General features: G+C 43.9%; 1 protein-coding gene across 1 annotated transcript; it reads left to right on the top strand.

Annotated features, from left to right (window-relative positions):
* The first annotated feature begins 19,809 nt into the window (after window positions 1-19,809).
* Window positions 19,810-61,141, top strand: XPA (XPA, DNA damage recognition and repair factor). The gene is made up of 7 exons (XM_063457301.1): window positions 19,810-19,988; window positions 21,190-21,382; window positions 21,600-21,710; window positions 38,407-38,512; window positions 44,565-44,730; window positions 59,211-59,328; window positions 60,926-61,141. Exons 2-7 carry the CDS (start codon window positions 21,235-21,237, stop codon window positions 61,072-61,074), a joined length of 798 nt encoding a protein of 265 aa, XP_063313371.1. The 5' UTR covers window positions 19,810-19,988; window positions 21,190-21,234; the 3' UTR covers window positions 61,075-61,141.
* The last annotated feature ends 10,948 nt before the right edge of the window (window positions 61,142-72,089 follow it).

Below are 72,089 nucleotides of genomic sequence, written 5' to 3'. Positions count from 1 at the left end.
AGGGTATAAAAACCCTCAGAAGTGGATCCACAATTATCCCTGAAGAAGTCCGACATCCAATAGGACGAAACGCGTTGGATATTATTATACTTCTTATGTACTTATATTTGTTTTTATTTAATTATTTTTATTTGAATGCTGTATCTTCTCCCTGACTCTGGATTGTGGATACTCGACTATCACCACCAGGAGTTCCATATGTTTATGGAGAGATGCCTTTTTTATGCTGCTAATTTGTAAGTGCAATGAATAAATGTGAATTTATATATTTCTAAACATACTTCACTATATTGCATTTTTTACATCCACATATATCGTGTCGGAGGACATCTTTGCTCATCACACTACCCCTGAGAGGGTGAAAGGCCTGAATAATCGTTTGTTTGTGAGTGCATTTTTAATCTCACTTTAAACACTACTTATATTTACTTTTTTACGCTATGAAAGTGTTTTCAATTTTTACACAGATTCCATTCAAGGAAATTTGACCTATATCAGGTTGTCCTTTTGTATTTTATTCATTATACGTATTCTGGGTGGTTTCCACTTTTGTCTTTTTGCTATACATTTCCACAGGTGGTTGTGAAGTTCACCTGGAACTATCTCAGTATACGTGTATTCTCTTAGTGTATATACTTTATTTCTTTGTTTCAAATTTAATAACATGCTTGCACTGTGTTTCCTTGCAACTTGTCTCTGGTGTCTCTATAAATGGATACCAGGAGACAAAAATGCCAGGAAAGAGTATTGTGCTGTGTTTGGAGCCTGCTTGTGGGATTGTGTGTGGGATTGTGTGTGTGTGTGTGTGTGTGTGTGTATAGTGAGCTGATTGTGGTGTGGTATTGTGTAATAAGGTCGGTTTTAGTCGTGTTGTGTTTGTGGTGTAATGTAATGCATATGTGGCTAGGGGCTGTAGAGAATGTGTGTATAGGGGATGTAGCAAGTGTGTGCATACAGGCTGTAACGGATCCACTGGCACCCCGACTGGGTACCTCCGTTGAAAGATGCTCCTAGCGCTTCCAGAGGACTCCAAGCACTCCACCAGACACCATAAGCACCGCAGGCTGCAGCTATCTCCCTTCAGAACGAAGCAGGAACAAGCTCTTACAAGAGCTCAGTGATTATAGCAAGGGAATATGCCTAGCATAGCAATCCCTTGTAGCAGATTCCCCCAATAAGACACAGGACTCAAGTTGAGGGTAAAACAGGAACTCAGGACTGGGACACCCAGTCTGGCTTTTATTACAAACAAGTACATACAGGACACTCCCAGGGGGAGGATGAAATTAACCAATCACAGGGATGTACCTCCCACACATTTCCTCCCCTTAGATTAACAGTTAAACCAATTATTACATACAATAAAAATACAGTTTTTACACACACACTGTAACTTTAAAACCATACATTCAATTTCAATAAAAGTTCATATTCAGACTCAGCATACATCAAACATAAACCCTTCCAAAAATCAGCCAAATCCCCCCAGTGGATCAAAAGTTAGCTGGAAGTCCATTATGACCGACCGCAAGCACAATTTCCTGCCCAAAACAGTTCCATAGATTTGGGCTGTGCGGTCGGTCAATTTCATGCCGAAAAAACGACTAAGTCCCATTTCGAACGGGACTTAGTCTCTGGAGCTGCAAGTTCCGTATGGGAGAAGGTAAGGGTCAGCGGTGTTCGGTAGAATGTGTAGCCGATTTTAGTTCCACAGAATCTTTAGCATACACCACTGACCGCATTCGAGGAAACCAAGATGGCCGCCGCCACGTGCAATTGACCGGCAGTAACCTCACAGCCTGGGAGGTAAATTGCCTGCACACTTTAGCTTCTGGGTGGTCCGCCTGTGTAATACTTGGCTCAGTAAGCCCTATTTACTGAACCAAGTGGGGGAAAGCCAGGAACAAGTTATTTTACAGGTCTGGGGACATAGTCTTAAAGGGGCATTGTTCAGCAAAGTCACAATATGTCCCCAGACGGTTCTTAAAGGGCCATACACACCAATAAAAGTCCATACGTTTTCAGGGGCCATAGTCTTAAAGGGTATTGTTACCCAAAGTCTCAATAGGTCCCCAGACAGTTCTTAAAGGGCCAGCAGCAGTACAATAAAATACCATTCACTGTACTTAAAGGGCCAGCAGTCGCACGATAAAATACAATATGCCCCAAATATGTCCAGGGGCCATAGTCGCAGGGCAGGAGGCTAGCAACCAGGCTTCTCCAGTTCACAGTGGCGAAGTTGGTTTCACCACACAGGCTATAGTGTGTGTGTGTGTGTGTGGGTGTGTGTATATATGTGATGTAGTGTTTGTAGAGAGTGTGTGTTTAGGGGTGTAGTATGCGTTTGCTTACAAGGAATCTAGTGTGTGTATAGGGGATCCAGAGTGTGTATGTCAGGAATGTAGTGTGTGTGCATATATATATATATATATATATATATATATATATATATATATTTGGAAGTATTGTGTATGTGTGTGGTGCAGTGTGTTGGGGAGGTTCTGTGTGTATGTGAGGGGTGCAGTATGTGTGTATAATGTGTGTGAGGGTGCTGTGTGAGAGTGCTGTGTATGATGTGTTTTGTGATAGTGCTGAGTGTGATGTGTGTGACTCCTGAGGGTAATGCGTGTGAGAGTGCCGAGTGTGATAGTGCTGTGGATGATGTGTGAGAGTGCTGAGTGTGATGTGTGTGGGAGTGCTGTGTGTGATGTGTTTTGTGATAGTGCTGAGTGTGATGTGTGTGAGTTTTGTGTGTGTGTGATGTGTTTTGTGATAGTGCTGAGTGTGATGTGTGATGTGTGTGAGAGTGCTGAGTGTGATAGTGCTGTGGATGATGTGCGTGAGTGCTGAGTGTGATGTGTGTGATAGTGCTGTGTATGATGTGTTTTGTGATAGTGCTGAGTGTGATGTGTTTTGTGATAGTGCTGAGTGTGATGTGTGTGTGAGTCCTGAGTGTGATGTGTGTGAGAGTGCTGTGTGTGAGAGTGCTGAGTGTGATAGTGCTGTGGATGTGTGTGAGTGCTGAGTGTGATGTGTGTGAGAGTGCTGTGTGTGAAAGTGCTGTGATGGGTTTGAGAGTGCTGTGTGTGATGGTAGTGAGAATGATGGGAGTGAGAGTGCTGTGTGAAGTGCTGTGATGGATTTGAGAGTGCTGTGTGTGATGGGAGTGAGAGTGATGGGAGTGAGAGTGCTGTGTGTGATGGGAGTGAGAGTGCTGTGTGTGATGGGAGTGATAGTGCTGTGTGTGATAGTGCTGTGTGTGAATGTTAGAAGGGATTGAGTGTTGGGGGGTAAAATAAAATGTAGCATTATGCCCCCCCCCCACCCCACTCCCTTCTTACCTGTAGCCTGGGAGGTGGGGGGGGGACCGGCACGCTGGTGAGTGAGAGGGGGGGACCAGCACGCTGGTATCTTCCCTGGCGGTCCAGTGGGTGAGTGAACTCTAGCCTGCGGGGCTAGAGTTCACTCTCGCGAGATCCGGTCGTTGCCATGGCAACGCGCCGGATCTCGCGAGAGGAACCCGGCGGAGCTGCAAGATAGAGCTCCGCCGGGTCCTCTTCCTCCCTCCCCAGCCGCATGTCTTTCCAAGTGGGCCGGTGAGGGAGATCTTTGATCTCCTCACCGGCCCTTCATTGAAAACAGCGGGGCCGGCGCTCAGATAGTGCCGGCCCTGCATAGACCGGCAGGGGAGATCCTGGGACCTTCCCCTGCCGGCCTCGGCCCATGGCCACTGCGGCCCACCGGGCATTTGCCCGGTGTGCCCGATGGCCAGTCCGGGCCTGACAAACACTGATACATCCAGGGTAGGGTTTGAGAAATCAATAACTTTTTTTTATTAATTAACCAATGTCAATAATATGACATACAATGAATGCTTAACCTGTGGAGAACTGTTTGACTAGGTATGGAAGATGAGATCTTCTAAATGAGCTCCATTTGCAGCCTCGCAAATTTAGGCTCTTTCAATTGCACTGTTCAAAACATTAGTTAATGTTTGAGGCTCTAGAGCTCAAATTTCTGCACAGATATTTATTCTCCTTGTACACGGTTTGCACATATCCCTGCAGGCAGGAATAGAGTAACATAGGGGCGGATGGAGCTGCAGTTCCAGGCCCATGCCTATGGAATAGGCCCATTGATTTAAAAAAAAAATGTTTTACTACTCTTCACATGCTCTTGCTTAAGTATGGAAACTTCAAAGGAAAGTAGGGTAACAAAACTGGTGTGGACTGGTTGAACATTAAATTAGTTAGGGTGAAGTTGACTTTGCGCACTATGCAAACACTCTTGCTGCTTCGCTTTCTCTAACATAGTGGCATGTTCCCTTTCTTCTTCACTCACTACAGACACTTTTTCTCTGACCCAGAGTGTATAGCAGGAGCTTCTGCCTGCTAGTAAGAAGGTTAGGAATGGAGTAATCCAGCGAGTGCTAGGGTACAGTCTTTAGAAAGTGTAGAGCTAGCGCATCATTAGACACATTTCTGCCTAGCTCAGAGTGCTGTCTGTAAAGTATGCCTTTGTTTGGTGATCCTGCGTGATTGGCAGGCAGCCTATCATGCATTCACACCAGACTTACCATCTAATTCTTCATGCAGACACGCCCCCTTTTTGCGCATGTTTGCCACTTAGGACGGTTCTGGTTATGTGATTCACATCAGTGGCCCACCCTTTTACCCCACCCACCGAAATCCAGCTTCACCGGAAAAAAAGTGTGGATGAAAACCGCTTCCACCGGAAGTAAGTGGATAGTTAATACATTGCTAAACACAAATACAAAAAAACAGTCAAGCCATAAGATTTGCTTTTCCACAGAAATCTCACTTTAACAGTGCTCTCACTACTGCAAGGGATTCTGTGTCGGCATATGCAAATGAACTCAACAAATCCTGGTTGGCACTGTGTAAGGTGAGGTTCGCAGTGGAGGTGGTTGGCACTGTGTAAGGTGAGGTTGGTTGGCAGTGGAGTTGAAGCTGGTTGGCATTGTGTAAAGTGGAGTTGGTTGGCAGTGGAATTGGTTGGAATTGCTTAAGGTGAGGTTGGTAAGCAGTGGAGTCAGTTGGCATTGTGTAAGGTGAGGTTGGTTGGCAGTGGAGCTGGTTGGTAGTGTAAGGTGGCATTGGTTGGCACTGTGTAAAGTGAGTTTGACATTGTGTAAGATAAGGTTGGTTGGCAGTGGAAGTAGAGCTGGTTGGCATTGTGTAAGGTGAGGTTGGTTGGCAGTGGAGGTGGAGCTGGTTGGTATTGTGTAACATGAGGTTGGTTGGCAGTAGAGGACGAGCTGGTTGGTATTGTGTAAGGTGAGGTTGGTTGGCAGTAGAGGAGGAGCTGGTTGGTATTGTGTAAGGTGAGGTTGGTTGGCAGTGGAGGAGGAGCTGATTGGTATTGTATAAGGTGAGGTTGGTTGGCAGTAGAGGAGGAGCTGGTTGGTATTGTATATGGTGAGGTTGGTTGGCAGTAGAGGAGGAGCTGATTGGTATTGTATATGGTGAGGTTGGTTGGCAGTAGAGGAGGAGCAGGTTGGTATTGTGTAAGGTGAGGTTGGTTGGCAGTAGAGGAGGAGCTGGATGGCATTGTGTAAGGTGAGGTTGGTTGGCAGTGGAGGAGGAGCTGATTGGTATTGTATATGGTGAGATTGGTTGGCAGTAGAGGAGGAGCAGGTTGGCATTGTGTAAGGTGAGGTTGGTTGGCAGTGGAGGAGGAGCTGGTTCGTATTGTGTAAGGTGAGGTTGGTTGGCAGTGGAGGAGGAGCTGGTTGGTATTGTGTAAGGTGAGGTTGGTTGGCAGTGGAGGAGGAGCTGGTTGGTATTGTGTAAGGTGAGGTTGGTTGGCAGTGGAGGAGGAGCTGGTTGGTATTGTGTAAGGTGAGGTAGGTTGGCAGTGGAGGAGGAGCTGATTGGTATTGTGTAAGGTGAGGTTGGTTGGCAGTGGAGGTGGAGCAGGTTGGTATTGTGTAAGGTGAGGTTGGTTGGCAGTGGAGGAGGAGCTGGTTGGTATTGTGTAAGGTGAGGTTGGTTGGCAGTAGAGGAGGAGCTGGTTGGTATTGTATAAGGTGAGGTTGGTTGGCAGTGGAGGAGGAGCTGGATGGTATTGTGTAAGGTGAGGTTGGTTGGCAGTAGAGGAGGAGCTGGTTGGTATTGTATAAGGTGAGGTTGGTTGGCAGTGGAGGAGGAGCTGGTTGGTATTGTGTAAGGTGAGGTTGGTTGGCAGTAGAGGAGGAGCTGGTTGGTATTGTATAAGGTGAGGTTGGTTGGCAGTAGAGGAGGAGCTGGTTGGTATTGTATAAGGTGAGGTTGGTTGGCAGTGGAGTTGAAGCTGGTTGGCATTGTGTAAAGTGGAGTTGGTTGGCAGTGGAATTGGTTGGAATTGCTTAAGGTGAGGTTGGTAAGCAGTGGAGTCAGTTGGCATTGTGTAAGGTGAGGTTGGTTGGCAGTGGAGCTGGTTGGTAATGTAAGGTGGCATTGGTTGGCACTGTGTAAAGTGAGTTTGACATTGTGTAAGATAAGGTTGGTTGGCAGTGGAAGTAGAGCTGGTTGGCATTGTGTAAGGTGAGGTTGGTTGGCAGTGGAGGTGGAGCTGGTTGGTATTGTGTAACATGAGGTTGGTTGGCAGTAGAGGATGAGCTGGTTGGTATTGTATAAGGTGAGGTTGGTTGGCAGTAGAGGAGGAGGTGGTTGGCATTGTGTAAGGTGAGGTTGGTTGGCAGTGGAGGAGGAGGTGGTTGGCATTGTGTAAGGTGAGGTTGGTTGGCAGTGGAGGAGGAGCTGGTTGGTATTGTGTAAGGTGAGGTTGGTTGGCAGTGGAGGAGGAGGTGGTTGGCATTGTGTAAGGTGAGGTTGGTTGGCAGTGGAGGAGGAGCTGGTTGGTATTGTGTAAGGTGAGGTTGGTTGGCAGTGGAGGAGGAGCTGATTGGTATTGTATAAGGTGAGGTTGGTTGGCAGTAGAGGAGGAGCTGGTTGGTATTGTATATGGTGAGGTTGGTTGGCAGTGGAAGTAGAGCTGGTTGGCATTGTGTAAGGTGAGGTTGGTTGGCAGTGGAGGTGGAGCTGGTTGGTATTGTGTAACATGAGGTTGGTTGGCAGTAGAGGATGAGCTGGTTGGTATTGTATAAGGTGAGGTTGGTTGGCAGTAGAGGAGGAGGTGGTTGGCATTGTGTAAGGTGAGGTTGGTTGGCAGTGGAGGAGGAGGTGGTTGGCATTGTGTAAGGTGAGGTTGGTTGGCAGTGGAGGAGGAGGTGGTTGGCATTGTGTAAGGTGAGGTTGGTTGGCAGTGGAGGAGGAGCTGGTTGGTATTGTGTAAGGTGAGGTTGGTTGGCAGTGGAGGAGGAGGTGGTTGGCATTGTGTAAGGTGAGGTTGGTTGGCAGTGGAGGAGGAGCTGGTTGGTATTGTGTAAGGTGAGGTTGGTTGGCAGTGGAGGAGGAGCTGATTGGTATTGTATAAGGTGAGGTTGGTTGGCAGTAGAGGAGGAGCTGGTTGGTATTGTATATGGTGAGGTTGGTTGGCAGTAGAGGAGGAGCAGGTTGGTATTGTGTAAGGTGAGGTTGGTTGGCAGTGGAGGAGGAGCTGGTTGGTATTGTGTAAGGTGAGGTTGGTTGGCAGTGGAGGAGGAGCTGATTGGTATTGTATAAGGTGAGGTTGGTTGGCAGTAGAGGAGGAGCTGGTTGGTATTGTATATGGTGAGGTTGGTTGGCAGTAGAGGAGGAGCAGGTTGGTATTGTGTAAGGTGAGGTTGGTTGGCAGTAGAGGAGGAGCTAGTTGGCATTGTGTAAGGTGAGGTTGGTTGGCAGTGGAGGAGGAGCTGATTGGTATTGTATAAGGTGAGGTTGGTTGGCAGTAGAGGAGGAGCTGGATGGCATTGTGTAAGGTGAGGTTGGTTGGCAGTGGAGAAGGAGCAGATTGGTATTGTATATGGTGAGGTTGGTTGGCAGTAGAGGAGTAGCAGGTTGGCATTGTGTAAGGTGAGGTTGGTTGGCAGTGGAGGAGGAGCTGGTTGGTATTGTGTAAGGTGAGGTTGGTTGGCAGTGGAGGAGGAGCTGGTTGGTATTGTGTAAGGTGAGGTAGGTTGGCAGTGGAGGAGGAGCTGATTGGTATTGTGTAAGGTGAGGTTGGTTGGCAGTGGAGGAGGAGCAGGTTGGTTTTGTGTAAGGTGAGGTTGGTTGGCAGTGGAGGAGGAGCTGGTTGGTATTGTGTAAGGTGAGGTTGGTTGGCAGTAGAGGAGGAGCTGGTTGGTATTGTATAAGGTGAGGTTGGTTGGCAGTGGAGGAGGAGCTGGTTGGTATTGTGTAAGGTGAGGTTGGTTGGCAGTAGAGGAGGAGCTGGTTGGTATTGTATAAGGTGAGGATGGTTGGCAGTGGAGGAGGAGCTGGTTGGTATTGTGTAAGGTGAGGTTGGTTGGCAGTGGAGGTGGAGCATTCTATAAGGTGTTTTTCTTGCAGCCTTTGTAGCAGTTCCGGTAAGCTGTCTCCGCATTGCCTGTTAAACAGAGGACGCGCACACATTGCTCTGACGCCCCTGGAAATTGTCTCTGTGTGATTCTCGTTTGTAATAAACCTGGATTGGAATATCTGCTGTTGCTGCAGAATTTATGGAGAGGGTTAAGTGAACCCATTGCAGTCAGGCATTGCTCAGGGCAGCCCTGCGAGCAAAAAGGCCCTTCGCTGTGTGTGATTCCAAACACTGGCTGACTGCTGATGTCTATGGGCTAGTGGGGCAGGGGAGGTGGAGCTGGTTGGTATTGTGTAACATGAGGTTGGTTGGCAGTAGAGGACGAGCTGGTTGGTATTGTGTAAGGTGAGGTTGGTTGGTATTGTATAAGGTGAGGTTGGTTGGCAGTAGAGGAGGAGCTGGTTGGTATTGTATATGGTGAGGTTGGTTGGCAGTAGAGGAGGAGCTGATTGGTATTGTATATGGTGAGGTTGGTTGGCAGTAGAGGAGGAGCAGGTTGGTATTGTGTAAGTGTGGTGGAATCTCGGTAAAAATAAATTTAGTAGGCCGAGATTACCACGTGGCATGTGTACGTGCATATGCTGACGTATCGATCAGTTGGTTGCACGAGGCAAGATACGATCAGTAGTGTACGGAGCATGTGCAAGAATACAGGATATAGTATTCCCCTCCTCCATTGTGCTGGACAAGCCATGCGGTCAAACAGGAAGTTAATTCTTATTTGTGTTGATTGGTTAAGAGAATGTGCGGGTGGAGCTTAATATGGGAGGAGTTATATGCCCATATAAGGAGCCTGCACTATTGTCCGGGGCTCAGAACTTGTGGTATTTTGGTGACGCTAGTCCCTCTGAGTCCCGATCGGTGATCCAATAAAGAATCTCTTCCTTCCTGAAGAAACCTGTGTCCATCTCTCTGTGCTTGGCTTCCGTCAGTTTCTCCGGTATCATTTGGTGCATTGGCCGGGAAGCTCATCGTTCAACGGTAGCTGAGAGGCAGAGGCGTGAGACGGTCTATCTTTGCCCACGTTCTCTACGGCTGCACCCCTGAACTTCTGCGTGGACCTCCCTTCGTCTCGGCGCCACTGGGCCGTTGTCCAGGAGATCATCGGCCTCTACGTGAGAAGTGCTGGGGTGTCCCCGTCGATGAGTGTGAACTCAGGTTCAGGAACGAGGAGGTAAGACAACTGCTGTTTTAGACGGCAGGACCCACTAGGGGTATACCGATTGTGCGGTAGGCCCAAAGGGGTTTTGAATCTGTGTATCTGCCCCCTCTGTCGGAGGGAAGGAGCGAAGGCGCACCGCTCGATCGAACGCTCTTTAGTCAGACCGTTTGATTTTGTTAGTCAGGCGGGGTCCTGGTGTAAATAGCCCTAGCCGGACACCGGTGTCTTGTCTAGACTAGCGTTCTAGGGTGTATATTACGTTCGCTAGGTCGGAGGGACCGGGAGACTAAGCGGCGCCTGTGTAAATTCGGTTCGCTAGCTCTCAACCTATCTGGGCTAAGTGGGAAGGCGTGTAAATTTGGAACCCACTAGACTTTTGATAGTGCGACTAAGAGGCGCCTGTGTAAATTCGGTTCTCTAGCTCGCTATATGTGGTGATTGGGCAGTGTGGCTAACCAAAACGGGTGTATATAGTTTTAGGTAGTCCATTCAAGGTACTGGCCAATAGTTTAGTTGGGAATTGTAAATGTGTTAACGATTGTTTTAGTAAAGTGTATATCTTGTTAGATAGCGCGAGCTCAGCCGTCTAGCGAGAGTGTTAATAGTGTGTTGCTGTATTATAGTGCACGGTACCATAACCCTGTATATTTACTGACACTGTATATAAGTACTAATCATTGTCGTCAATTGCATGTTTTAACACCATAACCACTAATAATTGTATTGTGACCTTAACTTGTGCTTTGACCTATGCTAACCGTACTGTAACCGCTATTTGTAAAAGACGATGTTACTGGGGTGTGTTATAGACGGGTAATTCGTATATAGAGAATTATAGCGTGGGTGACTGTACAGTTACGCCAAAGGGCATAATATTGATTATATAGTGACTGGTGTAACAGCTGTGTGTGTACGGGAATTCCCTGAGTGTTTATTGTTATTGTGTACGTTTCACTTGGTAACGGTACCACGTGGTGCTGTTGCCAGAGGAAACGGGTGTGACTGTTAAATAGTACGCGTGTATAGTATTCGTTGTCGACGACGTTCCATTGTTAAGTATAGGTGCGTCGCAGTCAACGATTCCGGATCCCTTAGGTTGTATGGTGAAGAATTTTAAAAAGGGATTCAAAACTTGTGATTTTGGGGTTAAGATGTCTCCTGTACGTTTGGTTACTTTGTGCACTAGGGAGTGGCCTACTTTGGTTGCGGCATGGCCGCCACGTGGCAGTTTGGATCCAACTCTGGTACAGCGCTTACACGTGGCTGTATCAGGTAGGCCTGAACTTTACGGCCAGTTTCCTTATATTGATTGTTGGAGACAGGCCGTAAATGACTCGCCAAAATGGCTCCAGACATGCCACGAGGAGCAGTGTCGCCTCATGGTAGCTAGGACTTGTTCGTCCACTAGGACTGGTGTTAGGCCCATTTTGGACACGCCCCCTGAGTCCGAGATCCCTTTGCCGCCCCCTTACTTTCCGTTAAGAGGAAGTGACGCAAACGCAGGAAGTCCTGCACCCCTCCCCTCATTACCCTCATCCACTTCCGCTTCCTCCTCCAGTACAGGATCCACCCCCCCTCGTACTAAATCTCCCCTTCCGGAATCAGAACCAACCCCCATTAGAAACGAATATCCTGATTTGGCGCCACTTCAGACTTCCGGTCAAGCTTCATCTAGCTCGACTCGAAGTGTTTTATTTACAACCTTTTCCCAAAACCAACCTCCCACATCCCCATACCCTATCTCTCCCCGACCGGAACCCATGACTGACGCCCCTCTACGTAGCCCCATCCAAACCCGACAGTTGACTGGTGCCCAACAATTAAAGCACTATCAGATGCCTCTTCGTCTGAATCCCGGGTCAGCTTATATCGATGCCGCAGGTCAAATGGCACACGCTGACCCAGTCTTCGTATATGTCCCATTCACCACAACCGATCTTTTAAACTGGAAGACCCATAATTCCTCGTATACTGAGAAACCACAAGCTATGACTGATCTGTTCACCTCAATAGTACAGACGCATAATCCGACATGGGCTGATTGCCAGCAGTTATTAATGACTTTATTTAACAATGAGGAAAGGACAAGAATAAATCAAGCAGCCATTAAAGCATTAGAAGATAAAGCCCGTACTTTAAACCAAGCCAATCCATCAGCATGGGCCGCAACACATTATCCCAACACTGATCCCGATTGGAACGTAAATGGTGCTGATATGGTTCAACTCAGAGCCTATAGAGACGCTATAATTGCTGGCATGAAAGCAGGAGGAAAGAAAGCTATTAACATGTCGAAAACAGTTGAGGTGATCCAGAAAAGCGATGAAGCGCCCAGTGTCTTTTATGACCGATTATTGGAGGCATACCGCTTGTATACCCCCTTTAATCCGGAAGACGCAGACAATTCCCGAATGGTTAACTCCGCCTTTGTCAGCCAAGCATACGGAGATATTAAGCGCAAGCTACAAAAGTTAGAAGGGTTTGCAGGTATGTCCATCAACCAACTAATGGAGGTAGCGAATAAGGTTTATATGAACAGGGATACAGAAAGTAAGAAAGAGGAAGAGCGCAAGATGCGTAAAAAGGCTGATATGCTAGCGGTAGCGATCGCAGGCGTAGATAGACGGGGCCCGGATAGAGGCGATAGTAGATGGAATAGGGAGCCTTTGAGTAGGAATCAATGCGCGTATTGCAAGGAAGAAGGGCATTGGAGGAACGAATGTCCACAAAGAGAGCAGTACGAGAGAGACCAACCCAGGGCAGGCTACGGAAACTTTAGAGGCAGAGCAAGAGGTAGAGGAGGCCCCGGAGGGAGTAATGGTTATAGAGGGAGTAATGGGAACAGAGGAAGTGTTAGGGAAGACAGGTATATTCCAGCAGCGCAAAGGTCCCGCGATAGAGAAGGTAGGGACTTTGTAGGATTGGCTGACACGGTCATGGAGGACTATTGATACCGACCGGGCTCCATCCTCCTTGGTCGAGCGGAGCCTATGGTCGATGTATCAATAGGGGGAAAAAGGAGTGCGTTCATGATCGACACTGGTGCTGAACATTCAGTGGTGACTAATCTAGTTGCTCCTCCATCTGAAAGGACTATTACTGTGATAGGAGCAACTGGAAGAAGTGCTGAAAAACCGGTTCTTAAAAGTCGACTCTGTACATTGGGAGGCCACGTAGTAAAACATCAATTCCTTTATATGCCTGAATGTCCAGTCCAATTGCTGGGACGTGATATGCTATCAAAGTTACAAGCGCAGATTACGTTCCTACCAAATGGAACAACATCTTTAAAGTTTAATGGACCTTCAGGTATTATGACTTTATCCGTACCAAAGGAAGAAGAGTGGCGACTTTATACAGTGTTGACTAGCCAAAACCCTAGGAGTGATGAGACATTATTCAACATACCAGGAGTTTGGGCAGAGAACAACCCACCAGGACTGGCCCGCAATATTCCACCTATAAAAATTGAACTAAAACTTGGGGTTTATCCAGTGAGCCTAAGACAATACCACATCCCGCAGAAGGCTAAGAAGAACATTCAATCTTATTTGGATAAGTTCATACGGTATGGTATCCTAAAATTCTGTACTTCCCCCTGGAACACCCCATTGCTGCCTGTTCAAAAGCCCGGTACAGATGAGTATCGACCTGTGCAGGACTTGAGAGCAGTCAATGATGCGGTTGTTAGTATACATCCAGTCGTACCCAATCCATATAACCTGCTTGCTTTAATTCCGGGCGGGGCTACTTACTTCACAGTCTTAGATCTCAAAGATGCCTTCTTTTGCCTCCGAATTGCCGCAGAAAGTCAATGTATCTTCGCTTTCCAATGGGAGAACGCTGTAACGGGCTCAAAACGCCAAATGACTTGGACAAGACTGCCCCAAGGGTTTAAAAATTCACCTACCCTATTTGGTTCAGCTCTAAGTCAAGATCTACTGGATTTCGAGTCTATCCCAGGAGAATGTGTATTGTTACAGTATGTAGATGACTTGTTGATAGCAGCAGTTACAAAAGAAAAATGTCAGCAAGCAACGCACGATCTACTACACATTCTCTGGAAGGCAGGATACAAGGTGTCCAGAAAGAAGGCTCAGTTGTGTTTGCCAACTGTCAAGTATCTGGGATTCCATATCTCTGAAGGTCAAAGAATTATGGGGCCAGAGAGAAAAGAAGCTGTCTGCCAAATACCAATACCCAAGAGTAGAAGACAAGTGCGAGAATTCTTGGGGGCAGCAGGCTTCTGTAGGATATGGATTCCCAGCTATGCGATACTGGCAAAACCTCTGTACGCAGCTATCAAAGGTACAGAGCACGACCCCTTCTTATGGACTCAAGAACAGCAAACGGCATTTGAAGATGTGAAGAAGGCTTTGATGAGTGCCCCAGCATTAGGTCTACCTGATCACACACGACCATTCTACCTGTATGTACATGAGCAAAGAAGAATGGCTGTGGGAGTATTGACACAGTACTTGGGATCATGGCAAAGACCTGTTGCCTATATGTCTAAACAACTGGATGCAGTGGCCAGCGGACTTCCACCTTGTCTAAGAGCCGTAGCTGCAGCCGCCCTGCTAGTAGCTGAAGCCGATAAACTTACTCTGGGTCAAGAACTTTATGTACGAGTCCCACATGCAGTACAGACGTTGTTGGATTACAAAGGAAATCATTGGTTTAGTAACAGCCGTATGACCAAGTATCAAGCAATGTTGTGTGAAAACCCAAGAGTGCATTTAGAGACTGTAAACACCTTAAATCCAGCTACCCTTTTGCCACAACCTACTGAAAGTCAACATGATTGTTTGGAAGTAATGGATGAAGTATTTTCAAGTAGACCAGATCTTCGTGATTTTCCCATCCAGAACCCCGATGTTCAATATTACACCGACGGCAGTAGTTATGTGAAAGAAGGGATCCGCTATGCAGGATATGCAGTAACAACAATAGACAAGGTGATAGAAGCTCGGCCACTGGCGAAAGGAACATCAGCACAAAAGGCAGAATTGATAGCACTGACACGAGCGTTACAATTGGCTGAAGGTTTAAGAGTAAACATCTATACGGACTCCAAGTATGCGTTTTTAACCACTCATGCCCACGGAGCTTTGTATAAAGAAAGAGGACTACTGAATTCAGAAGGCAAAGAAATCAAGTACGCAGCTGAAATCCTACAACTATTAGAAGCAGTGTGGGAGCCGAAAGAAGTCGGTATTATACATTGTCGAGCGCATCTGAGAGGAGATGGTGATGTAACCAAAGGAAATCGGATGGCAGATAGTGCAGCTAAGCGTGCTGCTGAATCAGGAAGACAGGAGTATGTGGGGCATATAGCTGCTCTAATACCAACCCCACTGTCTCAATGGACTCCAGTTTATACAACTCAAGAAGAGGAGTGGTTAAAGACTGAACCGGGAAAGTATTTGGAGAACAAGTGGTATCAGCTAGAAGATGGAAGAATAGTCATACCAGCATCACTAGCAGTAGAAATTGTCCAGAACTATCATAACGGGACACATTCTGGGAGAGACAGTACAGAAGAATCTCTCAGGAAACATTTCTACATACCAAGATTGTCCAACTTGACTCAGGCCATTGTACGTAGATGTGTAACGTGTGCTAAAAATAATGCAAGACAAGGACCAGTAAAGCCACCAGGAGTCCAGTTTATGGGGGGACTCCCCATGTCCGATCTACAAATAGACTTTACAGTGATGCCTAAATCGGGTGGACATCGTTACCTGCTGGTAATTGTGTGCACCTATTCAGGCTGGGTAGAAGCATGTCCTACTCGTACAGAGAAAGCAGGAGAAGTTGTGAGATTCCTGCTACGAGAAATAATACCCCGATATGGACTACCCTGTTCTATAGGATCGGACAATGGTCCAGCTTTTGTTCATCAGTGCCTACAACAACTGACTCATATGCTTGGTATAAAGTGGAGGCTTCATACGGCATATAGACCCCAGAGTTCTGGTAAGGTAGAGAGAATGAATAGAACTATTAAGAATCAGTTGGCTAAAATGTGTCAGGAAACCCAACTCAAGTGGAACGTTCTCTTACCCATAGCTCTATTGCGAATCCGCAGTACCCCTACCAGAAGGATGGGCCTCTCTCCTTTTGAAATTATGTATGGGCGACCACCTCCCGTACTTGGTAACTTAAGGGGGGATTTGAGTCAGTTGGGAGAAGGAATTACCCGGCAGCAGGTTGTAGAGTTGGGTAAGACTATGGAGGAGGTACAGAAATGGGTACAAGATAGATTACCTGTGAATATTTATCCCCCTGTTCATAGTTATCATCCAGGAGATCAAGTGTGGATTAAAGAGTGGAATAATGTACCGTTAGGGCCCAAGTGGAGAGGTCCTTATGTTGTTCTTTTGTCTACCCCTACAGCGATTAAAGTGGCCGAAGTGACTCCGTGGATACATCACTCCAGGGTTAAACCAGCAGCAGTCGATTCTTGGCAAGTTACAGCAGATCCAGAGAATCCCTGCAAGATCCGGTTGAAACGCACTACTCAGTCGGAGTAACGAGGAATTATTGTGGATTACAAATTTTATTATTTTTGGGATTTGGTATGTGAGTGAGAAGGCCATAATAAAGCCTGTCCGCTTACCAACACATAGTTTATAAGCCAGGAAAGTCTCGAAGGGACACCTGTGAAGACGAGCAGAACTCCATTCCCTGCAGCCCTCACATCCTGGAAGCTGAGGCGCCTTCGCACGGACGAAGACTGAGGATGACGGCGAAAGATGTGCTTTTGATTGTGTTTATTTGTGTGTGTTTTTATATTCAGGAAGGTAGAGGTACCGACACTCCTAGCTGTGAGGTATGCATTAAGACTACGAGAACAGGTAACCATATTTCCCAAACCCTAATTTGGCATTCACAATACGAATGTAAAGGAGAGGTATCAAGATGTAGATACCTAAATATAGACTATAGTGTGTGCCATTTAGGAGTAGGAGAACCTAAGTGCTTCAGTCCAGAGTATCAACCCCGTACAATTTGGTTGACTCTCAGGAATGGAGATCCTCAGGGGACCCTAATTAATAAGACGGTGTTAGAATCCGTATATTCTTCGGGTGTTCTGCTATTTGATGCATGTAAGGCGATATCAAGTGGTAGAAAGCCGTGGAATGTATGTGGGGATCTTAGATGGGAGAGGACGTATGGATCTAACGATAAATATATTTGTCCCAGTAGTAAAAATAAATATGTGAGTCCCAGATGCCCAAATAAAGATTATAACTTTTGTCCATATTGGTCTTGTGTGGGGTGGGCGACTTGGGGACAGACAGTAGATAAAGACATGATAGTGACTAAGTTACCGACTAGCCCATATTGTAAGTCTATGGAATGCAACCCAGTCCATATACTTATTAATAACCCCGACAAGTTCTTAGATAAGTATGGCAATTTATTTGGGTTTCAGATATACGGGACGGGTTTAGATCCTGGGACATTATTGTTTATAGGGATAGAGACTGATACGGTATCCTCCCAGACTCATCAAGTATACCATTCCTTTTATGAAGAGATGAGTATAGATAATAAGATCCCCCATAATGCTAAGAACCTGTTCATTGACCTAGCTGAAAGTATTGCCGGTAGTCTTAATGTTACCAACTGCTATGTGTGTGGAGGTACTAACATGGGAGACCAATGGCCTTGGGAAGCAAAGGAGGTAATGTCCGGTTCTGAGGCAGTTGACCAACTAATATCTACACAGGCCGATTATCATATGAGTGTTAGAGGTAAATCTGAGTGGAGATTAAAGACCTCCATCATAGGTTATGTTTGCATAGCAAGGAAAGGAATAATGTATAATACTTCTGTAGGAGAATTAACTTGTCTAGGGCAAAAAGCTTATGATGATGACACTAAAAATACAACTTGGTGGTCGGCTTCAAATGTCTCAGAACCATCTAACCCGTTTGCTAGATATGCCAGTTTAAAGGATGTGTGGTTTGATCTATCTATCACATCTACCTGGAGAGCCCCAGCAAATTTGTACTGGATCTGTGGTAAGAAAGCCTATTCGGAGCTGCCACAGGACTGGGAAGGGGCATGTGTGTTGGGTATGCTCAAACCATCCTTCTTCTTGTTACCGATTGAAACAGGTGAGACTTTAGGTGTTAAGGTGTATGATGTGAATCATAGGAAGAAAAGGGGACCCCTAGAGATAGGCACCTGGGAAGATAATGAATGGCCTCCCCAGCGTATCATGGATTATTATGGGCCAGCCACGTGGGCAGAAGATGGTACCTTTGGTTATAGAACCCCTATTTATATGCTCAACCGCATTATAAGATTACAGGCGGTGGTTGAGATTATCACTAATGAAACATCACAAGCGCTCAATCTCCTAGTGAAACATAATACCAGGATGAGGACAGCAGTATACCAGAATAGATTAGCCTTGGATTACCTTTTGGCAGTAGAGGGAGGTGTATGTGGGAAGTTTAACCTAAGCAATTGCTGTCTTCAAATAGATGACGAAGGGCAAGCAATAGCTGAGCTTACTAGCCATATGGTTAAACTAGCGCATGTGCCTACTCAGGTATGGAAAGGGTACAATCCAAGTAGTTGGTTTGGTAGCTGGTATGAGTGGTTTGGAGGGCTTAAGGCAGTGGTAGGTGGAGTCCTACTGATTTTACTGTTGTGTCTACTCCTACCGTGTCTTATACCCTTAGTAGTTAGGTCTGTGCAAAGCCTGATAGCAAATATAGCAGAGAGGAAGGCTGCTGCACAGATAATGGCGATATATAAGTATAAGGCTCTAGATCAAGGAGAACCAATGCAGGAAGATGAATGTTGAAGATTCACATCATAAGATAAGTCTGGTCTGGTTCAAGGTAACTTGCGGTGTAAGCAAAACTAAGGTTATGTGATGCCTCAAGTAATTGTAAAATATCAAGAGGCATCAAAGGGGGGAATGTGGTGGAATCTCGGTAAAAATAAATTTAGTAGGCCGAGATTACCACGTGGCATGTGTACGTGCATATGCTGACGTATCGATCAGTTGGTTGCACGAGGCAAGATACGATCAGTAGTGTACGGAGCATGTGCAAGAATACAGGATATAGTATTCCCCTCCTCCATTGTGCTGGACAAGCCATGCGGTCAAACAGGAAGTTAATTCTTATTTGTGTTGATTGGTTAAGAGAATGTGCGGGTGGAGCTTAATATGGGAGGAGTTATATGCCCATATAAGGAGCCTGCACTATTGTCCGGGGCTCAGAACTTGTGGTATTTTGGTGACGCTAGTCCCTCTGAGTCCCGATCGGTGATCCAATAAAGAATCTCTTCCTTCCTGAAGAAACCTGTGTCCATCTCTCTGTGCTTGGCTTCCGTCAGTTTCTCCGGTATCATAAGGTGAGGTTGGTTGGCAGTAGAGGAGGAGCTAGTTGGCATTGTGTAAGGTGAGGTTGGTTGGCAGTGGAGGAGGAGCTGATTGGTATTGTATATGGTGAGGTTGGTTGGCAGTAGAGGAGGAGCAGGTTGGCATTGTGTAAGGTGAGGTTGGTTGGCAGTGGAGGAGGAGCTGGTTGGTATTGTGTAAGGTGAGGTTGGTTGGCAGTGGAGGAGGAGCTAGTTGGTATTGTGTAAGGTGAGGTTGGTTGACAGTGGAGGAGGAGCTGGTTGGTATTGTGTAAGGTGAGGTAGGTTGGCAGTGGAGGAGGAGCTGATTGGTATTGTGTAAGGTGAGGTTGGTTGGCAGCGCAGGAGGAGCAGGTTGGTTTTGTGTAAGGTGAGGTTGGTTGGCAGTGGAGGAGGAGCTGGTTGGTATTGTATAAGGTGAGGTTGGTTGGCAGTGGAGGAGGAGCTGGTTGGTATTGTGTAAGGTGAGGTTGGTTGGCAGGCAGTAGAGGAGGAGCTGGTTGGTATTGTATAAGGTGAGGTTGGTTGGCAGTGGAGGAGGAGCTGGTTGGTATTGTGTAAGGTGAGGTTGGTTGGCAGTGGAGGTGGAGCATTCTATAAGGTGTTTTTCTTGCAGCCTTTGTAGCAGTTCCGGTAAGCTGTTTCCGCATTGCCTGTTAAACAGAGGACGCGCACACATTGCTCTGACGCCCCTGGAAATTGTCCCTGTGTGATTCTCGTTTGTAATAAACCTGGATTGGAATATCTGCTGTTGCTGCAGAATTTATGGAGAGGGTTAAGTGAACCCATTGCAGTCAGGCATTGCTCAGGGCAGCCCTGCGAGCAGAGAGGCCCTTCGCTGAGTGTGATTCCAAACACTGGCTGACTGCTGATGTCTATGGGCTAGTGGGGCTCCCTGTGTGAGGGTCCGGGCCAGGGGGTCACGGGGCATCCAGACTGGGAGGAGGCGGCGGCCGCCTGAAACCACAGGATTGTGCGGACATATTATCACCGTGTATGTTAATACCCACTGAGTGTGTGTGAACCCCTTATTACAGTATTGCATCCTCTATTACAGTGACCCAGCACATTGCTACACCCGCTGCTCTAATGTGTGTGCGCTATATCAGTGTATAGTGTCACACACTGAGAGCACTGCTTAAAGACCTTATATTTCCCAAATATTAGCCAAGTGTGTATTATCACTTCCAATGACACCCAGCTCTAGTAACGTCAGGATCTGTGTATTATAAAGCTGAGGAGGTCAGGGATGTGTATTTGTGTGCATGTCTATATTTGTTTGTTTTTCTATTAAAAGGTCTAAGCCTCATAACATGTTTTTAATTATTGTAAAGAATGTGCTACAAAATTTCCCAGCTCCCACTATTCAAGGGGTAATTTATAAAGTTTGAATTGTTGTGAATTCAAAGGGAGTTTCCCATTTTAGGGCAAAGCAGTCGAATTAAGCTATGTTCTCACTTGGAATTCACAGCAATTCCCACTTTAGTGAAGTAGCTTGTCAGATCTGAGTGGCGTAGAGTTGCAGCAATGATAATACGGCTCCCTGGTTCGGACACTGTTTTACATCATCCTTTGCAGTGTCCATTTTATCCAAGATGTATCCGCTGCATGGATGCTATCTGTTTATAAAGCGGTACCCTCATCCTATGTGATGATTGGAGTTTCCACAAAACTAGTTCAATTAACCTCTTTTGGTCTCCACTGTTCTACACACAGTCATTTCTTTTATACTTTTAGTGCGTGTAATACCTTGTTGCTGCAACCGATGACGTATAAAAATTGGTGTAACTGATTTCAGATCTATGTCTGTTTTTTCCAATGCGCCACATTATGTATACATCTCATACTGTAACCTTTTATACATGTTGACTTCCCTTTGGAAAGTGATTCCACTACATTGAAACACTGACGGGGAAAAAAGTTGCAGTTATGTGCCTTTTTTAAATCAGAAAATTATATTAGAAAAATTGTGAAAGGGACACAAAGTATACAAATCTGCCACACAGTAGAATAAATCGGTACTAATTCACCAGAAAATTGACAAGAGAGCTGCCACGTCACCTTTAATAAACCTCTCCCATATTCTGTCACTTTCTTGTGCTTGTAAGCTCGCTTTAATATGCCCATTAATAAATTCTGTGCTGTTTGTTGGCAATATACCTATATTGTTCCCTTTTTTTTTTTTTTTTTTAAAGCAACTTTTGTGATCCTGCTTCCTCTGTTGCTTGGTCGTATTAAAGATGGAATCAGAGCCAGTGTCAGATGCTCCCAAGGAGGAGCAAAAAATACTTCCTGCAGCTGTCCGTGCAAAGATAGAGCGGAATCGACAGAGGGCTTTGATGCTGAGACAGGCCCGGCTGGCCAGCAGACCATACCCTATTAGTGGCGGTAACTATTTGTATTAGCGTTAATGTAATCACATTCATATATGCTTGCTTTTAATTTATGGATCTTGTTTCAAATAAGAAATAGTTGTACATGATATATTTTCAGTTGAGCTTTACAAAATCTCTACAGAAATGTAAGAATTTAACATGTTTTTTTTCTTCGGCATTGAGAAATTTAAGATTTCATTCAAAGAAAATATGCTGCTTTTTCTTCATAGAGACTGCCTGTGTAAAGATTCCTGCAAAGGTGATTGACTCCGGAGGAGGATTTTTTATAGAAGAGGAAGAGGTTGCGCAGAAATCAGTAGAAAAAGTTGTTCATCAACCAGGTAAGCTGTGATAGCTATTGCGGGCTACTCTACTACAGTTTGGATTTCCATTCACAAGTACTGGGAGGATGTGATCTGCAATCACTTCCTCTAAGTTCTGCAATGCGTAAATTGGGGATTGTTCCTCGCCACCTGCAATCACCGCTTGGGTTGCACTATCAGATATCTGAAGTACCACTGGGACTCCTGATAGGCCAGTGACTGTTTGGCTCTGGCAGCCTTGAGTGCCAAGCAAAGGCACGTTAAGTATAGAGCATTCCCCTGTAGTCTCACTGCTCAATTCTCTGCCATTTAGGAGTTAAATAACTTCTGTTTATGTTTATCCCCTGGCTATGACAGACATAGCCTGCATGAAAAAAATGGTTTCATTTTCAATCAGAACTTAACTTAAGACTTTTTATCTCCTAATTCTGTAAATTTAACTTTAATCACTTGCAGGAGGCTCCTGCAGGGTCTAGGATGTTATTAATAGAGCAGGAGATACGACATTCTAGATTAGACAGACTGTGCAGTATAGGAACCCACAATATCTAGGTTACTTTTCATAAGTGTTTAGGAAGGCTGTGCAAGTCAAATGCAGGGAGGTGTGACTAGGGCTATATTAGCAAAGTTAATAAACTCCTAACTGCCAGAGAATTAAGCAGTGAGACTGAAGGGGCATGATCTATTCACCAACACTGCTTCATAAAGCTAAAGTTGTTTTGGTGCCTAAAGTGTCTCCTATAATTATCCTACTGGTGGGCCATAATAGGACTGTTACTCAGTTACTCTAAATAAGTTTTATACAATTTAATTGTTTGGTCGATTCACTATAGCTGCAATATTTTGAAAATTGATGGGAAATAGTGAATAGGCCATGGGTGCAGGGGGGAGAGTAGAACTTTAGCCATCTACTCACAATGTGACCCTACACACACAGGTTGTCATTAGTATTTGTATTAGTTCACTCCCACAAAAAAATTAAAAAGGAGGGGGGAAACCAACAAGAATAATGGAAAGCTAGCCAACGAGGTGAAGCAAGAATATTAACACATTTTAATATGAGGAGAACATATGATCAGTTTTATGAAGCTGAGGATGGGTGTGGTAGAGGGACACCCCAATAAAACAGGACAATAGCAATCAGGTTATGATGGCAGAAAGGCGCTTACGTGTTACCTAGGACGCAATATGCCATCCAGGTGAAGCGAAAACTACTGCTGCAAATAATGTTTTCTGTTTAAACGAAGTGTTACTTGTTCTGTAATGTCACCTAGTTAGTGCTTCTTATCTCATCAATGATTTGAATGTGTTTTATGTACAAAAATTGGTTGTATTGCAGGCAAAGACAACCTTACGTTATTTATGCATTGGGGCTGGGCTAGTCACCCATCCTCTGTGTGGCGACTAGAATGTGCCATGGGGGATCGTTCACACCCCCTAAGGCCCAGCGACAGGTGAGGCAACGCTGTTTCACTTGTAAAAACTTTATTTTTATTAGTTTCTCCTTTCCCCATCCCCTAAGTCACCATGATGGTAAATACGCTGGTGGTGTTAGTCTCTTTCTCGGAACATCCCCAAAAATACCCAAACCAGCACCAGTTATTAGATTTCACATACAGTGGGCTCCATGGCTTTAAAAATAGTTTCCCTAAATGTTAAGGGGCCTCATTTCCCCCCAGAAAGAGACATCTACTGTTTAAAGAACTTAAAGGGACACTCTGACTATATATTATAGTTAAAATAGCTGCAGCTTAATGTAGTTATTTTGATGTATAGAGCCTGTCCTTGAAAGCATTTTAATGTACATTACTGCCTAGGTACACCTCCAGTGGCAGTCACTCAGACGGTCACTAGAGGTGCCTGCTGGGTTCAGCGTATTTATGCTCTGCCTGGAGGTGATGAATGTACCCCATAGAGATGAGATGCTGATAGACGCAGAGCAGCGTTTTGGAACACATGTCCGAAAGCCTCCCAATTGGATTGGCTGAGATCATCTAGAGTGATGATCTCAGCCAAGGGGATAGAGCACGGGCAACGCCAGCCACAACAGGGCCCTTGCGGCACTGGTATAAATGTGAGTAAATCAACTTTTTAGACGTATAGTGTCAGGAATACACATTTGTATTCCTAACAGTATAGTGTCCCTTTAAGAGGCTGAAAACCGGTATAGCCTTTGTCCAAGAATCACACCTGCCAAAACCCTGCCCGTTGACACATAAGGATTACAATACAGTATACAGCTGCAATTTAGTTTGCAAACACAATGGGGTAGATATAATCTTTTTCTTTCTTTTTTTTTTTTTAACATCAGAATTGGCTTTTCGGGTAATTGTTAATCTCCATTATCAAAAAGTCTCCTATTAGCTATCTAATCATAATCCTTCCACTGAGCCAACCACGGCTCCCATATCTTAAATAGTAATCTCTTTTCCCCTGCGCTGCCAAGTGGATTTCCTCCATTTCCCTCATCTTTTCAACTCTCTGTATCCATTGTTCCTTGGTTGGTACTATGGCTTTACCCCCAAAAGACTGGAATCATTGCATTAGCTTCATTCAGCAGAAAGTTCAACAATATCTGTTCATATTTTCCGTTAAAATAGGCTGGCTATCCCAGCAATATCTTAGAGGGGGTTAATCGTTTAAGTGTTGGTAGGATCTAATATATTTCCCCAAGAACTTGTTGCCTATAAACTTTAATATAATTACATTCCCACCAGATATGTTCCATGTCTCCCCTATTATCTTCACATCTCCAGCAGTGTTCACTAACAGTTGGGCAGTGTTTATGTAATCGTGTCGGAGTCCTATACCATCTAGTACCTCTTTTAAAAAAAAAAAAAAAAATTTAAAAAAAAATCTTGAGTTGCTAACTTGTGAGCACATCCCCATTTTATATACATATGACCAATCCTCCTTATTCATTTGTGTGTTCAGACCTTGCATCCACTTCTGTTGAAAAGAAGGTATTAGCCCATCTGTAGCGCCTCTTTGTATTATGCTATAGATGCTCGATAAATAAATTTTTTTCACTATTCCTAGACCACATAAAAACTCTAATTGTCTTTAGCGGATACCAACTGCCCGGGATGATCCCCCTGCCAGGGACTGGATTGTAAGGTACACACCCAAGGGGACCCACGGACCGGACCTCTCCCAGTCCCGGAGGGGTTAGCAAGCTCACTGGCAATATAGGCCAACACATCGCCCGGCGGAGACCCGGGGGGGGGGGGGGGGGAGGGGGGTTCGATCTCTGGGGGAGGGAAGAAGGGTAAGTTTAATAATGCGGATTGGTCTGTAATGTTTATAATGTTAACGATGTTTACAAGTTTCTCACTACACATGTATACACACACGCATACACATGAGGGAGGGAAACTCATCAACGTACTCTGGACCGGAGTGGTTCGGCCGGAGAGGGGGCCCTAGGTGGGACCAGGTCCTTGAAGGAGCCATGGGGCCAGACATCCAACCAGACTCACACTAAAAAGACCCCGGAGACCCATGGGCCCACGAGGCAAATCGACAGACACTGGGAGGCATTCTCATAAAACATCCCCATACCGATGGGAAAATTTCTGATAGACAGGACTAGTGGGCTGGGTGCCGTGCGAGCAGAGCGATACATACGACCGTTTGCTCCAGACCGGACGACCCACATACCCCAAGTGACGGACTAACACTGTATAAATACTCGGAGGCTACTCCGGTGACACACCCAGAGGGGACTTGACACCAGTGGGCGACTGACTCCAAAGCGAGTCATAGTTACCTTCTTTTCAGACCGACACTCCTACCCCTGACATCGACCTGACCGCACCACTCTAACCCTGTGATTCATTGTCATACCCACTCCCCACTCCAAGTGCAGACGGAGATGGGCTCCAAATACGAGCCGGCGCCGCTTACCCTGTGGACTAACAACGTAAGAGGCTTGAACGTCATGACAAGAAGTTAACCGCCGAAATGCGGGAAGACCTGGAACAACCCCTTTTAATAGAGGAACTAGCAGCGGCCCTAAAACTCTCCAAAACCCACAAAGACCCAGGACCAGATGGCCTCCCTTTGATATACTTGCGCACGTTCCGAGACTTTTTGTTACCGAACCTCTTGCGAGGTCTCAACTCCATACTGGAGCGGGGCCGTTTCCCCACAGACACATTGGCAGCCATAGTCACGGTGATACCTAAGGAGGGCAAGGATCCCGACGAACTGTGCGAGTTACTGCCCCATATCATTACTAAACGCGGACCTGAAGCTATTTGCAAAAACCATTGCCCTGAGAGTCGCGAAACACCTCCCCCACCTGGTACACTCAGACCAGGTTGGGTTTATCCCAGGTAGGGAAGGGAGGGATATCCCGATCAAAGCACTGAACATCCTACACATAGCGCGGACGCGTCGTAAGGAACTTCTGCTACTGTCAACTGATGCCGAAAAGGCTTTCGACTGGGTGGACTGGTCGTATCTGGAGAGCACACTCGTACACATGGGATTCGGCCCACACATGCTGTCATGGGTGCTCTCCCTGTACACGAGTCCCACGGCAAGGACCTGCATTAATGGGGCACTGTCTGCCCTTTTCCCGATCCGGAATGGCAACCGCCAGGGATGCCCACTATCCCCCCTCCTGTTTGCCCTCTCCCTGGAACTGTTCCTGGGGGCGGTCAGACGGAATGGGGGAATCACTTGATTTCGCACTGGTCGTCATGAGTACAGAGAAGCCGCATATGTGGATGACATGCTGTTCTTTCTTACTCAGCCGCTGCTCTCGTTGCCTAACCTCGCGTCTTTTCGAGAGTTTGGAGCGATTTCTAACCTTAAACTCAACACTGATAACTCCGAGGCCCTCCATCTCCCGTCCCATAAAGATCCCCCAACATACCTCTACGCCCAGTACCGATTCAAATGGTGCAACACCAAACTGAAATACTTGGGTATATGGTTGCCCAAGGACTCGTCTCAACTATACCACCATAACTATCACCCGCTACTACAATCGCTGCAGGCAGACCTTAAGAAATGGCCCCCATACTACGTCTCCTGGTTTGGGCGTATCGATGTGGTTAAAATGAACGTGCTGCCCAGGATACTTTATCTATTCCAGACAGTGCCGATCACTGTGCCCAGAGCCTTCTTCGGCTCCATAACGACCGCCATTCGCCGATTCGTTTGGAACGTCCGCCCTACCCGCACAAAAAAATCCACCCTAGAACTGCCGAAACAGATGGGAGGCACGGGATTGCCCTCCATAGAGACGTACTCCCCCGCCACACACCTGCATAGACTAACAGACTGGCACGTACAACACCCTTTAAAACAATGGGTGACTTTGGAACTAGAACAGACAGAAAAATACCCTCCAGACTGTGGTTACACACCGCCACGTATGCAGACCTACACACCAAAAATCCCCTGATCGATGCCACGCTTAGAGTGTGGATAGCTGCACGTTACCGACTGCAGCTTAGCACTGTAACGGAGTGCAATATTAAAATCCACGATCTCCGCTGGTATTACAGGTAAATCCACAATCAGCGCTGAAAAGTAAGGCAATATCCCAAATCCCCCAGTAACCGGACGAAACACAGTTCTGGGAGTCAACTGAGGTCTTTATTCACAGGCTTCCATATTTATACAATTCCCCATGCAAGGGGTTTCCAGACAGACTTAGCAGGGGTAATACGGTAGGGGACTACATGGGGGACTTAACATTCTGGACATTTCTCCCATTAGGCACTGCTGCACGAGAGGGATACTCCCACTGGGATACACCGTTAAGTGGATTATCCCTCCGTGCAGCAGAACCGGCATTTTACTTTAAAATACATAGCTCTCTCTTTATTCATCTTATTTGCACGAATGGACGGTTGGCAGATAGCTGGGGTCTGGGGTTATATTTCGTGAGAATACCGCTCAGATCCCAGCTAAAACTACCAAACGGCGCACGAAAAAGACTTAACCATCGAGTCCGGTTTAAAACTACCGAACACCGATGGGAAACATAATGTGATGCGGGCGGAACTCCCGACCGCTCTGGAAGTCCAGCGGTGTTCGTGTCGTCGAGTAGCCGTTTTCAGTTCCAGGCACTCGACGACCAAACACCGCTGACGAGACAAAGGATCCAAGATGGCCGACCGCCGCATGGTCGGTAGTCGAACGACCATGGGAGAGCCTTTAATTACCGATTGCAACAGTGTTGCAATCGGTTAACGAGCGCCACACGTCCCTTAATGTGTGGTCTATCAGGGGGGCCCGTATTCGTTTCACGAACAGCCCGGATAGTCGCTGTTCGTAAAACGAAGTACATGAATGCTAGTGGCTTACGGCTGCTAGCATACGAATTACAATGGCACATACTATACTTCCAAGTACATATACAACACAGCAGAAAATACAGACAACCTTTTGACATATAACGTCCAGTGTTCTAGAAGTGGCTAGGTTTGCCACAATGCTCCCTAGAACCAAGCCGGCATACACAGTCTGATCCCAACGGATCGGCTTGTGGGTGTCCGGGGAAGTACTCACAGATCACTTTTCAAGTTCAGTTTGTCTAGATAACCCGTCGGCGGTACCGTTTTGCTTCCCTGGGCGGTAGTGGATTGTAAAGTCAAACTGCTGCAGTGCCAAACTCCAGCGCAGCAGCCGGGCATTGTCTCCAGCCACACGGTACAGCCACACCAACGGGTTGTGATCTGTGAGCAGCGAAAAAGGTTGTCCATACAAATACGGCTGCAACGTTTTGAGGGCCCACATCACGGCCTGGGTTAATGCCTCCAGTCGGTCCCTGAACTCCAGCACGTAAGATACGATGGGGTTACCCTCTGGGCTACTCTCTCCCTCCCAATGTTCTCTAATGAGGTTTAACGGCCCCCACACCCTTCTCCCAAATAGCAATTTGAAGGGGGAAAAACCTGTCGACTCTTGGGGTACCTCTCTATAGGCGAAAAGCAGATGGGGTAGGTAGCGCTCCCAGTCTTTGAGTCTCTCCAAACGTACGGAGCGTCTGCTTTAGGGTACCGTTAAACCTCTCACATAAACCATTGGACTGGGGGTGGTAGGCAGAGTTTACTATCCGCTTAATGCCACATACCCTCCAAAGTTGTTGGGTGACCTCTGCGGTGAACTGGGTGCCCCTATCAGATATTATCTCTTGGGGAGAGGGACTGGGCTTGGGTAGAGGCCCTACTAAATCAACTGCTACCCTGCTAAAGGGTTCTTCAATAATGGGCAGAGGGCATAATTTAGCTTTGTGGCGGTCACCTCGTTTGCCCACTCGCTGGCAAACGTCACAGGAGGTACAATATTGCCGTACATCTTTAGAGATCCCGGGCCAGAAAAAGGCGTGGGCTAATCTGTATCGGGTGCGTGTCATTCCCAGATGCCCAGACAGGGGAATGTCATGAGCTATCCTAAGCAGTTCCTGCCTATACTTTTGGGGTACTACCAACTGTTTGGTTGTCACTGTGACTGACCCCCCCACTCCCCTTTCTGCTATACGATATAATAGCCCTTTCTCCCAGGTGTACCGCTCCCCCTCTAACCCGGCCTGATCTGTGTTCACTCTATCCCTGTATACCTGCAGTGTGGGGTCGGACTTCACCTCCGCCTCAAATTGGGTGGGGGTATCCCAGGTCACACGTGTCAAGGGGGTGTCATGGTCTCTTACCTGAGCCTCAGTGTGTGCTGGTGGAGCCGTGGTGCGCACCTGCTGCCGGGTGGTCACTGGATGGGCCTCCTAATGTGGAGCCTGGGGTACAAAAGCAGAGGTCATCTGACCCAAGTCATTCCCTAGCACAACATCCGCTGGTAAGTTCTGCATCAGGCCCACCTCTACCATGCCCTTCCCCGCACCCCAATCCAAATGAATTTTGGCAGTGGGTAGTCGGTACACTGCTCCCCCTGCCACTCGTACTGCCACTGATCCGCCAGTGTGTGCCGAATCAGGAACCAAATGGGGTGCTATCAGGGTTAAAGTAGCTCCCAAATCCCAGAGCCCCTGGACTTCTTTCCCCTCCAGGGTCACTAGCTGGCGATGATGCAGGATTCCCAGGGGTTCCTCGGCTTGAGTGCTCAACACCTCTTGAGCGGCTGGCTCCATTTGGTAATGGTGGGCAGCAGCCCTTGGTGCCAGGTTCTGTCGGACTTGGTTCCAGGCCTGTCTGCTCCGGTTTTGGGTGCACTCACGTGCCATATGTCCCCACTGCTTGCAGGTGTGGCATTTTATATTAGCCCGTCCATTATATCGGGAGGGGGGTGGTGGATTCCCCTGAGCTGGACGGAAAGTTGTTGCTGTGGGAGCGGTAGGCGGTAGAGGACTGGGTTGCCCCGTGGGTCGAGAGTAAGTCTTAGGTAGGAGCCCATGATGCCTCCTCGCATCAAAATGTTGGTCCGCTAATCGGGCTACTTCAGTTAGGGTGAGAGGTTTTCGGTCTCTCACCCATTCTTGTGCCTCTGGGTACAAGCCGTTAAAGAATTTCTCCAACAGCATCAGTTGTCGCAACTCCTCCATGGTGGTGGCTTGGCTGGCTTGTATCCACCCCTGCGATGCTTGATCCAGCTTGTGTGCCCATTCGGCATGTGAATCTCTTTCCGGCTTGCGCAGGCCTCTAGACTTGCGCCGGTATGCCTCTGGGGTAATGGCATATCTTTCTAATATCGCTCTTTTTACTTTAGCGTAATCCTTGCTGTCCTCTCTGGGTACAGCACGGTAGGCTTCTGCTGCCCGCCCGGCTAGCTTGCCTGCCAGTACTGGGACCCATACCGTCTGCTCCAAATCATGTAAATCACACAGTCTCTCAAAATCCTGTAAATACCCATCGATCTCATCCTTCTCCTCACAAAACATTTTAAAGGCATGGTATGGGATTTTGTGTTTTACCTGCTTGCTGAGTGAATCAGAAATGGATTCTGCTCGGGAGGGTGCATTCCGCGGACTGTGTGCCATCACGTACTCCTGCACATCCGCCATCACCACGGACAGCATGTCCTGTGGTACAGGTTGGGGTAAAATTCCAGCCTGGTCCCCATTTCCCTCTGGTAGAGGGTCTCCTCCATGGCTGCTGGGGGTGTAGCGCTGCGAGCTCTGTCTCCTTCCATCAGCTCGGTAATCAGCACAGCTTTGGGTTTATTTCTGGCTATCTTACCCCTGGCTTCTAGCAGTTCCTTTAATGTCTGCTGCTTTAGTGTAGAATAATCCGTATCCATTCACTTCGGTAGTCGGTTCTTTTGTTGTATTCCACTTGCCATTCCCTTTTCCTGTTCGGCAGTTTTAAATTGCACGAATTGCGCTTTTCGGCTGTAAGGTTGGATCCCGTCGCTTGCCACCAATTGTAACGGAGTGCAATATTAAAATCCACGATCTCCGCTGGTATTACGGGTAAATCCACAGTCAGCGCTGAAAAGTAAGGCAATATGCCAAATCCCCCAGTAACCGGACGAAACACTGTTCTGGGAGTCAACTGAGGTCTTTATTCACAGGCTTCCATATTTATACAATTCCCCATGCAAGGGGTTTCCAGACAGACTTAGCAGGGGTAATACAGTAGGGGACTACATGGGGGACTTAACATTCTGGACATTTCTCCCATTAGGCACTGCTGCACGAGAGGGATACTCCCACTGGGATACACCGTTAAGTGGATTATCCCTCCGTGCAGCAGAACCGGCATTTTACTTTAAAATACATAACTCTCTCTTTATTCACCTTATTTTCACAAATGGACGGTCGGCAGATAGCTAAAACTACCGAACGGCGCACGAAAAAGACTTAACCATCGAGTCCGGTTTAAAACTACCGAACACCGATGGGAAACATAATGTGATGCGGGCGGAACTCCCGACCGCTCTGGAAGTCCAGCGGTGTTCGTGTCGTCGAGTAGCCGTTTTCAGTTCCAGGAACTCGACGACCAAACACCGCTGACGAGACAAAGGATCCAAGATGGCCGACCGCCGCATGGTCGGTAGTCGAACGACGGCCACCTAGGAGAGCCTTTAATTACCGATTGCAACAGTGTTGCAATCGGTTAACGAGTGCCACACGTCCCTTAATGTGTGGTCTATCAGGGGGGCCCGTATTCGTTTCACGAACAGCCCGGATAGTCGCTGTTAGTGAAACGAAGTACATGAATGCTAGTGGCTTACGGCTGCTAGCATACGAATTACAATGGCACATACTATACATCCAAGTACATATACAACACAGCAGAAAATACAGACAACCTTTTGACATATAACGTCCATTGTTCTAGAAGTGGCTAGGTTTGCCACAACCACCTCTCCTAGCCCCCTAACGCCCATCACGCACAACCCGGACCTTGCCGACGCCCTATCCCAAAACCACCAAACCGGCCTCCAACAGGCAGATTGGATGTACCTACACCAATGGTACGGCACACAAGGACTTAAACCACTCAGAGACCTCTGCCCCGATAGAACGCCAACGCTACTCGAACAGTTCCGATACCACCAAATAAAAACATACTTCCAATCCCTACCGGGACGTGGGCACCTGCTCAGACCCCTCACCAGCTTTGAACTCCTGTGCGTACACCGAACACACATTCACAGGGGTATCTCGACCCTATACGCCATGCTCAAGATCCAGACTAATGGGGATGTGGTGCTCAGATTCAAGGATCACTGGGAGAAAGACTCGGGAGAGGCCCTTTCCGCACAGGAATGGGACAAGATCTTCACCCTCACACATAAATGCTCTATCAGTTCGAAGTACCAAGAACTGAGCTACAAAATTTTAACTCGCTGGTACAGAACACCCGACATTCTACACCGCATGCGCGAGAACGCTCCAGACACTTGCTGGAGATGCGGCTCAGACATCGGCACACATTTCCACATATAGTGGACGTGCCCCATAATCTCCACGTACTGTGAGAAGATCAGGAGGGAGATAAACAAAATCACAGGCTCAGGGGTACCCCTAGACCCCCTAACAATATTACCACACCCCCACTCCTATAAAGGCATATAAGAAGTTCTAACGCTACCACTGCTCAATGCAGCCAAGTCCCTTATTCCGGCGATGTGGAAACAGAAGGGGGCGCCCACCCTCCAGCAATGGGTGACAAAGGTGGAAGAAATCCACTCAATGGAAACTCTAACGGCAGACCTCCATGGAAGACAGGAGCAATGTGCACTGACCTGGTATCCCTGGGCAACATACCTAGCCAACAGATTAGCAACCTCTAGTGCCCCAGGGGCCCTCAGAAGCCCGAAACACACAAACCTAAACTCACCACCTGCCCCCTTCCCCAGTGTCGACATCTCCTACCCTCCCATACCCCCCATGACTGGACCTCGGACTGTTTCCCCAACGACTAACGCAGACAGTAGAAGGACCATCTATTCACACGGACAGGGCCACATTAGATAAACAAAATCAGAGGCTCAGGGGTACCCCTAGACCCCCTAACGATCTGTCCTGGATCGGATGGTAAGCACACAACAGTTGATTGAACCCAAACAGACACACGAACCTTTAACCACTTACACCAAAACAGGGAAAGGGTAACAGACTAGGAGACATAACACCGGAACCCCGCACTCAACAGATAGAGAGACACAGCTGTAGAACTGAGTAGCATCGGGGGTGGAAACTTGTCCTGACCCGACACAAACACACAGCCTCTCACTCCAGCAACCCAACTGACTGTGGCACAGGCAGAAACCCGGACACACCCCCTAAGACCGACTAGTCCTGCACAAAGACCGACTGCCGGCAACAAGAGCCCAGAGAGCGTAACCGCCACAGCCCGTAGGCTCCACAACGATGAAATAACCGAGGGGTAGCTATACAACCACGGGACGTTGAATACAGACCTTGGTGAAGGTCACCAGTATTATAGATTACATACCGTAAACACAACAGTAAAACATTCGACACAATCGTACTAAGGGCTCATGAGGAGAACAAAAAAAACAAAACAAAAAAAAAAAAGCGGTTACGACTAACATACAGGACTGAGAGGCAGATGGGAACATATGGAGGGGAGGCGACCACAAACAACAAAACAGCAGTGGTCAATTAACGGATAGCCTAACAACCTGACAAGGCCACAGACGCAGGCCTGAACCCAGGCTGGTACACTGGGTAAAACCGACTGTTAGAAGTGCACAGTTTAGCGGCACAGTTTTCCTATATTACAGATGCTGTTGTTGAAAAGGACACAATGTATGGCTTCTCATTGTTACTTGTATTACACATGAAAAAAACAAAACTCTAATTGTGTTTTCTCTCTAGGGTGCCAGTAAGGTATCACTAATTTATTCAATAAAAACTTTAATTGGGAGATTCTTCGGAGGTATTTCATCCGTCAATAATCTTGTTATATTTGGATCTGCATCCCCTATTATAATTCTTAATAGATTATTACCCTGTCCATTCTGAAACAACAGATTACATGCTATAGGGAAAAATACAGATAGTCCAGGAGAGAGCCCCCCCATTTATTTTTAAAACGTATAGGACATCCGTGGAGTTCTGTTACTCCAAATAAAGGATACACACAAAGAGCGTATTTTCTTAAACTCTATAGGCACCAAAATAGGCAGTGTTTGAAATAAATAAAGGACTTTAGGTAGTATCATCATTTTTATAATATACACTCTACCCATCAATGGGGAAAAAAAGGCATCTATTTCTTAAGATCTGCCTATTTTCCCCAGCAAACTTCCATAGTTTAATGTAAGTAGTTATTTAAGTTGTACTGTCAGGTGTATCCCTAAACATGGTGAACCTGTATCTGTCCACTTATATTTATATTCCTTCTGTATTTGCTCTTTTGTTGTTAGGTGTATCCCAACCCCCAATATTTCACACTTATCTGTATTCACTTTAAAATTTGATAAGGCTCCAAATATTTCTAGTTCATTCTGAACATAAGGTAATGTACATAATGGTTCTGAAATCATCAATAGCACATAATCCGTAAAAGCAGCAACCTTTGTTTCTCCCGGTGTATATCTATATCCTTTAATATGTGGATTCCTTCATATAGCCTCAAGAAATGTTTCAAGAGCCAAGCCAAAAAGGAGACAGGGGACACCCCTGGCGTGTACCGTTATTAATATTAAGAGGGGTCGATAATTCGCTATTAATTTAAATATAAGCTGTAGGACCGCTATATAATGTCTGTATCCAGTTGCATATTTTAGGCCCAACTGCTTTTTCAGCATCCATTGCCATTAAAGCTATGGGATTTTTATTTATTGTAGCTCCATGTATAATATTAAGGATCTTATTAGTATTATCTCTTGCTTCACGGCCAGGGACAAAACCCGCTTGATCAGGGTGGATCAGTCCAGACATAAGGGGTTTGAACCTATTTGCTATTAATTTAGAAAATATTTTTCAATCCAAATTGAGTGATATTGGTCTGTAACTACTGCAAAGTTCCGGATCTTTCCCCGTTTTATATATTACTGTGATCACTGCTCTCAGCATTGGAGGTGGGCGAGTAGAGTCTAAAGTTGATCCATTCAATGTCCTAAGAAGGTGTGGTCCTAAAATTTTTTGAAATTGTTCATAATAGCGTGCCGTTAGCCTATCTGGGCCTGGGCTCTTATTAATATATATATATATGATATAGATTATTTTAAGCAAACAAATATGTTTGAATGACTATCTGTTCCTGTCCAAATCTGAGATGATTAAATTGCGTATACGCAGAAGTAAATTCACACTGACACATGCAGTTCAGGTTAAAATAACTTCAGAAAATTTAATGGCATCTGGTTGAAAAGCGGGCTCGCAGACCCTTATAAGAGCAAAATTACATCATCATTGAATATCAAGATAACAATAAATAAACATCATCAATTGGTCTATGTATTAAGTGGTAAGTTAAATGCCCTCCCATCTGTATTAGTAATTGGCTTAGGGATTTGAGTGGCTAGTGGGGCATCCTCCCATCATGGGATGTCGTAATTTCTGACAAGGATGAGACGAGATTCAGTCGCCATTGCTCTTTAGCACGAGGCTCTCTCGATGGGAGGGGGAATCTGGCAGCTAGCCATTTTGAGTACTTGGCACCGTTTTGGGTAGTTAGTGATGTCAGACTCGGGGTCAGGTTCAGGGTCTTTTTTATGAAAGAACATTTCATTAGTGCAGCTTTCTCATGGCCTAGCTATAAAATACATTGTTTCATATTACAGGAACTTGATAATTCCGGTGTTAGTAGAAAATACATTCTCTATTCAGTATTCTAAATGCTGTTAGGAAATCTTGTCATGTAATGAAGTTAAAATGGAGTTAGTACAAAAATTCAATACAGGTTTAATAAAGGTTTTTAATAATTCTACATCATATATATATATAAAAACAAATCCAAGTAAATGGCTGCACTCACGGATTAAAAGTCCAAAGTTTAATGAAAAAAAACGTTTTTTTTTTCATTAAACTTTGGACTTTTAATCCGTGAGTGCAGCCATTTACTTGGATTTGTTTGGATATTGAAGCTATCTTTGGTTGGCACCCGGCTACTAAGGGATACTGGAGCGTGAGTGCAGGAAATATTTTGTTTTTATATATATATATATATATATATATATATATATATATTCTTACATAACACCTGCAAACTCCAAGTCTCAAGAGCATGGGCGTCCGCAGGAATTTTTCCGGGGGGGCATAATTGTAATGCCATCCATGCTTGGCCCCTTTTTGACAGTGTCATGAGGGGGAGGAGCATAGTCATTATCACATAAAGCCAGGATGAATAGCGTTTTCACAACTATTGTGTCAGGAATACATGTTTGTATTCCTGACACTATAGTGTTCCTTTAAGCAAATTAAAGAAACATTCTGGTCACTATAACAACTTCATCTAAATGAAAATGCTATGATGCCAGAAAGCCCCTGGGTGCTCTCTTTCCTTTAAGATGTTAAACCGCTCTCAAATAGTTTAACCCAAAAGGCTTCCTCCAACTCCAGATATAACAGGTCACTCAGTGATATTCGGCTTCTGAAACAGAGTGCAGGAAGTGCAGATTGACGTCAGGCATGGGTGCCGCTGATTGGCTAGAGTGGTCAGTTGACGCTCTAAGCCAATCGCCAGTTCCCGGTTCATAATTTTTTTTTAACTTTTTTATGAATGGGGAGCTACTGATTGGCTTAGAGTGCCAGCTGACCGCTGTAGACAATCAGCGACACCCCTACCCAGCGGCACTCTGTGCTTCCTGACACTTAGTAAATAAAAGTGAACACATTAAAACTGATATATTTTCTTTTTTTTTACCTGGGGAGATGAGAAGGTCCAAAGTTTCCCTGCCAGGCCCAGATACCAAAGCCTTATGATGTGGTGTCTAGAATAAAGTGGAGGGTTCACTTCACTTGTCCTTCCTGCTCCAATCTCCTATTCTTCTTCTTCATTTGACACAGTCTTATTTATCTTCGGACACTGTCTTCTCTCCTCCTTTCCTCCTTCTGCTACTTTACCTTTCTGCTACTTTCTGCTTATTTTGCCCCCTTCTGCTCATTTCTTATTCTGACCCCTTTCTGCTTCTTGCAGACCCTTTCTGCTCCTTCTCCTACTTTACCTTTGTGCTCCTTGCTACCCTTTTCTGCTCCTTCTCTTACTTTACCATTGTGCTCCTTTTTGATTATTTCTGCCCCTTTACCTTTGTGCTTCTTGCAGACCCCTCCTGCTCTTTGCAGACCCTTCCTGCTAATTTCTGCTCCTTCTCCTACTTTACGTTTGTGCTCCTTCTGCCCCTTCCAGCTCATTGCTAACCCTTTCTGCTGCTTGATGTCCATTCCTGCTCATTTCTGTTTCTTCTCCTACTTTAGCTTTGTGCTCCTTCTGTCCCTTCCTGCTCCTTGCTGCCCCTTCCTGCTCCTTGCTGCCCCTTCCTGCTCCTTGCTGCCCCTTCCTGCTCCTTGCTGCCCCTTCCTGCTCTTTGCTGCCCCTTCCTGCTCTTTGCTGCCCCTTCCTGCTCTTTGCTGCCCCTTTCTGCTCTTTGCTGCCCCTTTCTGCTCTTTGCTGCCCCTTTCTGCTCTTTGCTGCCCCTTTCTGCTCTTTGCTGCCCCTTTCTGCTCTTTGCTGCCCCTTTCTGCTCTTTGCTGCCCCTTTCTGCTCTTTGCTGCCCCTTTCTGCTCTTTGCTGCCCCTTCCTGCTCGTTGCTGCCCCTTCCTGCTCGTTGCTGCCCCTTCCTGCTCGTTGCTGCCCCTTCCTGCTCTTTGCTGCCCCTTCCTGCTCCTTGCTGCTCCTTCCTGCTCATTTGTTCCTTTGTGCTCCTTCTCCAACTTTACCTTTTTGTGCTCCTTGCTGTCCCTTCCAGCTCCTTGCTGCTCCTTGATGTCCCTTCCTGCTCATTTCTGTTCCTTCTCCTTTCTGCTCCTTTTCTTACTTTACCTTCCTGCTCCTTGCTGACCCTTCCTGTAGGCTGTCTCCCCCATCCCTCACTTACCTGATCTATAGGCTGCCTCCCCCATCCCTCACTTACCTGATCTATAGGCTGTCCCCCCCCCCCCATCTCTCACTTACTTGATCTGTAGGTGGATCCCCCATCTCTCACTTCCCTGATCTATAGGCTCTCTCCCCCCCCCCATGCCCATGCTCAAGAGTTCAGATTGACTCTGAGTGTGGATATGTGTGTACCACAGGTAGTTTTGGTTCCCAAACTCCCTTTGTTAAACATAAATGCACCATGTTTGAATGTTTACTGCATCTTTTAAATTTCCATTCTCTTATTCCAGGTCCTGTTCTTGAGACTGATTATCTAAATTGTGAGGAATGTGCCAAAGAATTCATGGATTCTTATTTGAGCAATAATTTTGATCTTTCTGTATGCGATAACTGCAGGTAATACAATACATATTTTCTATATTTGTGCGGGTTTGAGTCTAATTAGTGTGTGTGTGTATGTATGTGTGTGTGTATATATATTTCATGACCATGGTAGCACTATTACTTATATAATAGTATATTTAATATACATACATATGAGGAAAATTGTATTCATTTACTTATATGTGTGTGTTTGTGAAACTCATATGTGAATATATATAACATTTTATTTTTGTGTACACATATACTCTGTAAAAGGGGGATCTTGAAAAGTGTGTGTATATGTATATATTTGTGCTCGGAATTTAATAGGTTATGGAATGTATAAGAAGATGCATAGTTGGTTGAGGTGTGCCGAAACCAACAAACGAGTAGGCCTGTAATAAAAGAGGGCCCACAAGTGTGATAATGTAATATATGGTGCGTGGGGTCAAACAGCTTGAACGGCAGAGGTGAGTAGGGGCCATAACTCCTCCCACAAATTCAGGCCTAATGGCCTTTTAACTTGTGCTCAGAATTTAATAGGTTATGGAATGTATAAGAAGATGCATAGTTGGTTGAGGTATGCCGAAATCAACAAATGAGTAGGCCTGTAATAAAAGAGGGCAAAAGAGGAGGATGCAAAAAAAAAAACACACACACTTTATTGCTTGTTATAATGCTAGACATCTAAATGCTTGTCGAAGTGGTATCTACCTGGCATACAACAGTAAACTCCCTAGGTCTAAGAAAGCCATAGAAAGCGATAAAAATGGTGGCGTTGATGACAGAGTTTGTATGGTAATCGAAAGGGGATTTGTCTAGTAGGTCGCTGAGTAGTCTAAAGATAGGCCCATAAATGGGCAGTCTGCTAGTTGCAGGGGGGGACTGTTACTTTATGAATAGGATGTTCTTAATTGGGTATGATGCTAGAAAAGGTGTGTGATTAGGAAAGTTGGTGAGAACGTGTTGCTGTACCCCTGTGTGGTAAAGCTTAATGGTGTGAGATAATTTGAGGTGTAGGTGACAGAAGGAGGCAAAAGCCTACATGGTTTTAATAGAGAAATCTTCTTGTAGGTGAAACTCTGCGGAGAACTTGTTGAAAATGGTCAGTGCCCTTGCGTATGTGGTAGTGGTGTTGGGTGAGAGTGTTTGGTGCGTGAGTGCTTGAGCGTCGCGTAGTAGCTCAGTTAGTCCATTAGTAACTTGTGAAAAGATGGTAGGTGGTGGGCAGTAGGGAGTGCCTGGAAGAACACCTGAAAATGAGAGCATGAAAGAGTGTCAGCAGCTGTGTTACGAATACCAGGAATGTGTTTGCAGACAAGGTGAAACTGATCAGTTGCTTCTAGCCAAGTCAGCTTGCATACCAACCTCATGATGGTTAGAGAGGAGGACCGCCCCTTGTTTATAATTTTGCAGGCTGCTGAATTGTCAGAGCAGCATTTGACTGCCTTGCCGGTCCATAGATGGCCCCATGTATGAGCAGCATAAGGAACAAGGAGGACGTTTCTCTAAAGGCTGGCAAGGCATCCGTCTCATTGGGCTAGTTATCCCTAAACCAGTGGTTGCCAAATATAGCTGCAAACCCGGTGTGTGCTGCTGCGTCAGTGTAAATTGTAGGGGAAAGATCGAATAGCGGGGAAATGAACAGGGAGACTTCGTTCCACTCGGACAAGAAGTTCCACCACATGTGCAAATCTGCCCTGGCTGGATCCTTTAAGATAATTGGGCAGAAGTCGGGCACCCCATGGAGTAGACACAGTAGCCTAGGGACTAATGATCTGCCCTGTGGAATGACCCGCATTGCGAAGTTAAGGGACCCCAACAAGGACTGGAGTCCCTTTTTGGTGCACGTATCACTCCGCAGGAACAGACTGATTTCGTCTCTAATGCGGGTCAATTTCTCTGGTGGTAGGCTGGCTTGAAATGACTGTGTCCAAAACGATGCCCAGAAAGACTAGCTTTGTTGTGGGCCCGAGTGTTTTGCTTTGGTGACAGGGGCACCCCTAGTGCAGTGAAGATGGATGTGGTGCTGTAAATGCTACCAGGTGCGTGGGAGCCTGGTCCTACCAACAAAAAATCTTCTAATTAGTGAATCATAGACGGACACCAGACTATGTTGAGGAGCAGCCAGCAGAGTGTTTACGCGAATATGTCAAAAAGCTTAGGGCTGCTCCTAGACCCAAAAGTGAGCCGGGTAGAAAAATAGTACCTGTCCCGCCATTTAACACAGTGTAAGTGCCATAGTGAGGGGTGAATGGGTAAAAGCTTGAAGGCATTTGTGATTTCGGTTTTGCTTAGCCATGCCTTGCTGCCTGCTAAGATGATGGCTTGCATAGCGTTATCAATTTTAGCATATTGTAATGAAAACTTCTCAGCAGGTTTGAGAGAGTTTATGCCCATGTGTGTGCTAAGAATGAGGCGCTGAGAGGTCAATTATCAATCTTTTTTTTATTTGAGGATTTATGTACAGCTACCCTGGTGGGGTTTGTACGCCAGGATGAGAAGGGGGGTAATGCGAATGGGCCAATCATGAAACCTGCCTGAGTTTCTGTGGACAGGAGGTGGTCCACCGTGAGAGGGTCATTAGAGACTGACAGCAGGTTTGGGCATTTGAGTGTGCCTGTGGGAATGGCAATGAGGCCCGTGTGAAAACCATGTGTAAATCCTGACACCAAAAATTCCACCAAATGCTTGGCTGGGTGGGAACGGAGGTAGTAGGCCATGACATCTATATTGACCTCGGTCAGTCATTTCTTTAGGGAAAGTCTGGCTGGGCACATGGCCTTGGTATGCACTCTGAAACAAATGGAGCAGACGTGCAACATCCTGCATGCGCTGAAGCTGCATGCGCCAGCATTAAAAGTGTTGCACACCTGCGCCTTCCCCAGAAACGCAATGGGTCTGCCCAGCTTGTCCCGCCTTCTTGCCTAGTGTGTGAGGTGAAATAGTGGTGAGAAGATGAAGGGTCTGCCTCACAAGGGCACAAATCTGTGGAGTGGGACGTAGAGCTACAAGCGGCACAGGACGGGGGCCTCAATCTGGCAAAGTGTCGGCAGAACAACTCTGTGTCCATCTGGCACCAGTCAATTCTGATGTTAAATTGGGCCAGATGAGTTGCTGCCTTGGCCGACACGGACCTGTGGTAATCGTAAAAAGAGGACCCCCCGTACTTTATGCCTAGGTCCTAGTTTTCTAGAACATCCTGCGAGGCAATGAGGAGGGAAACTAATTTAACATCCTTCCCTTCCAGTATTTCTTTTTTAATGGACGCTGGGATGAAGTGAGCGGGTGAGACATGGGGTAGTGGTGGTGGGTGGGCAGGCAACTGGGCAGGTTAGGGATTACCAGGGGAACACCTGAAGGACCTGGTAGGTCACCTGGGGTGGCAATGGTTGATTCCACCTTTGACAGTCTATTATTCAGGGTCTGGAGGTTGGCCAGTATGGCTGTCAGGGTTTCCTGGGTAGCTATAGAGGTGCTGGTAGACGGCCCTTGTGAGCTAGTGCCAGGCCTAGGGTCGCTGGCCTGAGCTGTCAATAGCCTATAAAGCTCTGCCTTCCTGAGTCTTAGCTCTGCTGCAGTTTTTGGGATAGTCCATGAACTCAGGGACCTGGGGGTAGAGGGGGTGAGGGATACTTCTGGGGACCCAGGCCTGGCTGGCGTGCAGGGTACTTCATCCAATGGTAGGTCATCGATAGGAATGGATTCTTGTGACATTCTGAAAAAGGAATAATGAATTAATATAGTAGGGGGGTGGGAAGGAAGAACAAGACCTTCGCAGAACTGGCTTGCTGACTAGTGCCGAGGCAAAAAACGTAACTATAGCCAAGTGACAGGTGAGTCCCTGCTAATGCCAAGTTGCGGTGAGAGGCTCTACCTATGATTTGGACTGAGGGAATTTGTGGCCCGATACGTGGTGGCGGGATGTTGGCCTCTCAATAACAATAAAAGATTCAAATACGTGCGGCCGTGACCCGGGAAGCCTTGGCTTTAGCCCTAAAGGAGGGCGAGCGAAGCAGCTTACTATGATTTTGGCCGTAGGGCAGAACCTTCATAGTGAGGTGAGGAGTAGGCCTCGCATGACTGGTTAACTTACTTTGAATTGCTACGGTCTGCACCTATCCCTGTATGCCAGTTCTCTAATCCTGGTGGTTCTTGTCTCATAACAAGGTGACTGAAAACATGTAGATACTAACCTTGAGGATTTGTCTTTCAGCTTATAGCGTGATACAATAATTCATAGATGCAAATTGCCCCGAAAGAATATACTGGTCCGGCCAAGGTATCCTATGGGTAAGATAGAGGCTAGTGGGCCTTGAGCGTGCCACTGTTATGCATGATGTACATAAAGGTGGCCAAACGTATGGAAAAGAGTGTACAAATGCTACTGTAAAGTGAGAACCCGTGTAAGATGAGGGACCTGAACGTTGGTCCATACATAGAGACAAGCCCCTGATTACCATAATTTTGGGAATGTAATGAAGGAAGGCTGAGTGAGGCCTTGACGAGAAATCGTAATCGTAGTGAGTCGGATTAAGAATACCTTGAACTGAATGACAGGATACCAGGCTAGCAGTCGGTTGTTGAAAGCGTAGTAACGCGAAGAGTCTACGATAATGACACAGGGCTAGGCAATAAGTGTAGAAACGACAAGACACGTGATGCACAGTCATTATTTTTTTGTGCAGAAAAAAGGGGGGTGGGAGTGCTACTTGATCCATCTAATTTGAGCAATAGAATGATTTCCAGAATGGTCCGTAATCAGAAATGCCTATTAGCAGCAAAAATAAGCATAGCAGATCATTGGAAATGTAACGTTCCCCTACCCTGGAAGAAGTTATCAATAAAGTTGATATTCCTTGCCAAATGAAAAAGATGGCCCTTAGAATCAAATGGAAGGAGACAACGCATAATAAGCAATGGAACAACTGTGTTTTGGCAAAGACCTCTGCCTTTTGCATACTCCGTAATGGGAAAACAAAATTATAATTTTCAACATACTTTTACTGAATGGGACATATCAAGAGTAAGAGAATGCCAATCCTACTAATCAGGCCTTAGATATCTGCCTAAATTGGTTGATGAAGACAAGTGTAGTATGAAAATCCCAGATATCCCCAGTTACCTTTCTTCCGCACCCCCCCCCCCATTGTTCTTTTTTCACATCTCGGACGTGCTCATCTGCCACACATTTTTTTTGTCTCTTAGTCTCTGTGTTACTTCTTAACATCTCTTAAGTTCATTATTGTATTAAGGTCAGAACGGTGCACCCATTGGGTCACAAGATGTGAGGATGCAATGCAGGGTGCAGATTCAAGACATGTATTAAACGTAATAATATCAATGTATAACATGTATTAGATCGAATATGTATACATGTTACCTATCTGCACTTTTATTATCGATAAATTGCTTGATGTACAAATCTATTGTGGACCCGACTTTAAACAGCTTGTGTTGAAATGTTTCAAACTGCATTTCCTGAACAGTCATGTTTGTTGCATTTTTTTAAATTCTATTTGTAAAACTTCAATAAAAATTGAAACATAAGAAATAAAATCTTGTATCATATTTTTAGGTCCATTTTTGGACAAAAATGTGAAAATCACATTAAATTCCTGACATGAGAGCTGTCTGTGCTTTTACCTGTACATCTACCAGACGGTCAGGGATGCAAGCATTATAATCAACTCTAGGATGTGTTGACTTGTTCAGTTCCCCAAGCCAATTTATGCAACTTTAGAAATATATGTCTCTTTATTAACGCTATCTTTCATTTTTTTCCATATACATTTTGCCGTAAGTAAATGTTTATTTCAGGAGTTTTGTTTATATTTATCATGCAGTCAATCGGTAGTGGCTAGGATAAAAAGTGTGCACTAGACTTGTAGGGACAACTTTCAGTGCATGATAAGGGTGGCATTCACTCACTGGTTCTCGGTGCAGCCGCTATCTGAAAGTGGCACAACGCAATTCTACCACATTAGTCCTTCGTTCACTTGACACCAGCATTATGTTTTTAAATGACTGTAAATTATGTAATATGTGTGTAATAAATGTCTCTTGCTCATTGACTCCTGTTTAGAGACAGCGAAGAAAAACACAAACTTGTGACACGAACTGAAGCAAAACAGGAATACCTCCTTAAAGATTGTGATATTGATAAGCGAGAACCTGTCCTGAAATACGTTTTGAGAAAAAACCCTCACAATTCTCATTGGGGTGACATGAAACTTTACCTAAAAACACAGGTATGGCAACTCAACCATCAAAGAGACAAGGGCTACCTGTTTGTGCGCTCAATTTTTGTTCATAAATCTATCATATAACTGGAAATTGCATTTGTGAGAAAGTAGGAATATTGATAGGGTGCATTCAAATTGCCTCAGTTGTTGGGTGAAAGCAAGGTGAATTATGGGAGAAGGTATATGTAACGGTTAAAGCAATGTAGCTGGCAAAGCTTCAGGAGGCTAGTAGCATTATGTACTTGTGGAGAGATGAACCGTCAGAGCTCATCTCACTGTCAAATATTTACATTTAACACATACACTTTTGAAGTTTATAATGGACCCTTATGTCTTTTTGTCATATGGGATACAAATATACAAGGTAAGAGCTTACAAAGTTGAAGTATATTTTACAAATGTATAATTTTGTCTAATTAGTTTCATCTCTTGCACTTTTGTGTGGTAAACAAAGATCACCCAAGCTAAATTTATTACAATGTTATTTATTTTACAGCATTCATAAAAAAGATAAGACGTTTGTTTTTGCCCTTAGTTATTTGCCAGCATTAGTGTTTTGGTTAAAAAAAAAAAAAAAAAAAGTCTATCAATGGGTTAAACCATAATGAACAAATTTACAACCTTGTTACTTTCAGCTAGAAGGCACAATTTCTTTTTTTAATATTTATATTTCTTTATTACAAGAACAAGTGTTGGGTAACGTTTTACTGGTATACAAGTTTAGCCCTTTTAATTTATAACCGTACAATATAGATAGTTCAAAAGAGTTAATACATTCAAATTTTTATTAGTTGGGTTATAATTATTAGACCATTGAATGTTTTACATGAGTGTAGTGAGAAATCCTTTCATACATCAAACAAACAAACAAAAAAATGGGGATAGAGGGGGGATTTCCCTTCTGGGTTGCAAGGACTAGGGGGAACGCTAGGGTACTGGAACGCAGTTGTATTTTGTTCACGGATTCCAAATTTCATTTTACCATTCAAATTCCCCATTTGATGCGTAAAATCCACGTTCCATTCTATAGTGGAATTCTATTTGATTGTGTATCTCCTGCCAATTCGGTGGTCTTATTGTTTTCCATTGCCTTGCTATACATATCTTAGTGGCCATAATGTACAATTACATTTTCTGTAGTTTATTACTGGTAGGAAGAATTTCTGGAGAGAGAGTCTAGATATCTGGAAACAGATTTTTAAGAAGATTACATAGACTTGTTTTTAATGGATTCAACAATGTGCACTCCCACCAAATATGATAAATGTTACCTACTTCTGATAAACATCTCCAGCATAGATTTGAGTTCAGGTTAGAAATTCTATGCATTCTTTGGGGAACCATATACCAACGATAGATTAGTTTATTGTGTAGTTCCTCTAATATTATGCTATGTATATTTTGTGTGACAAGAGCTAGCTATTCCACTCATCCAGTCATCCAATGTGAACAACTTATTCAAGTTTTTTTAAGTATAGGAGTGGATTTAGGAGTAAGTTCCATACTATTTAATTGATCTCAATATCTGCCCTTTTTTCCTTGAATGTGATACAAAATCTTCAGAAATATGATGCTGTCAGAATCTGTGTTTTATGTAAGTTAATTTTTTAGTTAGCGTATATACTATACTGGTTAATGAGTCTCAAAGCATCTGGAATCAAAGCCAATGAATGGGTCCGTGAGGGAGAGGAGCACGTCGTCAGCAAAGCGGGTTATCTTGTGTTTCACAGGGCCAACCGAGACTTCCCTAACTTGATTTCCTCATCATTATGGCCAATGGTTCAATCGTTAATATATACAACAGTAGTGCACCCCTTTCTAGTGCCATTGCAGATGGGAAAGCTGTCTGATTCATAATTAGGACCTTTGCACTTGGATTTGAATAAAGATTTGTGAAGAAAATAGACTTATGTTCTGTATTTTCTTCTTTAATTCGTGACTTTCTGCTGTATTTCGTTATTTTGGATTTATTGGTTCGGTAGATTAAACTGCCGAACACCGACCACCCTCCCGGCTCATTATCTTCAAAAGGAACCGTCTATTAAGCGCTCTCTGGACGGCTGCCATTTGTATAGCCGAATGCCACGTGGAAGATAAAACATCGGCCATCTTGTTTTCACGAATGGAGGCAGCGGGACTTGGTCGTTGAGTGTCTGGAACTAAAATCGGACACTCAACTTACTGAACACCGCTGAAACATACGAACGCCTGCTTCCTTTTGTTGCCGAACAGCTTGGAGAGCGCCATTCGGTAGTTTGATTCATACAAATACTGGGAACAATCGCTCCTATGAGCCAGGAGGCTCCATTCATGTTTTTATTTGTTTTTATGCTGTTTTCTGAATTGACCGACCGCACACACTGAATTCTTGGAACTGTTTTGGGCAGGAGCCTTGTGTGCGGTCAGTGAACTAAGACTTCCACACTTTTTGAGAACCCCTGAACCGATCTGGGTGAAATTTGAATATGTTGTTATCCCAGATCGGGGCTATCAGGGGATATGTCATTTGTGGGGATACCTTGTGTATAAAGGGGTGTTCCAAGTTTTGGGGAAATTGTGTGCCCTCTGCCTGGAGATAATTGGGTTATTCCTTAACTTATCTCATTGTCTCCCAGGCAGAGAAAGGGAGGGTTTTACTGTAATTCTGTGTTATGATTGGTTGTTCCTTTTATTTATTGTGGGAGGTCCTCTTGCACAAGGATTTCCATAAAAGCCGGTGTGGCATCAATAAAACATTATTCCTGTTTTACCCTTCATGAAGTCTAGGCTCATGCTTGGGTAACCTTTTATTTGCTGGGTAGATTCGTCTTGGAAGCTGCATTCATCTACATTGTTCCTCTACACCCTAACTGCAACTATAATCACTTATACGCAGCTATTGGGAAAGGAATAGAAGAACTCAATATCATAACCACTGAGGTTCTTAACAAGATTCATTATAATGTTCCAATTATGTTATTTTTCTCAAGAACCTGCTCGAGGAAGTTCTTGCTGACCCTGTCGAAAGCCTTCTCGGCACCTAAGGCTTATAATACTGAGCTAATTTGTTGTGCATTTAATCTGTGTAAAGGGTTGGGTATGCGACGATTGTGATTAGACGTGCTCCTTCCCCTCACAAACCCTGACTGGTCACAATGAACTATACTAGGTATAACAAGGCTAAATCGGTCGGCCAGAATTTTAGAGTATATTTTTATATCAACATTTATAAGTGATATAGGTCTATAATTAGAAGTTACGGATGGATCTTTGCCGGGTTTTAGTATCGGGACCAGTGTGGCTTGTAACTGCTCTCGTGGTATTGTTTCATTATTACATATTTCAATAAACTTTTTCCATAATTATCACATTTTTGTATAGAAGAGGGCAGTAAAGCCATCTGGGCCAGGTGCCTTGCCCATATTTATTTATTTATTTATTTTTACTGGATTCTATAATCTCAGATAATGAAAAGGGAGTATTCAACAAATCTAATTTAAATTGGGTAATCTTTGGGAGATTAAGTCGTTCTAGAAGTTCAGCTGCAACTTGTGGTGATTTTCCAAATTGTATAAAGATTTATAATATTTTAAGAATGTTTAAGCTACATCTTTTGGAATTAAATATGTGGTACCATCTACCAAGATCTGTTTTATTATCTTATTTTTTAATTATATTGCAATCTTTTAGTTAATTATTTACGTCATATAGATTTATGTGAAAGGGGTTGTTCTGGAGAAGGGATTTCTTCATCTGATTGGTCATATATCCGTGCTCCTTCAAGTTCCTTTGAATCAATGTTCAAGGATCTTCGTTGATTCAACTGGATAGATGAGCTGGTCTCAGAAGGCTGAACAGAGGAGAGATACGTCTACCGGACCTTAGAATGGCCGGACTCGACGTATATAGGAGAAGTACAGAGTCAGGAACAATCCGAGGTCAAGGGCACAAAGAGACAGCGTAAACGAGGACAAGCCGGGGTCTGGTACACAGGAAAAAGCAAGCCGGCAAACAGAACAGACAAGGATAAAGCGAAAACGAAGTCAGAATACAAAGCCACGGTCAAGTACGGAGGAACACAACTGAACACAACAAGCGCTAAAGGGAACTGTAGCAGAAACCACGATAGGGCAAGGAACTAAGGGAAAAGGGTAAGTATAAATAGGTTCAAAACTAATGTGATTGGCTCCTGTCACTTCCACACCCCCAAAAGGTAAGTGTATGGGGTGTGTGGGATGACAGGGGCCAATGGGAGCCTTTTGGCAATTTAGGCTCCCACTGTCTCTTTAAGAGTGCGCCCGAGACTCGCGGCGCGCTCTTAGATTCAGGCGGGACATGTGACCGCATCTCGCGGTCACTGCCCGCCTTCCTGTCTGAAGCGTCGGATGAGCCGCGCGCGGCTCGTGCAGCCGCAGGACCGCGCGCGGCTTGAAGAGAGGACCGCGGCCGGCCCCTGGGAAAGGTGAGTAACGCTACAGTACCCCCCCCGAGGACACGCCCTCCGGGCGGGCAGGACTAGGTCGGGCAGGAAAACGTGAATGGAAAGAACGCACAAGGCGGGGAGCATGAACAGCATCAGCAGAAATCCAACTGCGCTCCTCAGGCCCATAACCCTTCCAATGTACCAAGTACTGAAGCCGACCCCTAAGGAAACGAGAGTCAAGAACAGCAGACACTTCGAATTCCTCATGACCCTCCACAGAGACAGGAGGAGGAGGAGGAGCATGCCGGGTATAGCGGTTGCGCACGTAAGGCTTCAACAACGAGGTGTGAAAAACATTAGGTATGCGCATAATAGGCAGACCCAAGGCATAAGAAACGGGATTAACCTTATGTATAATACGATAAGGACCAATGAAGCGGGGAGCCAATTTCATAGAAGGCACCCGGAGGCGAATATTCCGTGTGGAAAGCAAAACTCTGTCCCCCACAACATAGGAAGGAGCCGTTCTGCGATGCTTGTCAGCCTGAGCCTTCTGGCGAGCAGCAGAGTCAACCAAAGAACGCTGAACCTGCTCCCAAGTATTACGCAAACCAGCCAAATGCTCATCCAGAACTGGCATGCCCTGTGAGGAGAATGCAGCCGGGAGAACAACGGGATGCTGGCCATAGACAACGTAAAAAGGGCTTTTGCCGGAAGAATCATGAGTGGCGTTATTCCGAGCAAATTCAGCCCAAGGAAGCAGGTCAGACCAATTGTCCTGATGGTGAGACACAAAACAACGGAGGTACTGCTCCAGAGACTGGTTGGCACGTTCAGCAGCTCCATTAGACTGGGGATGGTAAGCGGAAGAAAACGAGAGAGAAATACCCATTTCTGTACAAAAGGCTTTCCAGAACCTGGAAATAAATTGGCTACCCCTATCGGACACAATAGATAAGGGAATGCCATGTAAACGAAATACTTCTCTAGCGAAGATAAGGGCCAGTTCCTTGGATGTGGGCAACTTGCGAAGAGACACAAAGTGAAAACCGGTCAACTATCATCAGGATGACTGTGTTATCATTCGAAGGGGGTAATTCAACAATAAAATCCATAGATAGGTTGGACCAAGGTCTCTCGGGAACGGGTAACGCATGCAACAGCCCACAAGGAACTCTACGAGAGGATTTCATACAGGCAGAAGTAGTACAAGCACTTATATAGTCAGTGACATCCTTTCGTAAGGAATCCCACCAAAAATACAGAGAAACAGCTGACACTGTTTTGGAAATACCAGGATGTCCAGCAGTCTTAGTATCGTGATATAGTGACAGAATATCCCGTCTCTCGGGAACGTCAACGAACAATTTATCATTAGGCCTCTCGCTAGGTGCCATGCTTTGTTTCGCTTGTATGGCCTGCAAGAGGGACGAGGAAATAGACAATACAGTAGTTGCTATTATCCTGTCTGGGGGAATGACAGGAGTAACATCAATCTCCTGTTTGTCAATAGTTTCAAACTGTCTGGACAGAGCGTCCGCTTTAGTGTTCCGATCACCTGGCCTATGGGTGATTATATAATTGAAATGGGACAAGAACAGTGACCACCTAGCCTGCCTGGAAGACAATCTTTTAGCTTCGCTAAGGTAGGACAGGTTCTTATGATCCGTAAATATGAGGATGGGATCCTTAGTGCCTTCTAACAAATGTCTCCATTCTTTGAGTGCTAAAATGATAGCAAGGAGTTCGCTATTACCCACATCATAATTCTTCTCTGCTTTGGACATTTGTTTAGAGAAGAAGCCACAAGGATGCAATGGCTTTTCAGGAGACTCTCTTTGAGATAAAACAGCACCTACCCCGATATCTGAAGCATCAACTTCAAGTATATAGGGCAATGAGGGGACAGGATGCTGTAAAATAGGTGCAGAGGCGAACGTAGTCTTAAGGAAGTCAAAAGCTTGAAGTGCCTCGGTAGACCAGACACGAGTATTGCCATCCTTTTTTGTCATACGAGTAATAGGTGCTACAATAGACGAAAAACCTTTGATAAAACGTCTATAATAATTAGAGAAACCCAGAAAACGCTGGATGGCTTTTAGACCTTGCGGCAGAGGCCATTCTATGACAGCAGCGAGCTTCCGGGGATCCATACGAAAACCCTTAGCGGAAATCAAATACCCCAAAAACTGGACTTCAGATTGGTCGACTAGACATTTTTCTAATTTACAATAAAGACCATTAGCAAGAAGGGTCTTCAGAACGGTCGTAACATGTCTGTGATGAGTGTGTAAGTCTGTAGAATATATTAAAATGTCGTCCAAGTACACAATAACAAATGAGTGAATAAAGTCTCTTAAGACATCATTAATACATTCTTGGAATACTGCTGGGGCATTGCAAAGCCCAAATGGCATGACGGTATACTCATAATGACCTGACCTAGTGTTGAAGGCTGTCTTCCATTCGTGGTCCTTTTTTATACGTATCAAATTGTATGCTCCTCTAAGATCTAATTTGGTGAATACCGTAGCATGTTTGAGCCTGTCAAACAATTCTGTTATTAATGGTATAGGGTAAGCATTTTTGATGGTGATTTTATTAAGACCTCTATAATCAATGCAAGGTCTTAAATCACCTTCTTTCTTCGATACAAAGAAGAACCCCGCTCCAGCCGGAGAAGAGGATCTCCTAATAAATCCCTTGTCTAATGATTCTTTAATATATTCCTCCATGACACTGTTTTCTTGAACCGACAAGGGGTACACCCTGCCCTTTGGAGGTATAGTGCCAGGCAACAAGTCAATAGCACAATCGTAGGGTCTGTGAGGCGGTAATTTGTCAGCCTCTCTTTTATCAAAGACAGTCTTTAAAGATAAATACTGAGAGGGTATAGCCGTAGACAAAGGAGGAGTGGTAGGAACATTAATAGAATTCACAGGCGTGACTTCAATAGTACATGACTCATGGCAGGCCTCACTCCATGATTTTATCTGCCCTGTCTCCCAGTCAAAAATGGGATTGTGGGCACGTAACCATGGATACCCTAACACTAACTGTGAAGAGGGAGAGGTGATGACCTGGAACCGAATGGTTTCATAGTGTAAAACCCCTGTGTACATGTGTAACGGTGCAGTCTCATGAGTAACAACTGGAGATATCAACGGTCTACCATCTATGGCCTCAATGGCCAAGGGTATCTCCTTCTCCCTGATGGGAATGTTGTTTTTCTTTACAAAACCAGAGTCTATAAAATTCTCAGCTGCCCCAGAGTCAACCAACTATACAACTCTCTCCCATATGTAAAGAAACAGGGAGAAGCAGTCGGTTAGGAGGCAATGTAGGAGACTTAGAAATCACACCCAAGGCCAGTCCCCTATAAGGTCTTAGGTGCGAGAGTTTTCCGGGAGCAAAGGACATTCCTTTACCATATAGTCTCTCCTACCACAATATAGGCAGAGTCCCTCCCTTCTCCTATGTAATTTTTCATTATCAGAGAGTTTGGCAACCCCTAATTGCATAGGTTCCTCTTCAGATACTTTTACACTCTCCGGTGTATAAACTCTGTGGTGAATAGGTGTAACAAAACGTCTATTTCTGTTCTTGGTATAGAGCCTGTCACGAATCCTATTATCTATATCAATGAGGTAGTCAATAAGGTCCTCTAAAGCAACAGGAAGCTCCTTAGCTGCTACCTCATCCAATATAGAGTCTGATAAGCCTTCCATGAAGGCAGTAGTTAACCCATTGTTGGTCCAATCTACCTGTGAGGCAAGAGTACGAAACTGAATAGCGTAATCAGCCACAGACCTAGAACCCTGTTTAACTCTCATTAATGCTCTTGCGGCATTTTTAGACCTTTTCATAGTGTCAAAAGTTCTGCGAAATGCTGTAAGAAAACTGTGAAAGTCATGCACCATAGGTCCATTAGCTTCCCAAATAGGATTTGCCCATTCAAGTGCTTTGTCGGTAAGTTGGTGCATAAAGAACCCAACCTTAGACCTCTCTGTGGGAAATGAACGTGGATACATCTCAAAGTGAAACTCTATTTGGTTAATGAACCCTCTGCATGTCTTAGAATCCCCTCCATACCTAGGAGGAGGTGTTAAATGGGCCGTAGCATTAGGCACAGTCGATACTTCAGGAAGAAGGGGTGTAGGAGGGTTAGGTGTGGTTGCTGGAATGGTTCTAGCTAAGAGCGTCTGGAGAGCCTGGGCTATCTGATCCATTCGGTGATCCTGCTCTACAAATCTAGCCTCATGAGACGCCATCTGTTGAGCTAAATCTGCGGCTGCGCGGCTTGAAGAGAGGACCGCGGCCGGCCCCTGGGAAAGGTGAGTAACGCTACAGGCTTAGACACGCCCAGGTATAGAATTAGTAATCAAGCGGAAATAATATGCTCAATATATTATGGTCTGCATATTAATTCCAAGGTGAAAAAAAAACAGAACCTCCTTCACACGGAGTCCAAATGCCATTACAGATAAGAACCCACGGCGAGCGAGTGTGCGTACGTACGTCACGTCATACCCCCCTTATGTAAAAAAAAAAAGGCAAAATTTTTAAAGAGGCAAAAAGGGTTATTCTTATGAACCCCTCACACAGATTGACTTTTAGAATGCTATTGGTGCGGTGGGTAGCAGCACTGTATCATGGTTGTGTAATGAAATGATACACAGGTTTGTTAAAAATGTCGAAATACAGAAATTGATGGAGTGATAAGACAAAGTGTATGCAAAGCAGTCTAAAGCTGTTTGACCACTAGTCTGTGCGGTAACATTAACAATTAATAAATAGCTTAATTTGATGAAATATGGGTTAGGCATAATGGCTCCAAAGTGCTGTGCCCCAGACAAGCAAATAACTCTGTTATCCACCATAGGAATCATTGAGCAGAGATAGGAGTATATCTAGTTATATGTCCTTATTCATTTTCAAACCATAAGGGTTCAGATAACAGTCAGGTAGGCTGTTTAAGATAAGCAAATCTGAGAGCTCAATGGGGATAAAGCCAAAGGAGCTCCTTTTGTGTCCTTTTCAGTTTCAGGGACTGAGGACTGGTGTTCTGGTTGGTTGATAAATTATGAAATTTATTCAACCAACCAAAACAGCAGTCCACGACTCTAGCAATTACCATGTAACACTGTGCCATGCCAAGGAGCCTCTTGGTCTAGCCAGGATAAAGTATCAAAGCTGTGTGTGGAATCTTGTGCTAACCATAAAAAGATGATTCATTCAGATTATAAAGCCGAGATAACACAGGAGAAAAAGTATATTCCCAGATATTTTAGTTTGGTTTTGTAGGGTAAACGTGAAGTGACAGCATACTTTATGTAAAATAGCCTGAAATTTGAATCAAAACAAATTTGGACTCATTAATATTCCTAATGCGTTTTTTAACCAAACCACTTTGACTATAAAACATTTGACAATGAATCATATTTTTATATGCAAAAATGTGGTTGTATTATTATAATAGTTATCCATTAACAAAGTGTGACCTGCCCAGCACCTCATGGAAAAAAAGAACATTTAAATGACCACTAAAATCACCCAGACCACTTCATCTCAATGGAGTGGACTGGGTGCAGTGGCCTTTAAGTTTTAACCCTGCAATGTAAAACACTAGCATTTAGTAGATGCAACCAATGCTATGATTTGCAGGGTAAACACACCTCTAGTGAAGTGGTTCCCAAACCAGTACTCAAGGCAGCCTTACCAGTCTAGGATTTAGGGATTACCCAGTTGTCTAAGGAGTTTTTTCTTTTTCCCTAAAAACACCTTAGACACAACTGTGTAATCCCTAAATCCTGGAATAACAGGGGTGCCTTGAAAGCTGGTTTGGAAACCACTGCTCTAATGTATGTCGTCATGACTGCCACTAAAGGGGCTTTTAAGCTGAATTATCAAGTCAGACTTGGTTATACAGTTAAATGCTGCACGAGCCTTTCAACGCTTCCCTTTTGAAGAAGCAAAATTGGCGGAGATCAAGGAGGTCAGACGGCTGTAGTGAGACCAGCATGACGAGAGATTGAAGGTAAGTCAAATTTTGTATTCTTAACATTATAGTGCTGATTTAGGGATAATTGCTGTGCCTGGTTTATCTTCCAAAATCCATGTTTACCTGTTGATGTCGTGGATAATATTACATTAATGGTAATCAATTAAATATTTCTATACATGACAGATTAACAAAGAGAAAGCAAACGTTTTCCCTTACCCAAATCAAGGATTTGCATTGTTATGTTTGCTGCCCCTTCAGAAAACATCATATTATGATAGTCCGTTATTTTCCTTTTGATGCATCTGTGCTGTAACCAACAATGTAAGGTGTAGCCATATGCATTCATTGATTTGTTTAACAGTGAATCGATTCATCTTTATAATTTTGGCACAGAATATAAATAATTTGGTTGTTAAATGAATCAATAAATGCACGTGTCTATGGAGAAGCCTGGGCAAGTAAAGAATTAAACAAATTATCAAGATTTAATCCTAATAATAAATGTGTGTAGCGCTTAAATAGTTATCTTAGCATGCAGTGATTGCTTACCCCTTTTATACAAGTATGGAAATCCTGATGTACTTGAATACATAAAAAGGGGAACAGTGCAGATGGTACTTGTACATAAAAAAAATGCAAACAAATATAAGAAAAAAAACTTACAATTTACAGAACCTGAGAATTAAGGCTCTATATAAGTGCGGTGGTGCTTATATAGCTGGCACCTCACCTTCTTCATATGAATTTTCCTCTCGGGACAAGACAGAAAAAGCAGAGAAAATGATGGTGCAGTATATCTCTGAAAGTAGTGTAAAAAGAGGACTCTCACCTTCATTAGAGCCCAATAATGCATTGGCATTAAGGTGGGAACGCTGGTGTTAGAACATGAAATTTTGACTAATTATATAGATAGACAGACGGGAGTGCTAAAAACTGATACCAACTCAACAAAATGATTTTAAAAAGAATAAACAATATACATTGAAATAAAATCAAATATCAAGCACTTATCAGTCTCTAAGGTCTAGTTTTGATATGCCAAACAAGTTTCACTGATGTGGGCTTCCTCAGTTGGCCGTAGAACCTCCTCCCCCCCCCACCGCCCCCCACCCTTTTATGTATCCAAGTACATCAGAATTTCCATACATCAATAAAAGGGGTAAGCAGTTATTGCATGCTAAGATTTACTATTTAAGCGCTCCACCCATCTATTATTAGGATTAAATCTTGATAATTGTTTGATTTGGTATTAAGGTGAGGGGAAAAGGTATTTATTCCCTCGTGGGTGTGTAAGAGCAGCTACTCCTATCTAGACACTTCCAAGCGCTTTTTTTTTTTTTTTTTTGTCAATCTTTCTTTTATTAAAGGGATGTAAGATGGGGTACAGAAGAGAAATTGGGGGAACCGTTCGAGTGATTTACAGTATAGGGTTGATACATCAATCAACAAGATTAGATTACATTTCCAGAGTTGCGATGCCTCATTTTTAAAATTTTTGTTGTTAAACTTTAGTATGAAAATACAGGCTATGGACCATAAGATCCGTTTGGTAACTTGCTAAATTATTATAGTCAGACATCTGGTGACACATGGGTAGACAGTAAGCTCACAATTTAAAGAAACACAAGAGTCAAAATAGATGCAGGCATAAGACAAGTAGCAGTAATAACCTCGTTTGGTATGTGTTAGCATGGCAACAAGATTTAAATTATTGAGACCTATACGTAGCATGTTCATTTCGTTTAGTTATATTAGTTGAGTGAGTGAGCTCAATATAAACAGTGAATAACATATAGGCTTTTGCAGGCTAGTCTCGCTTATCTGTCAGGGTGCTCATACTGATTTTTGAGTAAATTAGTATACAGGCTAGTCGTATTTGTCTACATAGAAGTCATAGGGGTTAAGATAGATTTGTAAATAGGAGAAAAACGCTTCAACTATAGCGTAAAAATACAATATTAACAGATTGCTTAAACTGCACTTGTTTGAACACAAATAGTGAGGAGTAAACATGCTAGCTAGGGACACAGGCTACCACTGTAAGGCCTACCTAAATGCTGAGCCTAGAAAAACATGCTGGTCTGAAGTGTCATGGCTATGCACGTGCATTGAGAAGTTAGTGCTTTAAGTCATCAGGGTAATACTATGTGCGAACAGACAAAAACAATTGTGCTCAATAAAGTGCTCAATAAAGCTAGACTAGTACAGTTATAACCTTACAGCAATTTGCATGCTAGCTAGATCATTGCAGTATTCGCTCATGTGGTAATTATGTGCTTGTACGTTAGGCTCAACTCGGCTGATCCAGCAGTATGGTATCTATGAGGTCGAGAACATGTGAACATAATTAATGCACTTGTAACATACCTGTAGTGCACAGTCTCAAACTGCACTTAACTTAATACATGTGTGCGCAATGCGATAGGTAAAGTGTTCAATGGTGTAGTACCGCTGGACCCTCTGGTGAGGTGCATGAGTGTCTGAAAGTAATGTCCTGGTGTAGACTTTAAGTAGAGTCATTTTAGTAGTTGGGAAACATGCTGTATTGTCCACCAAGAGTTCCTGGCTGTGGGTGGCATGTGGTGAGGCTGCGGGCGTACGGGCCGTCTGTCAGCCAATACCCCTGCTGGGAAGGTCGGAGCCATGTGCCGGACGGGCCAGCGAGAGGCCGGTGAACCGTTGGTGCAAGGAGGGGAGCGCTCCAGCCCCAGGCCGGAATGAAGGCAAGCACCTGCTGTCCACAGACTCGTGCTCTCATAGTCGAGGCCGGGTCTACCCTCTGTTGGGTGCCATGGGGAGCTCGGGTGTTCTGGCGTCGCCTGCGACGGTCGGGCTTCCGGCGGTGTGGTTGGTGCCGTGGAGGTGTCCTCCGGGAGGCCTTCAACCCAGGAAGGATTGCAGGGCGGGCTGTGACTTTAGCCTTGCGTGGTTTGCCCGATGCCGGTCTATTCCAGCTCCGCGCCTCGTCCCTACTTACTGTTCCCACCGGGTCAGGTGGTTCCCATCTGCAGCATTGCATCAGTCGCCCCCAGAGCCTTTGAAAGAGCTTGTCTAGTCTCTCGGCTTACTGCTCCTCAGTGTAATATCTGTGACTGCTTTGATGGGCCGGCGCGGGCTTCTGCCACTGAGTCGCGGCCGCCATCTTGAGTGGCCCACTGGCCGCGTTGTTCGGGCTGCGATGTATAGCCGGGGCTTGTGATGTCATTTGCCCTGGTTTGGTGGGGACCGGGATGACCCCCACCGGTCCAAAGGGGGGGGGGGGGAACAGGGACCTATGTCGAGGTTGTAGCTTAATATGGCCACACGAGAGCGGCCGTCTCCCCCGTGGTCCGTTTGTCTCAGTGAGTGGTAGGCCTTGCTGCTAGGCTCCGGTGTCTGCGTTCGGAGCTGCATGCTTCGCGTACCGTTAGGTGCCGCTTCAGGCGCTGGTTATCCTCCTCAGTCTGGTAGGCTGTTCCAGGCTCGGTAGGTCGCCGTGAGGGCTCCGATTATGCCCCTTGCCACCGGAGCATGTAGCATGAGCGTCCGGCCATCTTGACGGTCAGGCCCCGCCCCCCAAGCGCTTTTTTACACACTTACTCCATGTGAGTTTTCCTTTTTCATCTACTTAAAAATGTAAAATAGTCTGAAAATAAATGTTCTTTTTAAAGTTAGATGTGTACCTCTTATTGGTTTAGATTCAGGGGGCTTCCATTTTCAATGTTAAAAAAAATAAATTAAATAAAAGTCTTTAAACTTACAGAATATTTTCTATAGATTGTCAGTAACTGGTGATGTTGGTCTGGGCAAGTGCTTTTCATAGAGAAGCATTGTGGGCCTGTGGTGCAAATGAAGCAATCGCCACGCTTCGTCTAGAGTCTTCATCTAGAGTCTAATGTTTCTCACTAATACAATACTTTTCTACAAGAAGCATTTGATGTCAGTCTAGGCACAATATAAACCATGTTTTTAGTGAGTAAAAAAATGGACAGGATCTTTGGACCAATACCACTTCATTGAGACAAAGCGGTTTTGATGTTTAGAGTGTCCCTTTAAATTAAAAGTGTATTTTTACTTACGTAAAGTTTCTTTTTTGTACAGATTGTTAAACGTTCTTTAGAGGTATGGGGTTCAGAAGAAGCTATTGAAGAAGCTAAAGAAACAAGGAAGGACAACAGAGACAAAATGAAACAGAAGAAATTTGATAAAAAGGTTAAAGGTAACAAATTGGACTCTGTGGCACACTTTTTTTTAAGTTCATTTTAATAAGTTTGACTCACCCAAATTACAAAACTCGTTATTATCTTCATAGATGTGTCTTAATAATATATTGGATGGATCTGAGATTATACGTCATACTTCAGCATTGCAGTGTTTTTTTTTTAATTTTATTAACAATATAGAAAAGACATGCAAACAATAACGATTGTGTGAGGAAACATCAATAAAATACTGCATGTTTTGAAGTAAGCAAAAGACAAATGGTTACAAGATGTTTATAGCGTGTTTTTTTTTGTTTTTGTTTTAAGTTGTCTTTCAACATATCTTCATATATAGGATATGATGCTGTGAATCTAAAATATGAATGAACATATTAAAAACTGATCAATCTTACAATCACAGTGAATAAATGCAGAAAACAGACTTGAAAACAATCCACACCTTCCCCTCGATCTGAAGCTATAAAAAGCTTTATTTGCTTTATTTATTCTCAAGACAGGAACGTAGAACTGCATCACGGGGCAAGCCAAAGTAAAAACTTTATGCCTCCTTACTCGTATGAGTACCAATAGGCTCTGTAGGCTCTCTTATTTCCCCAAGTCAGGTGAACCCTAACAGTACCAAGCTAAAAAATATTTATTGGTAGCATTTCAAAGAAATTTACAAATGTGGAAGATGTATATGTTGTTGTCTTTTGTGAAAAGGCTCCACTTTATAGTCCACCACAAGAAATAAGATTTAGAATACTGAACACTATATTATTATTATTATTGGCATTTATATAACGCCATCAGATTCCGTAGCGCTTTACAATATTATAAGGGGTGGGGAGGGGTATTTAACTATAAATAGGCCAATTACAAGAAAACATGATATGTGGAAGAGGACCCTGCTCAAAGGAGCTTACAGTCTATATAAATTGTAGAACTAGGAATGCGGTTTATCGCATCACATGCCGGCTCCTCCGCCCTGTAATACTATATTTATGAGCTTTCGAACATGGCAATTAATTTCAAAAGGCTGTTTACATACCCCAAAAACAGTACTAGTGTTCATAAATGTGTAGTAGCATTGGTAAGACAATCATAATTGTCAGTGAGTTGCTTGCAAGCCTTTGTCAGGTTCTTATTAACTGTGCAATGAAAAGCTTAACATTTGACATTCTATCAAAATCAGAGCACTGTATTTCTCATGGCAGTATGCCACCAAGATTGGATCTTCTAATTGAGGATCCAGATTCACAGACTCACATGTAGATATTGTGACCAACCTTTCTTTAGAGTGATTCTCAGGTATTCAGCGTTGTCCAAATGTTGACTTCCACTTTACCAGTACAGAGAGCAGGTGCATGGCTGCCTAAACACCTACTGTTTCTGACAAACCACTAAAATGGTTTGACCCCCAAGCTGGCAGATGGTACCTGCAGGCCAATTGCAACAAAACCACTACAAGTGGCACTAATGATTATACTGACCCTTTAAGACTTTGCATTTTTAAGACCCTGATAATTGCTTGATTAATCTCTATTGATGTCTTTTTACAAGTAAACACGTCAGCCTTTTACTTTAATGTTTTTCTGTTTGTTTTTTACCTAGAACTGCGCCATGCTGTCCGAAGTAGTTTATGGAAAAAAGACATTGGTGGGCACCAGCACGACTATGGTCCGGAAGAACACATAGAAGAAGATATGTACAAAAAGACATGCAAGACATGTGGGCATGAACTAAATTATGAGAAAATGTGAGCATTTAAAATGGTGGTGGGGGGAGATTTTTTTTAATCTTTGTAATAAAATATGTAACTGCAAGTAATTGCATCTGTTAGTGTGTTTTATAACAAGTAGACCGTCTAAAGTGAACCTGCCATGACAGATTCTCTTTGAAAGGAACACTCCAGACACCACCACAACGTCATTTTAGCGAGGGCATCGTTTTACCTTAATTACATATCTATCTAATGTATTTTTGTCAATGGGAAGCCACACTGAAGCCGTGGTTGAAGAAGGGAGACACAGGGGGACTTTAAGGATGAGTGCCATCTGGAGAACTTTGGTGTTAAACTGTTAGTTAGAAGTTTAACCCATTAAGATAAGATGATGCCCAGGACCTCCAGGCATCAAAACAACTTAATAAAGATGAATTGAGTGTTTCAGAACCATCATGCTGTGAGGTCGATGAGGGTGACACTATTGTAACACCCACCCGTCCTACCTAGCCGTCACCATAAAGGTCTATACCAGGGGTCTATACCAAGGGTAGGCAACCTTAACCCATTAAGGACACATGACATGTGTGACATGTCATGATTCCTTTTTATTCCAGAAGTTTGGTCATTAAGGGGTTAAGCAGCACTGTGCCGAAATAAGATTGTGATGTCCCATAGCGTGCCAGGCCTATTTTTTTTTCAATTGAGGTGTGTATGTTGCCATATTCTGCTTGTGTTATTTATACTGCAGTTGCTTTGTATCGTGCATGTATGAGCTGTTGTATTGTATATGTTAACAAGTAGTTTGTGGTAGTGAATATAAAAAGAATTAAGGTTAAGAGGTGTAAAACTGAGGTGCTCCAATCACCAATGTGAGTCACTTATTCACATAAAATTAAATAATACAGTAGTACAAGAATGTGAATGGTGAGAGCACTCTATAGAACTTTACCCTTATTGCACATGAAATAAACACCACTCTTGTAGATCTAAAAACAAGAATAAAAAATATATAGGGTAATAACGTAGCAGCTAAATATGTTTAAAACTGCAGATGGTTAAACTCACATGGTCATGAGCCACTTATAAAAGCTGTCTCAGACTAACAGCATATCAAATCAGTGTTTGTATACTCAGGCTCCAAGCTGACTCCCCTCTGTGGTCCTTGATCCTTATTGCTTCAATTACTCCACGATGCAACTTGCAAGAGCTTGGAGCCCGAGTATACAAATGCTGATTTGATATGCTGTTAGTCTGAGCCAGCTTTTATAAGTGGCTCATGACCATGTGAGTTTAACCATCTGCAGTTTTAAACATATTTAGGTGCTACGTTATTACCCTATATTTTTTTTATTCTTGTTTTTAGATCTACAAGAGTGGTGTTTATTTCAAGTAGTTTGTGGTGTTGTGTATGATAGCTATGAATGTGGGCTTTTCGTATCATTTGTATGAGGGGAGGGTTATTCTGCATTTCTATGTATATCTAGCAGTGTGGGTGGCTTCCCTGGGTTCCAGTGGGGAACAGGCTGGCCAAGTACATGTCAAGGATGGGAGCTGCAACATCAGCTGCAGGCTGCTCTGCTCCAGTGTGGTTTCCCATTCACAAGTGCTGGGAGGAAGTGATCTGAGATCACTTCCTCTACATGCTGCAATGCATAAATTGAGGATTGTCCTTCACCACCTTTTTGTATTAGCAGATATCTGAAGTTTCACTGGGACTCCTGGTAGGCCAGAGCCTGTTTGGCTCTGACAGCCTCGAGTACCGTGCATGGCACACGTGCCATAGGTTGCCTACCCCTGCTCTATACCAAGAATTAATTAACAGGTGCAGACTTCTGGAACCGCCAAATATTTTATAAAATGTCTTCGTATGGTTGAAATTATCTAGATATTTTAAACTGTATGGTAATCAGCAACTTGCCCGTTACTGGATTGATATCAGGTACTGATGATGTTATGCCATTCCTAATTTCCTCATGGAGCTGTATCAATGATAGATATCTCGCCTTCAACTCCGTATCATGCTTTTTATGCATATTCTGAAGCCTGCTGTCTCCCCGGACAGAGGGTTGAGTGGAACAGCTTAGAAGGACTGTCATCCGCAATCTCGGGGCTCCTGTACCAAGTAACCCAGTAAATCATGACTACATGGTAAATAGTAGAAATGGGGATATGGGAGTTACATTCTATTTTGTAGTTACAGGAAATTGTGTGTGCCCAGTTTTTTTTTTCTTTTTCAGAGACTTCATATCTCTTCACCCTGTATACGCACTAATTAATAAGCTACACTTTTGCACACTACCATGTATTCATGGTTTACTGGGTTACTTTGTACAGTGGGCACGGCACATCCTTACACTGATCAGCCACAATATTAAAACCACTGAAAGGTGAAGAGAATAACATTGGGTTTATATTGTTAAAATGGTACCTATCAAGGGGTAGGATATATTATGCACAAGTGAACAGTCCGTTCTTGCATTTCATGTGTTGGAAGCAGGAAAAATGGGCAAGTGAAAAGATCCGAGTGACTTTGACAAGAACCAAAGAACCAAATAGTGATGCGAGACCACTGGGTCAGAGCATCTCCAAAATGGAAAGTCTTGTGGGATGTTGGTACCTACCAAAAATGGTGCAAGGAAGGACAACCAGTGAACAGTCATCAGGATCATGGGAGCCCAGATCTCACTGGTGCACATGGGGAGCGAAGGCTAGCCTGTCTAAACCGAACACACAGAGGGACTACTTTTCTGCTTTAGCTCTAATTGCTTAGAAAACTTAATGGTAGCCATGATAATTAGGTATCACAACGCCCAGTGCATTGCAGTTTGCTGTGCTATTAACATAGCTGCATACCGGTCCGAGCACCTATAATGACCTTTGTCCACCGTTATGATTATAGCACCGGGGAAACATTACAGCTCAACAGGGACCCATTTGAGTGCCACGGTCCTTTAACCCCTAAAGGACAGAGCTTCAGAAGCTTGTCTTACACTTAATGACAACGGCATTTTTTGCTGTTTGCGTTCAACTGCATTTGCATTTTATTAATTTATTGCACCGACGCATATTATATACCGTTTTTTAAAGGACAGAAAGGGCTTTAATTTGATGTAACACATATATATATATATATATATATATATATATACATAAATGCTTATTTATTATAATAAATACAGAAAAATGCAAAAAAAAAAAAAAAGAACTTTTGAGTTTTTTTACAGTTTTTGCAATCATAATGTGTGCACAATTAGTGCAGGTTAAGGAAGGTAATTAAAAATAAAATCATTTAGTTGTTCTGATTTACAGAATATATAATGTGTCTGGGATTTTAAGTCTTTTTTGGTAGTTACAGGTCACAAATCACAAGGAGTAAAATAAACTTTTAATGTGGAGCGATTTTAGAATTTGGTATGTTTGTCTTGTAAGCTTAATAGCCATAAAAGAAAACAAAATTGCCACACAAAAGTATATATTTATATAAAGTAGACACCACAGGCTGTTTACCTAAGGTTGTTTTGACACTTTCTACGTAGCCATTTCACCGCCAACCTCTGCTAAATATTGGAGTAAAATTTAATTTTTGGGGGGTTTTGGCACACAAACTTATAACAAAGAACTTCTCATGTGTATTTTGTAAAGTTGGTGTGTGCTATTCCTGTACAAAGTTTTATTTTGTATTCAGTTACAGCTGCTGAGTAAAATGACACCCGCCTTGTATGTCTTTGGCACTATTTTGTGAAGCTACAGTGCCATATAGGAGACCTGTCCTTTTCAGTATTCACAGTCGAATTTTGAGAGACGGATTTAACCCCTTAACCCCTTAAGGACCGCTGACGGTTCAGGACCGTCAGCGGTAAAACGTGCGTTTGGACCGCTGACGGTCCTGAACCGTCATAACGGTTTTGGGCAACTTACCTGATCGCCGTCGGTCCCACGGCGGCGATCAGCTCTCCTCCCGGTCCAGGTGGACTGCCTGTCTGCCCGGGCAGTCCCCCCTCGGCAGATCAGGACCCCACGGCCATGTGATCACTCGATCACATGACCGCAATAGGGGTCTTTGTATCTGCCTGCAGGGGGACTGTCTGTGCTGACAGGCAGTCTCCCTGCAAGTGAAAAATCATAAAATAAAGTGTAAAACAAAAAAATCAGTGTAAAAAAAATTATAATATGTGTATATATATATGATATATATACATGTATTATATCTATATATACCTATATATAATATATGTATATATATCATATATATAATGTCATACTAAGTGTATTTTTATATTTATATATACGTATATTAATATAAAAATACTTATATTTAAATTACACATGAATATATAAAATATATATAATAACTATATATATGGTATATATATATTATTATAAAATACAAATAATATGTTAATAAAAATAAATAACAAAAAATAAAAATAATTTTTAATAATTAAAAAAAAATTATATATATATTCAATTTTATTCTAACAGTATTTTGATATTGATATATATATATTTATATCAAAATACACTTAGAATGTAATGATATATATATCTATGTATAAATAAATAAATAAAAATAATACGAAATATACATATGTCCACATACAAAATTACATTAATAATTTCATAAATATACACGTAGACGTCAAATATATAAATATGTATATATATTAAAATTCTACGTGCATATTTATGTAATATTTTTACCTAATTAAGTAATTTTAATGATTGCAATTTGAGGGACCTGCCTGCCAACCCAGGCCAAAAGTCCAGATAATTTAATTTGCTAATTTGCTGTGCTTAACCCTGTAACTTTCTATGACACCCTAAATCCTGTACATGGGGGTACTGTTTTACTCGGGAGACTTCGCTGAACACAAATATTAGTGTTTCAAAACAGTAAAACATATCACAGCGATGATATTGTCAGTGAAAGTGAAGTTTTTTGCATTTTTCACACACAAACAGCTCTTTCACTGAGGATATTATTGCTGTGATATATTTTACTGTTCTGATACACTAATATTTGTGTTCAGCGAAGTCTCCTGAGTATAACAGTACCCCACATGTAGAGGTTTTATAGTGTTTGTGAAAGTTACAGGGTCAAATATAAGGCTTGATTTTACTTTTTTTTTTTTTTTTTTTTTATTGAAATTTGTCAGATTGGTTAGGTTGCCTTTGAGAGCGTATGGTAGCCAAGGAATGAGAATTAGCCCCATGATGGCATACCATTTACAAAAGAAGACAACCCAAGGTATTGCAAATGGGGTATGTTCAGCCTTTTTTAGTAGCCACTTAGTCACAAACACCGGCCAAAGTTAGCGTTTTTTGCATTTTTAACACACAAACAAATATAAATGCTAACTTTGGCCAGTGTTTGTGACTAGGTGGCTACTAAAAAAGACTGGACATACCCCATTTTAAATACCCTGGGTTGTCTACTTTAAAAAATATGTACATGTTAGGTGTGTTTCGGGGATTTATGACCGATAACGGTGTAACAATGTCACTATTGATACATTTAAAATATATATATATTGAAACCGCAATTTCCTACTTGTATTTATAGGCCTATAACTTGCAAAAAAAAGCAATAAAGCATGTAAACACTGGGTGTTTTTAAACTCGGGACAAAATTTTGAATCTATTTAGCCGTTTTTTTCATTAGCTTTTGTAGATAAGTAAAAGATTTTTCAAGTAAAAGTCCAAAAACATGTTTTATTTTTTATTTTTCACCATATTTTATTATTTTTTTTAAATACAATATTGGACATAATATAAATACTGGTATGTAAAGAAAGCCCTTCTTGTCGTGAAAAAAACAATATATAACTTGTATGGGAACCGTAAATGAGAGAGCGGAAAATTACAGCTAAACACAAACACCACAAAAGTGTTAAAACTGCTCTGGTCCTTAACGTACAAACATCGCAAAAACAGGCCGGTCCTGAAGGGGTTAAGGACACATGACATGTGTGACATGTCATGATTCCCTTTTATTCCAGAAGTTTGGTCCTTAAGGGGTTAATGAGCCTATGCTTCCATTTGGGGTATTATAGTAGTTTGTGTTTTTTTTTTTTTTTGAACAGTCAAAGGCCTACCATTTGTAAAAGTAGACACTCCAGGGTATCTCATAAGGTGCATATTGTGCCTTAACATGCCCCCATTATTTCACCAATATATGACAAAGTATGTGGTAAAAAATTATTTTGTGCATTTTTTCCATACAGATTGCATTTTTGCTGGGCATTTTAGAGTATTTTACCATGCTATATAATCCAAATACCCCATAAAGCCATACCATTTCTTCAATAAGACATCCCAGGGTATTTCAAAAGGCATATTTTGAACCTTAGCGTGGGATCATTTTTCCGCTAGCTTGTACCAGGTGTAGTGGTAATAAGCGTTTTTTCTGCCTTTTTGACGCACAAAGTGAGTTTGCACAGTATATTTTGCAAACCTTATGTGTGCTACCACTGTATAATACTTCATATGTTGCTCAGCTATGTGGTCTGAGTACAGCAATACCCCCGTATGTACCTTTGCCAGGTATATGTGGATGTTAAAGGGGCACATTTGAGACGCAGCCATTCAGCTTTTTTCTAACTTTGAAGTTTTATGCTGTGTCCATGTTCCAATTTGGAGTACCGTAGTTTAGATGGTTGGTTATTGAAACTTCCCCACAAACACATACTATTTATTAAAGAATACACCCTGGGGTAATTCAAAAGGCATATTTTGAACCTTGGCGTGGGATAATTTTTTCTCTAGTTTGTTCCAGGTGTAGTGGTAATGAGCGTTTTTAAATGTATTTTTTAACTTTTTAAAACTTTTTTTACTTTTTAAAACTATTTTTTAAACTTTTGTTTTGCTTATTAATTATTTTTAAAGTTTCCTAAACTTTCGTAAAACTTTTTTTTTTTACAGATTTAACATTTTTCTAAGGTTTTTTTTTTTTACCGTTAACCCCTAACTAGCAGTAAGCAGCACTAACAGTAAATTCCCCATTTTCCCATAACTCCCACCCACCCAAGCTAGCAAAAAATTTAATTATACAATATTTAAATTAGTTAATTAAATAAATTTAACCCCTGAGGGTTAAAAAATAAATAAAAGTTAATCGTCAGGGGTTAAAAAAAATTAGATCACAGTATAATACTGTGATGTGTATTTTGATCACTGTAGGCAGTGATCGACTGGCAGGGAAGGGGTTCATTTTTATTTGGACTGGGTAAAGGGTTTATTTATTTTTAATTTTTTAACTTTTTAAAGCTTATTTTAAAACTTTTTTTAATGTTAACCCCATGTTAGCCTAACACTAAATCCCCCAATTCCCCACTAACTTCCACCCTCCCCAGCTAGCTAAATTTATCATTTTAAAATATATTTTTTAATTTTTTAATTTTTTTAAATTCTTTATTTTTGTCGTGCAAAAAAGATAACAACACGCCTGAGGTACCCCAAAGGCAATCCTCACGCTTTTTTTTAAACATTTGAAAACAGAAATGGGGTATGTTAATGCATGCACATTTTTATAATTATAATTACGGTTTAGCTTGATATGATTATTCACGTACTGGTATTTCCTCGCTGTGAGGCTGTAGTGTGATGGATGCTGCTCAGATAAGGTGGGGAGCGCTTAAGCAGGGACGCTTGTGCATAGATTGCTGGGTGTGACTGTGCTGGTTGCCCTTACGGTTATAAAGACATCATATATTTGCACAGTTTTAGTAAATTAACGTTTCACAGAATTACTAACGAGTGTAACGGAATAATTTTAAAAATATTTAGACAGGGGCGTAATCTCGAGTAGAGTTTTGTCTAGCATGTGCCACATGGTGAGGTAACTCGATGGTAGATATAAGAACAACTAGGTTATAACTTAAACTGGTGGCGTAAATGAAAATAACGCAGATAGGGCCTACCCTGTAGTGCCAGCATATTTTGTGGGTCAGTGGTATCTAGTGCGGGTTGCGCGGTTGCCCTTTTCTGGACGGTTTAGGCTGCCAAGTCTAATGGTAGGATAGGAGCAGTGTACTCTCATGGCTGGAGGGATACTGGGCATTGGGGTCAGTAGGGTACTAGTGGGAGTCACCAATAATTAGCAAGGCATCACTAGGGTATGCTGCGTCACCGGCAGTTAAGTGGGGTTAGACACAATTAGGTAAAGGCAGACCGCTTATAATTAACCGAGTATAACTAAAAATCTAAACCAAAACATTTACTCTAATAGATTTTAAACAGCAGTCTTTGCTCGAGTGTATGTGGTACTGTCAACCAATACCTCAGCTTGGTGAGATTACATCGTCTCTTAGTGCTCTCGTGGGCGCTTGAATGCCTATTTGTTGCAATGCGATGTACGGTGTGCGCCCGGTATCTCGCTTGGTCTCGTCCCCTCTGCAGGGCGGCCTCATCGTTCCCCAGATGTCCTGTGCCTGTTGTAGGGCTCCATCCTCTCTTCGTTTCGGAGGGGTGCTCCGTAGTTGTCCGTCACTGGCATGAGGTCGGAGCTCACGTGTCTTTGTTCGTGTGGTCGCTTTTCTGTTGTAGTCGGTTTCTGGAGTAGCTGAGTGGTGAGTGGGCCCTGCGGTCTCATCGCGGTGTGTGCGAGGCGGGGTGTTAGTGTTTGGGGGCTCTTCCTCCCCTTCCCTCCACTTTGTTTCCCGGCCCTGTCTCCGGCTGTAGGTCGGCCCGGAGGCCCGTGGTATATTACCACTCAGGCGTCGCCGTGTAGACGGCCGGATCCACGCCATTGCTGCTTTCATGGCGAGGTAGAGGCTCTTAGAGTGGAGCTTTGTCCGTAGGCTGTGGTATAGCCGGACAAGAAACTCCTGGGTGTGCTTGGGCGGCTGGATGTGAGTGCTTTTTGGCGTCGGGTGTGCCAGTGCCGCCATCTTGGTCGCGTTTCCGCCATCTCGTTTGCTTACAGTCTTGGTTAGCTGTTTAGTTCGCTTTGCGGGGGTGACCGTCCCCAGCGGGGACCGGGATGTCCCCCACCGGTCCAGAGGGGGGGGTAGCAGGGCAGTAGTCAGCACTCGCTTGTGAGCAGGTATCACGCCATGGGGTCGGCCGTCTCCCCCAGGCCTTAATCTCCGCTCCATTGTAGGCCGCGTGGTCGGTCCGTGTGCCCGTTGTGAGCAGTGAGACATGTCGGGTATCTTTATGCTCCTCGTACAGTCCAGCTTCGCTTGTGGGTCTTTGTGTGCTGCCAGCGTGGGTCTTAAAATATTTAAATTAATTAATAAAATAAATGTAAACCCTGAGGGTTAAAAAAAAAAAAATTAACCCTCAGGGGTTAAAAAAATCAGATCATAGTAAAATGTAATCCCTGCCAATTGATCACTGTAGTCAGTGATCAATTGGCAGGGAAGGGGTTAATTTTTTATTAAAATGGGTAAAGGGGGATGGGATTTTAATTAAACTTTATTTTTATTTTTACACAGGGAAGCGGATTACTGATGATCCGTCTCCCTGCACTTCACAGTGAACCCGGAAGTGCAGGGAGGCGGAAGGTGAGTATACTGAGCACATGTGCCCGCTCTGACATGCTGTCAGAGCGGGCACATGTGCTGGGACAGCGCAAGTCTGTGCTCCCGGTCTGCCTCTAATACAGAGGCAGACCGGAGCACCATTAACCCCGCAATCGACGCGATTGCGGCGATCTGGGGTTAATTTTACTCGTTGTTATGGCAATCCCCTGAGTGACGGACCTCGTCCGTCACTCGTCATTAAGGGGTTAAAAGACCGGGCCCCTGTAATGTCGGCCCGCTGGCCAGCTTCCTGCTTGGAGACAGCACGGGTGGGAGAGGAGGAAGCTGCAGCGTGAGGGGAGAGGAGCATGAAGAGCCCAGGCCCTTCACTCCCACAGCAGCAGCAGACTCCAAGCCACCCTCCTGGCAAATAAGGTAAGCTAACAGGAGGGTGGCTGGAGATATAATAAAAAATCACATGTGTATGAGTGAGTGTATGTATGAGTGTGTGTGTCAGGGTGTGTGGTTTTATTTCAGTGTGTGTATCTGTGTCATGGTGTGGGCATGTATCAATGTTTGAACAAAGGTAATAGGTACTAACGCTTTAGAAAATTGTATTATTTATACAATGAATTGGGTATTCAATAGCGAAAAAATTATATAGTGTTCCTTTAATAGCAGTTAAAGGAACACTATAGTCACCTAAATTACTTTAGCTAAATAAAGCAGTTTTAGTGAATAGATCATACCCCTGCAATTTCACTGCTCAATTCACTGTCATGTAGGAGTTAAAAAACTTTGTTTCTGTTTATGCAGCCTTAGCCACACCTCCCCTGGCTATGATTGACAGAGCCTGCATGAAAAAAAAACTGGTTTCACTTTCAAACAGATGTAATTTACCTTAAATAATTGTATCTCAATCTCTAAATTGAACTTTAATCACATACAGGAGGCTCTTGCAGGGTCTAGCAAGCTATTAACATAGCAGGGGATAAGAAAATCTTAATTAAACATAACTTGCAATAACGAAAGCCTAAATAGGGCTCTCTTTACAGGAAGTGTTTATGGAAGGCTGTGCAAGTCACATGCAGGGAGGTGTGACTAGGGTTCATAAACAAAGGGATTTAACTCCTAAATGGCAGAGGATTGAGCAGTGAGGCTGCAGGGGCATGTTCTATACACCAAAACTGCTTCATTAAGCTAAAGTTGTTAAGGTGACTATAGTGTCCCTTTAAACACCAAAGTGTAACTTTTCCAAAATGCCACAACAAGAAGTAGAGAAAAAAGTGTAGCGCTTATAAGAAGGTAAGGTAAGATGGGAAACCGGGTACTATTAAATTTTGTGGTACTCCGGATGGCTAGAAATATTAATAATATAACATAGTGTAGAATTGTATAGAACAGAAGATATATAAACATAAGGTATGTGTACGAAACACTCACAAACAAGGAGCTATATAACCTAGCTCCAGTGTGGATAGCCTCCGGGTCCGTTTAGGCAACCCACCTCTATAAGGAATAAACGTCCACTGAAACATGGAGGCCCTATGGCTCTATGGTAGCGTGTTATGCAGTTTGGGACTGCACT

Source organism: Pelobates fuscus, chromosome 5, assembly GCF_036172605.1.
Source record: "Pelobates fuscus isolate aPelFus1 chromosome 5, aPelFus1.pri, whole genome shotgun sequence".
NCBI classification, from domain to species: Eukaryota; Metazoa; Chordata; class Amphibia; order Anura; family Pelobatidae; genus Pelobates; species Pelobates fuscus.
This window is presented reverse-complemented; position numbering and strand designations above follow the sequence as displayed.

Coding starts and splice junctions, on each gene's coding strand:
- XPA (XM_063457301.1), top strand. CDS start 21,235: ATGGAATCAGAGCCAGTGTCAGATGCTCCCAAGGAGGAGCAAAAAATA. Junction 21,383..21,599: donor ACCATACCCTATTAGTGGCG/GTAACTATTTGT, acceptor TTTTCTTCATAG/AGACTGCCTGTGTAAAGATT. Junction 38,513..44,564: donor TCTGTATGCGATAACTGCAG/GTAATACAATAC, acceptor ACTCCTGTTTAG/AGACAGCGAAGAAAAACACA.